At 44.2% G+C, this 72,089-nt stretch overlaps 1 long non-coding RNA gene across 1 annotated transcript; it reads left to right on the top strand.

Moving 5' to 3' along the window:
• The first annotated feature begins 20,555 nt into the window (after positions 1-20,555).
• LOC147707551 (uncharacterized) lies at positions 20,556-63,847 on the top strand. The gene is made up of 2 exons (XR_015296462.1): positions 20,556-20,662; positions 62,104-63,847. It is a non-coding gene; the product is annotated as an uncharacterized LOC147707551 (long non-coding RNA).
• Positions 63,848-72,089: the final 8,242 nt, after the last annotated feature.

The following is a 72,089-nucleotide window of genomic DNA, read 5'->3' as shown; positions in this document are numbered from 1 at the left end:
ATCTGTTTTTGGAAGGTGCTTGTATCAAATGATCATGATAAATTCCTTCTCGGTCTGCCATCAGACAGGGAATGGAAGAATGCAGGAATAAGACCCCTAAAATACTGAAAAACAGTCAATATACTAGATCCAATACTTTTGAAGAAATGCACTATGCTAGTTGCGTTTAACAAATGGAAAATGTAGGGTTTTTGATACCGTTAAGAAATATGGTTGGCCACTGGCCATTCAGCGGCATGCTTTATTTGTAATTAACAAATAGGACCCATTATTCAGAAGTGTGTGGTGTGCTTAAATGGATGAAACAGGTGCAGCTAATAATTTTCAGCTTATACCTGGCTTCAAAGGGGTGCAGGCTGTTGAAAATTGCCCTCTCTGCAGGGTCATCCCCAAACATTTTACCTTCTTCTTCCTACGTTTTTCTGGTAAAATTGGTATATACTCAATTGGCATATTTAATTTACCTATACGTCCCTAGTAAAGTGGTACTACATCTTCCCAGGGCCTGTAAATTAAATGCTCTTAGTGGGTTTGCAGCACTGATTATGCTACTCACTTAAGTAGCCGTTTAAATATGGCTCATGCCTGCCATTGCAGAGCCTGTGTGCGTGGTTTAAACTGTCATTTCTACCAATCAAAATAAACCTTTTGCCGGGCCCAAACCTTCCTTTTTAATGCATACATATAGGTTACCCTACGGTAGGCCCTGGACAGCCCAGAGGGCAGGGTGCAGTGTATTTAAAAGGTTCGGCATGTACTTTTGAGTTTTACCTTTCCAGGTAGTGAAAGACTTCTGAATTTGTTTTTTACTACTGCAAGGCCTATCTCTCCCATACGATAACATCAGAGTTGGCTTATTACATTTTATAAGTGTAATTTCCAAATCGGAAGAGATAAGTGGTTCATGTTTGGTGTCTCTGGAATTCTAATTTAAAATCCTAACTTATGGTGAAGTCAGATTTTAAATTACAATCTGAAAATGCCACTTTTAGAAAGTTGGCCTTTTCTTGCCATTGGTATTTTGGTAGCTGCAGCTTATATCTGATCACATGACTGGGTATAGTGGGCAGTTGGCAGTTGGGGTTTTTGTATTCCTCCTAGACAGCCACATATAATGGGAGCTTAGGTGTGACTGTTTGGGCCATTACTGACAGGATGGGAGGTAATAGTTGGGCCCAGCCTCACTTACACTTGAATAGGCTGTGTCCTGTCTCCACATAAAGGACCAACAGCCTGATTCATCAAGCCGAAATCGGCTCGCAAAGGGCCAGATTCTGAGAATCTGGCCCTTTGCGAGCGCTATTTTTGCATTTGGGATTCATCATCCCAAATGCAAAAATCGGTAATAGCGATTTCGCTATTTTGCGAGGAATTACATTTAAGGAATCTCTATTTGAGATTCCTTAAATGCAATTCATCATCGATTTAAAAATTGCGAAATCACAATTTCGGCCCGCTATTTACCGCGAGGTCAAACCTCGTGGTAAATAGCGAAAACTTAGAAAAATGCTTTTAAAAGCATTTTTCTAAGTTGCATGTTGCACACACACATGTCCTGTGGACATGTGTGTGCGCAACACCTGTTTCAATTTGCATTTAAGGGGTGCTACAGGGTGTCCTTTGGACACCTCTGGCACCCTTTAAATCGCTATCTTATTTGCGATTAGCTAATTGCTAATCGCAAATAAGGAATACTCCCCATTCATTCCTATGGGCCTTTTGGCCCATAGGAATGAATGGGGAGTTATTCCTTATTTGCGATTAGCAATTTGCTAATCGCAAATAAGGAATGTGTAGGAATCGCAATTCTTTTTGCGATTCCTACATGAATCCCGTTTTGCGAGTCTGTAATAGCGATTCCTTATGAACCGCTATTATAGACTCGCAAAACGGGTCTTTGATGAATCAGGCTGAAAATGGTCATGCATTGTCACTTTAGCCACCTTGGGGCCAAGGCAGGGAGAGTAGGAATTTCCATACACTTCAAAGACACTTTCTCATCTTCCAGAACCAGGGCAGCAGGTTATAAAAGAAGGATCTCAGACACCACCACCTCAATACACTTCTGGACCTGTGGATACACTGCCATGAAGAAGGACTGCTATGCTGCTACAGGGATTGTCACTCTGCTGGACTGCTGCTCTGCTGTGCTGACCTGCTGCCCGCATGTCTGTGGAGGAAGAACTGGACCTTCAACCCATCTTAAACCCTGGACCCCAGTGCGACTCAAAGGGCTAGTCTGCTGGCGTCCTGTTCTGAACCTCAGAGACATAACAGCATCCCAACAGCTCCTGGAACCCATCTTCAGTGAGTTCCTGACCCCAAGAGTTGCCTCTTAGGTCTTGGACCCTTGGTGTGGCTCTTGAGCTCCTAAATTCAAGCTTTTGGGCTCTTTGCAACTGCGAACAGACCTGTTCACACCGGAACAGCACCACTTGCACTAAAAATCAGTGTGAGCCACCACCAGTCCATTTCTTCACACAGCAGCATCGACTGCTTGCGGGAGACTGTCAGTAGGAAGCACAAGCCTGCTCGTCCATAGTGTGCGGTCTGCTCTACGCGCCACACCAATCATGGCCTGGGACACGCTCCTTGCTTCTTGTGACCCTCATCAAACAAGAACAGGACTCTTGGAACAAAACATTAGAAGACAAACCTTCAGCTGGACTAATCTGGGACTGTATCCGACCATGATGCAAGGGTGCCTGCATTGGTGCTAGGCAGCTTATTGTGCGTCAGTGCTGAGGAAAGCACAGGGATGTGTCATATTGTTGTAAGTACAATTCATCCCTGCACTTTCCTAATGATGCAGCTTTGTGCAATAAAATTGCTTGCTGCACCGCTTTACACCATATTCTTGTAAATAAACTCCTCTGTCTCCCTGGGGCCAATGCACATTAATCTAGCCTGCAAATCCATGACATGTAATGGGTCAGAGGAGAAACAACTCTCCTGGGGGGAGGGAATTGTGGGCCATGGGAAGTATCTACACATAGGCACATACCAAGAGCCACATATATAGTAGCCTAGATTAAACTACATTGCATGCTGTTGTCCTGGCATGCAGGGTCAGAGCACACAGATTTCAGCTGCCAAGGTAGGGACCAACTAAACTTTCATCTACTAAATCTGACTGGGTGTGGGGATGAATGCAAGTAATGTACACCTGAGGATTAGGTGTGTTAAAACAAATGATGATGTGCGGCCCAGGTAGGCTACTGCTAGTGCAGTGCATTGTAGGTACTTTGCTGTGCACGTTGAATTGCAGCTGTCTGAATTGGGAGACATTGCGTAACAAGCAGATGAGAAGGGACATGTGTATTGCAAGGTACAATCACCAATACACATGCACTGCAGTGTCTGACTGGGTCACACCTGTGTTGCAGTTGGTTAGGGATGTCAGTTAATAGCCCATTGTGGTACTACATTCTACATGTCATGTGGACCTGGTGAAGATTAGCATGTGCCAGGAGGGAATTTGTCCCAAAATTGTCTCACTGTGCCTCAAGTATAAGTCGGAGGATGTCAAACAGGGAACTCTCAAGGGATAAGGAGAACTACTTAGCCACCACAAAGGACACAAATCCTGGAAGGTTAGAGGCTGAGGTGAATGGGCTCAGTTGTTTTAGAAAACTGGGTAGGGACATGTCACCATTTCCAGGACAACTACCATGTGGGGTGTTGCCTGACCCATATTCCTCAAAAACAGCCTGTCAGGTCAATCCATTGGTCTATGACTATGCATAATGTAGGTGTCATAGGCACATGAGAGTCAGTTTATGATCTGGGGGTCCATCACTGTGTGACAGTAATTCGTCTACTAGGACCAAACTGGAAACAGCCCGAAGAGGCATGTACGCATACAAGTGCATGGGTGCATGATTAAAATGATATGCAACACTCTGCAGATAACCAACTCTGGCTATGATGAAATGGGGTGAATGTCAGTAATCGTAATCTAACTAGTATTACAGGGCCCATCCCCTCAGAGTAGGCACACAGTGGTAGTGAGAAAGAATGCTGACATCCAGCCATCTGAAAGGGAAATATAGTGTAATTTGCAATCAATACCCATGCGTAACAGGTGTCCTACTTTAAATAAAAGAGAGGGGGACAAAGAGCTATTAAAGTTTCAGTGTACGTGCTCTCAAGTACTGTATAAACCAAAACAATGGGTTACTACTGTTCCTAAGGAAAGAGAGGGAGATGTCGGTCTAGAGAGTAGAAAGAGAAGTCAAAGGATCTAACTGGTGGCACTACTTCATCTTTAGGAGGTCATCGCAAAACATATTATTTTTCTTTCTTTGGTCTTGAAGAAGTGCAAGGGATATCCTCCTTAGACCATTAAGGGCACAAACCGTTTTTTTCATGACAGAGGAATCCATTCATTAAATTTATGTAGCACAGATATCCTCTAGTCATTTTTAGACTCACCCACCATTTCACAAGCACTACCTTGCACTCATCATACAGCGACAAGGAGCAACCGCCCTATGAGTAAGCAAGACATCCTTTGAGATGTGTGAGGGCAACAAGTAAAAGTCACTTTAACCTCTCGTTCTGCTCTCTAGACTGATGTCTCCCCTCTTTTCTTAGAAACAGTGACCCATTGTTTTGGTTTATAACTGGGGTCCTATGCATCAATGAGAAACTGAAAGTGATAAATATGCAATCTTGATTGCAGAGGAAGAAACCTCACTTCCTGACCAGCGGGCTGTCCCGGACTTCAGTGATAGTATGGATGACAACCCTTAACCCTTAACCAGAACATCCTCTAAAAAATCCTGCATTCCATTGAAACACCCCCTTCGGACACAGGGAGGGTCAACAACGTTGTGGGGTCTCCACATGATTTGTATACCAACCAACTGACACCACCTGACCACCTGACAGCCCACCCGAGGACCCACAAATACTTTTCCAAAGTTCTGTCATAAGAGTCCTGTGGGAAATGGTAGACCAAGTGCGAGCCAGGATGGAGACTGTGGCTGCCACTCTAGAGGGAGTCTGTGGGTGCCTGAGTCCCAATAGGGACAACACTGTGGCCATGAGAGGCACATACTCTCCACTCTATAGCCTCTAGCAGTCCCTCACTGGCATCGCTGGTGTCACATGGAAGGGGCATTGGCAAATCACCTGCCATAGTGGCACCAACGAGGTTTCCAACCAGATGGGGGCAATTAGAACCATCTTGGAATCCATGTAGTGGAAGCAGGACTCCCACATTATAACCGTGCCTACCACTGCTACGCTGCTGCTGTGTTGCAAAACCAGCAGATCCTTCTCGCAGCTGTGCTGCCTCATGTGTTGGCAACAATAAATGTTGCTGCAGACACAGAATCCACATCTTAGGCCCATTAAGTGTGTGTGACTACCTTGGCTCCCACACCTACAACACCCGCCACATGGGGGCCACAGCATACAGCAGAAGAAGAACATGAGGACTATACCTCTTTCTCATGCAAAAATGTCGGTAGCATTTATCTGTGCCACATACCCAGTTTCTCCTTTGCCTGTGCTTATGAACATGCCAGTGAAAATCAGCTGGCACTGTCCTCAATTTGCTTTCCCCATTTGACCTCAACCATTTGTGGACTGTCAAATAGGCCTATCCTCCCTAATGCCAATGTGGTCAACCTCATAACTGAAGCATTCCTCTTCTCCACATGTCCCATGACATGTTCCCACCATGGACTCTGTCTGGATACCCACTGGCTCAAAATATCTTTTTGGGGTTGTTGTCCTACGAACTGTCCCTGTAAGTCAAATACGTATCAGCACATGTACATAAATGCGCTTAGTAATATCTTTGTGTTGTCTGTCTGTTGGAGTCTGGGCCAAGTTGGACATTGTGCATTCTGTGAGGCAAAGACACCACCTACTTGCCAAAGGGACACGTGTTGTTTAGAGTCAGGGACAATGCTAGACATTGAGAGTGAAACATATTTGGTTAACCCTATGTGTGGGTTACTAGCAAGTGGTTGCTTGAGTTTGAAAGCATGAAGTGCAACAGGTATTATCCAGTCAACGTTGTTGGTGAATAAAGTCACACCACATGTGCCAAGTCTACCCATGGATATTAGCATTCAAATAACATTAGGCTGACAAGCAAATGATGCAAGTGTGAGTGTGTATGGGGCAGGCATCAATGTGTGAGTTAAAAAACCTTACATTTGGGAGAATGTTTTGACCACAACATCCCTCCAATACATTTTGCATGACGTACCCACATAGAGAAATTGTATGTGAATATGTTTTATGCTGTGTATAGATTCACAACATGATTGCCACGTACACTGCTCAGCAATGTCTGTAGATAGATCATGTAAAGCCATGCCAACCTGACAGCTCCCAGTCTGGAGTTTAATCACCTATTTACACATGTTTCCAAACACTGCTAACAAAGACAAATGCATGTACATAACATTACCTGAGGAGACATGCTAAATCCCACACAGAAAATCATGATGTAGACCTGTATGAAGCAAACAATGCCATTTAATGTCAACTGAAAATGTAATATGACTAAAATAACCTAAGCTACACTAACTAATCTGACCTAACCTAAACTACCTTATCCTACATACTATCTAAGACCACCGTAACTTAACCTAGCTTACTCTATACATTAAGCATGACATGATAAACATCATCGCCAACCATGTTAATACACATCTACATACAAGGACAACAGTAAGTACACCCAAACATCAACTAACTGCACATATAATCCTAAACAATCATAAATATATATATATATATATATATATATATTTTTTACATTTTGTGTGTTTTTTAAACACATATATAACACCTCAACCCCTCACCCCAGAAAACACAAAGAACCCCTACCCACTAAAATTGTAACCACCTCTACCAAACCCCTAAAACAACTACCCCAACACTATAACTACTCTAACTAACCTAAACTAAGCTATAAAACCATTAATAACAAGTATAATCAATGTACAGGGGGAAGCGCAGAAAGGCTCCCTGTGGCTCAGTGGGGGCTACCATCTTGCCACTGTCTACTTTACATCCTTTAGGAGACTTATCACCTGGTCCAGTTTGTGCTCCAGCACCGTTACTCCCAACTTAACGTCAAAAAGATCCTTCTGCATGTCCTGCTCTAAGGAGCTAGCCTCTCCTGTGAGCTGAGGTTTGCGGAAGGCCAGTTGTATGTGTTTGCGGATGGAGGGCTTTGTATTAGTCCCCTGGAGGTACCTTCGCCTGCCCCAACATCCTTGTCTTTGCTTGGCCTGTCCAAGGTTGGTGGTTCCTGAGGGAAGAGACACCATTTTCCAGAAGCCCTCTCCTCCACAAATCACTTCCCCATAGTTTTGTGAGCGTTTGCTACTTGATGGATGTGGAGGTAACAATCCTATCTAATTTTATGCTGCCTCTTCTGCTCAGGTATCATGTTCTCTGTAAAAAGGAAAACTGTCAGTCAAAGGGGGACTAGGAAAAGATACAATCACCATGATTCACCAATATTTCCAAAGCATCAAACGTTGCACCCATACAGCCTAAAATTATCTTGAAACTTAAAATGAGCATACACCTTCCTATTAGCTATCATCTCTGATTTCCTGAGGCCAAAGTACAAAGGCATAGCAAATGTTGCACAATACTATTGCACCGCAGTGGCCTATCTTGGTATGGCCATGTCAGTACATAGTATGCTTGGGAAAAATGCTGTTTTGTATCCATGGTATGGTACACATGCCATATTTACTGAACAATAGTGTGCCTTCTGCATCCTACAATGGCCTTTATTCCATTGGCGTTAGGAAGGTGTGCAATGTCTGAAAGTACCTGCATTGCCTCACAACGTAGTGTACCTGATATGGAAAGGACTCCTATCAGGACACATTGCTACCTATACTGAACAGGTGCCAGGTATTGGATGTAACAATAGAGGCTGGATGAGTAACTCACATAACACAGGGACACATGAAACATCTCCTATCTGAGCAGTTGTAAGTCCATGGTTAACCATGCCACAGTGTATTACATGGTTCCAATGTCATAGGATGTGCAACTGACATGCATTTAGGAGTTTTCACATCCACAGGCATGTTCAGCTGTTAATCCACTACAACTTTGTAGGAAAATGCCTCGTTTTGAATGGTTAGCCTCCACTTTTTTGCCTGATGTGATTTCGAACAGTAAGTGCACTGGATCCCTGCTAACCAGGTTCCCAGTGTCAGATCTCTTCCCCAAAACTGTACCACAATTACCACAACTGTTGGGTCATGGTGAGGGAGAAGTCTAGTATGAGGCTGAAGTTTCGGGCGGGTCTGTGGCGGGGGTGCCGAGGGCGGTGGGCCACCAGGTATTGTCCCATGCTGAGGGGATGGGTCCGAGGATAAGGACTTCTGTCTTCTCCGATTTGAGCTTCAGGCAGCTGCTGCTCATCCAGGATGCAACGTCTTTCATTCCTTCCTGGAATCTGAGAATGGTGGTGTGGGGATCCTTTGTGAGGGAGAGGATGAGCTGGGTGTTGTCGTCATAGGATACCATGCTGAGTCCATGCTGTCTGACGATGGTGGTGAGGGCGGCCATGTAGATGTTGAAGAGTGTGGGGCTGAGCGATGATCCTTGTGGTATCCCGCAGTTGATCTCTGTGGGTTCGGAGAGGAATGGCTGGAGTCGGATTCTTTGGGTTCTGCTAGTGAGGAAGGAGCAGAGACAGTCGATGGCGGTCCCCTGTGTGCTGGCATTGTAGAGTCTGGCAGTGAGTGTGTGGTGGGAGACAGTGTTGAAGGCCGCAGAGAGATCTAGTAGAATGAGGGCGGCGGTGTGGCCTTGGTTGAGGAGAGTACGGATGTCGTCTGTGGTAGCCAGGAAGGTGGTCTCGGTGCTGTGGTTGCTGCGGAATCTGTATTGGGAAGGATCGAGGATGGAGTTATCTTCGATGAAGTTCGTTAGCTGGACGTTGACAATCTTCTCAGTGACTTTGGCCACAAAGGGAAGGAGAGAAATGGGTTGGTAGTTTTTGAATTCCGTCGGGTCTGCGGAGGGCTTCTTGAGGAGGGGCTTGACTTCTGCGCGTTTCCAGTCATCGGGGAATGTGCCGGATTTGAAGGTGGCGTTGATGGTGTTCGTAGCTCAGGTGCTATGGTGGAGGTGGCTCTATGGAAGATATGCAGCGGTCAGGGGTCCGTGGGGGCTCCTGAATAAATGCTTTTTATGGTCATGGCGGTGTCTTCATTGGTGACTGGGTTCCAGGCGGAGATGGTAGGCTAGCTGTTGTTGCTGGAGGGAGGAGTGGTTTTGGTGTCTGGTGTCTGTTCGTTGAAGTTGTCGTAGAGGGCCTTGATTTTCAGACGGAAGTAGAAGCCAAGTTTGTTGCAGAGATTCAGGAAGGGTGTGTCATCAGTGGCTATGCTGAGGAGGTTTGGTGAATTCCTGAATGATGCTGAAGAGTTTCTTTAAATTGCTGGCATTAGCGAGGATTTTGTTCTGGATGTAGGTCAGTTTGGTGGATCTGATGAGTTGGTGGAATTCAGTAGTGGCGTTCGTGTAGGTGATCCAATCTTCTGCAGTTTTGCTGTTTCTCCATAGCTTCTTGAGACGTCTGCAGGTACTACATCCGGATTCTTGGAGGTCGGTGGTGAACCAGGTGGCCTTCAGGGGCGCTGTGTGTCGGGGTTGCAGAGGGGGGCAAGCTTGTCTGCGCAGTTGGTGATCCATCTGTGTAGTTTCTTGGCTGCAGAGTTGGCGACAGTCGAGGTGGGAGGGGGATCATGGTTGAGGGTGGAGTTGAGGTGCTCCTCAGTGACCTTGCTCCAGTTTCTTCACAGAGGGCATTGTGTAGGTTTGTGAGCGGTGACTTTGTTGAAAGAGAAGTGTACGTAGTGGCGGTCCATCCAGGGAGTTGCGTGGTGTGGCTGACGTAGATGCTGTTACCTCCTGTTCCGTGGGGGATGAGGAGCTGTTTGTCCTGGAGGTGGTTAGTCGGAGGAAGTTATTTTTTTACAAATTGTTCCCTGATTTATTCTTGAGTGTGTCTCATTTATTGCCTCTGTGTGTGACAACAAAAACTTAACACTACCCTCTGATAAGCCTAACTGCTCGCCCACACCAACACAAAAAACATTAGAATTATCTGCTTTTACCTCTTCCCACCTATTGGGGATTCACTGGATTCTCTGCACAGTGTACTTCATTGTAGTACACTATTTAGAGATCCAGCGTCCTACACACATATTTTCACATTGTCACACTGATCATGGCTCCTCTATCAAGCCATCTATCATGTCATGTGGTCCATCCCAGATTTGCAATGTATTCTTCTTGACATTAGTCAGAGGTTAATGCACATGCTACAATTAAGATATACTTTTCTGCCCTATTCTTCATATTAAATGTTTCTTTGTGATAGGGATACACGTTGATTCTGCCAATTCACACAGCATCATACATCACACACACTCCTTGCTCTACATAATTAGCATTCACAAAGGCTCTCACTGGTAACATTTGGGTCCTAGACATTATCCACCTCTCCAACTGGGTATGTGGCATGTCTACCTACAAGACATAACATGTAAAACAAATCAGATAAATTAGAACATATATTGTAGGCAACTGAAGCACAGTATGTATGCATAGTAATTGACTATGTAACCTTTCATGTTGTAATTGATCTGATAGCATAGTTGACATGCCTGAATGATACACATTGGTCAGACAGGCTGACATGTACACACATATGATGAGCCAAAACATGCACCTGGTGACCAATTTGCGGAACCAGTCCTTAGACCTCAGAACAACTATAGTTCACTATAGTAGCGGACTTTCCTGAGTGTCTGCACCTACAAAACTCACATACCATACTCAGCAAGGTATAGCAGTAACCATGCCCTCTTCATTTTTAAACTAGGAAATGAGTATGCAACACATCCTTCCTCTCTCCGAGTGTGGTTGTTTGTGAAAGTCAGGGACAGATGTCCCTTTTCGGAACTAGGGATGCCTCACTAATGAGGGTTGAACGGGTCTCCCACCCATAGTTTGGCTGAGTCCCCATACCCCTCTCATTTTTAAATAAGGTAGTTAGCTACATGAATAAAGTGACTAGAGTAGACTACACTAACCTTTTTTAATACACCCCACCTCACGCTCACTACTTCATCACTTGGGCCCCTCACACTCACTCAATCAAACGGCCAGGAACAAAAGATCTCCGTAAAAGTGTAGCACTAAGTGCTACCCGTCAGGCATTGCAGCGCCGGCTTGACGTAGGAGCAGGAAGCCGATGATGACACGAGACAATTGGCTGGGGATATGACAGTAGCCGTTAAACCAGCCTATTGTGTGAGGCATCCCTAGTTCCGAAAAGGGACATCTGTCCCTGACTTTCACAAACAACCACACTCGGAGAGAGGAAGGAATACCACTCCTCTAAATTAATATCACTCCCTAGGGGAACTTTGTGCATCTTCTTTTTTTGAATAGTGTCTGATGGGACATGCACACTGGACCCCCTTAAATATTGTCCCGCCCCTGTCCCTCCTTGTTGCTTACCTCTTTTACAAGAGGCATGCACACTAGAGTGTCAAAATCACCTCTATAAGGCCATGCAAAACCACCATGCGGGACTTGCTTTGCATTCAGAGGTATTGTGTCTGGCAAAGCCAGTGCAAAGCACAGCATAGCCATAGTGGACATCATGGAGCCATACCTTTAACATTTGAATTGCGGTTCCAAACCAGTGATATCGTGTTTTGACATATTTACAAATTAGCTAAAATGTGTACGCCATGGCAGGCCTCATTAATGCATGACTACCCAGGGGAGGTATGCCAAGGAGGATCAGCAGTAGAACAGCAAATAAAGCACAATTGCAGACATGCATCTAAGCACCATTGACGGTATTGGACATAGCATCATGGACATTGTATAGAATTGACTAGTATGATCAAGTAATACAATCATCAGAGGAATCGGATAGATAGGACTCATGGTTGAGCCGGCATATATGATCCACAGAATACATTGCATAAAAACTCAAGAGTCAACCAAGTGTGTAGTGAATATATTGTATTCAGTCATGAGTGTTAGGTTCTGAAGTGAGTAGGTAATCCCCGAGTGGTTGCCAAAAGTCCTGAGGTCTGGAAGGCAGATGGCTGTAATTGGGCATAGTCCCCACTTTCTCTGTCCCAATACGAGCTCGAAGTAGAGGGGGAGCGGTTGGCACCCTAAAGAATTGCGATCTCATGGTTGGCTAGGAGTAGTGTCAGTGACACAGATCTATGCACTGATCTACGGACATCCCCAGTGTATCCCAATAGTGCAATAAGAGGGTCTGGTGTGACCTTCAAGTTGATCATGGTAGAGAGGAGCGAGAAGACAGAGGTCCAATTGGAGTTATCTGTGGGCACGTCCAAGCTAAATGTGCAAAATCTGCATCAGCGTTGAAACATTTGAGGCAATGAGCTGTATAGATAGGGTCGAACCTTGCAATAGCAGCAGGAGTCACATAAGCTCGATCTAGAAGTTTAAAATGTAGCGGTTTGTGTCTATGGTTGATCGAAATGCGGTGAGTTTGAGAACAGTAGTACGACAACACCTTATCTGAAAACAGAGAGCCCAGCTGATTGTCCCAGGCCTCCCTGACTCAGATCGTAGTATCAGGCTTCAGGGACGGGCAGGAGTGGTACAGTTTAGAGACCATCCTGTTACCACCTGAATCCAACAGCATAAGTGAAAGCGGAGGAAAGTCTTCAGAGGCCAGTGGGTAGGAAGGTACGCAAGGTTGTAAAGTATTATGAAGCTGACGGAGCCCAAAGTTGTCCATGTAAGAGGCGTTATAGAAATGGATATGCTCAACATGTGTAAGGACATGCCCACCAAGAAAACCTCCCTCCAGCCTGATGGTACGCTGTAGTGGTAGGATTTTGGCCTGCAGTACCGGCGAGACTGGGTTGACTGCCTCACTCGCAGCCCCTGTCTCGCGGGGGCCTCTGAGACTGTACTGGTTGTGTGGGCTGCTTGTTGTTGAAGTGCCGGACAGGAGGCAGTCCCAGTCTTGGGGAAGGCTACAGTAAGCATCCCCTCAATAGCTGCATTTTCAGGTAGGCAGGGAGGGGAAGTGTTGAGGGATAGCGGAGATTCTTACATGAACTGGGCCACAGCTGCCAGAGCTCCAAAATAACGCTGTCATCGAAGTGACTGCCATAGCCACGCCACCAAGCTGGGCAGGTATAACTCAATACAAAGCCCCTTCATTAATGACTTCTGACCAAATCTGCATTTTCTTAATGTTGTTGGCCAGCTCAGTTCAAATCCTTGTTGAACTGCAAAGCACCATTACTTGTGAATTGCACTCCCACAGAGTTTTGCTGACACCTTTATGTGTAATGTATGTTCTATAATGGCCCGTCACAATAGTACCTGATAAATGCCTGTGTTGCAAGAAGCACCTCTAGAGCTGGCCTGCACTACCTGGTTTGTCATCAGATGAGTTTCCTGGGTAGTTACAGGCATTTGCATCAGCTCTATGCTTTCCTGGCACACAATCGTATCACCTAAAAGGGCACTAACACTTGTGTGGCCCGATCTGTGACACAGATAGCACTGGTGCACAGATAGTGCCAGTGCTATTGCCATGGCATTTCCCTCATTTGCATGGGAGCATGGCTTTTTTGTGTAAAAGGTTATGTGAGCCATAGTTACTATTAACACAAGTCATCAATGGGTAAATGAGACACATGGAAAATACACAAATCATGTGTTCTTACCAACATGTCTGCTAACTTGGATACCAATGTAGTCCAACGCGGTCAGCCTTATGGGCAACCACACCCGCCCAGCCATGCTTCAGTTGTTGGACCGTCCGGTCGATGCCATACATCCTCTCCATTTGGGAGCATACCTTCTCCCACCGTTGTTTCTGAGCTGCCGTGGGGTAGCCCTAGATGACCAGTCCACTGCTGGCTACCATGTTTGGTAGATAGAAATTGATCAGCCAAAAAAGCCCCAAACTCCTGGGAGTGTGGCATGCCCTGCTCTTCCCAGACATTTCCCAAACCCAAACACAATTCAATCCCAACTAATACAACAACCCAACCCCCAAAAACCCATGACTACCACTAAACAGTAATAATGCAAAAGTCAAACACCCGAATAAACACAGGACAATACACAACTAGAGAGCACAAACAGGACTTTAGGGACACTACAGGGACAGCAAACACTACAATGAAGCTCAAGACACCAATTCACTGTCAAGCACAGCCAATACACAACCACTATGATGCACAGACAGATAGACTGAGATTAAAAGTGAAATTGAAAATGACTTCTCAATTCCTGGATTGCAGCATGGCTGATCCATAACATCACTTACTGGGCGGATGCGTCACATTTTCAGCTGATGCGTCAATTAATATTTTTTACGCTTCCAGCCAATGCGTGGGTATTTCACAAAGCCTGACAAGGCACCATGTGGTCATTCGGATGTGTCAGCTGGGAAGTGTAATGTTTTTGAAGTGCAATTTTCAGAAAATGCTTTTGTTTATAAGAATGGGGACGTATCAACTGCAGGAATCTTGGATGTAGGTAACGATAGCAGAGCAACTAGGTGTCGCTGTAGATGAGGACAATATGTGCAGTGTGGATTATTAAAATTGAAGGGAGGAAATTGTAAATTATTGTGGATTCCAATTTGCTGTTTACGCTTTTCTCAGATGATTATTTTAATAAACACTGGCAAGGCAAAAAACTTCAGCCTACCAATGTTAGAGTCTTCGCTTTTTTGCAGGAGAGAAATTCACATGCTTGGATTCTTCCTTGCTGATTTTCATTTTCAAAAGATATCATCATCATCAAAGAAATTTATTCGATTTACAAAATCATCAAAGCATAATTAAAATACTAAAACCATTGTTTAATAAAACACATATAGTACATTGATCCTCATATTATTTACAGTTAGCACCAGCAAGATTTTGTAACTATGTGCTATATCTACACAGTTGGGAGTGTTCAATTGATTTTGTCACAGAACATTTTGTTCCCTTTGTGCAGACCTTACTAAAAAGACTTATAATACATTAATCCTCATATTATTTACAATTTGCGCCGGCGTAAATTTATGTCATACGCTATATTTACACAATTGGAAGTCTTGGTTTGACTTTGTAGCAGAAATTTTGTTCCCTATGTACAATTTTTAACAATATATTCCATAAAGTGCCAGGTGCAAATTTGCATATGCTACTTTTAAAAATACGCTATTAAAAATATTGACAATATTTTGATGAAATCAAGGAATACATTATGGTTAAGACACAATAACATGTACCTTCAAAAGTTCACATTTTTTAATGTGCATCCTCGTAACTCGACACTAATCCCAAAGAATACCCCTGTTTAAAATAGCATATATTGACTTTAAAATTTTAGCCCTTTCTTTCTTTTTATAAAATTTGTAGTCAGTAGCAACATATCATAATATTTTCTTCTGTTCAGACTTCTGCCTAAGGGTTTTATCCATTTGCTTCAGGCCTATACGTTTTTAGGCCATAAGATTAAAACATGGCCGATATCCTCCTTGACGCCCAAATGGCACAGCATACATTTAGAATATTTGTCTCCATCCTGTTGCAGTCCACATTTTGATGTAAAGGCTTTTATCTGCAACATACCATACCTGAATTTCAGATATAACATTTTTGCCGATTGGCGTTCAAAATCATCCAAAAACGATTCAAAATAAGGAGTTGTTATGAACATCAGGAATTGGGTTGTAAGGGTTCCTGATGTACTGTTTAGAGTGACTCAGTGCCAAACGAAATTCCAGTAGATGGTTTTAATTTTCCTCTTTGAGTCAGGTGTCAGCAGGCTTTGATTTTCCCAAAATCTGCTCAGGTCTAAATCAAAGAACCACTTGCGAATGTGAGCCAATCAGGGGGAAATAATATAATTATCAAGTGTCAATAATTCGCTCAATGTTTGTCTATATGTCTCTAATTCATCAGTGGTCCAGATTCTGACCAAGTATGATAGGGTCATCCAGATTGCCTTGTGTTCGAGTCGTTTTATGCCCAGGTCATACATTAGCAGAATCAGGGGAGTGTTTTGGCGAAGTGCCACAAATCTTCTCAAGACATTATTTTCCCCCACAATTAAAGGGGAGAGATCCCCTCCCCCCCACACACAGCTCTGAACCATATAGGGCTGCGGCTTGTGCTCTGGATTTATAAACGTACAAGGCTGGCGTGACTGCCTTTGTCATAGTCACATATTGCTTTTTTATGACTGGAGCTGAATTTTGCAAAAAGATTGATTTAGATTTTTTAATCTGTGGGTTCCATGAAAGATGTGAATCAATGGTTACCCCTAGGTGTACGAAATTAGAGACTCACTCTAGGGTCACTCCAATCAACGCTATATTATTTCTGAAACATTTGTGGGGTTTTATAGCCATATATTTTGTTTTAACAGGGTTAATTTCCAGACCTTTTAGTTTGCAATATTCATTAAGTGAGTTTAAAAGATTTTGCAAACCCTTTGGGGTTTGGGACAACAGGATTGTATCATCTGCAAATGTTAGTGCGCAAATGTGGGTCCCTCCAAGTTTTGGGGAATCATGTTGTGCCTTTTGTAGAAACTGGACCATGTCGTTAACGTATAAAAGGAACAAGGTTGGCGCCAGAGCGCATCCTTGGCACACAACTCTCTTGACTGGTATCTCCTCCGTAAATTCCCCCCTTTTACTCCAACAGACTTTTGTGAAATAGCGATACTGAAGCCTTATCAGTTGAACTAAAATCTCCTTGGGTACCCCCTGCTGTAGCAGGTTTATCCGTAATAGATCTCTAGTCATTGAATCAAATGCGGTCTTTAAGTCGATAAAGGCGACATATAAGTGGCCAGGTCTCAACTTTGTATATTTCCAGGCTATAGTTATGATAGAGCGCGCAGGTCACCCAGCTAGGAAATTTTTACTAATACTCACCTGGGCCCATAATTTCAAATACACCTTAACATCCATTAGCAACACTTTGGTAACTCACGCTCTAATATCAGTATAACTTGAGATTTCTATACTTCTGATTCCTATATCTATAACCTAGCAAAATAGATACAGGAACCTAAACCCATCAGACCAGGGAGTTGAGTTATATATTAGATAGTCAAAACATTTCTAAACATTTCAAAATATGAAATAACCACAGACTCTGGGTAGGTTCAAAACTTTATCTAATCATCATCATCATATGTCATGAGCATCAAGTTGAAGCAAATTAAACTATCTACAATCAAAATCATAAGCAACGTATAACTATGCAAGAGATAGAATATGCTAAGCATTTAAGAACTTTGAAAAAAGGGAAGGTAAGAACAAGGAGCATGCTATATTTTAGATAACAATCTTTCACAACATTGATTAAAGGAGGGTAAAGAAAGGGAACATGCTATTAATTCAGCTTTATCTCCTAAGAGGGAGGGGGAGAATAAGGAACATTTACTAAAGTAGAAACGATTTTAGCATTTACTAAAGGTGGGTTGAAAAGTGGAACATATTATCAATCAGCAATACATGAATATCTCATTACCAAGGGATAGGGGAGAAAAGGAACATATGGAATTTAGTCTTTGCAATATTCGAGAATTTAGGAATGCAACTATAGGAAAGCAAATCACCCACACGGACTTTATATTTACCTAGGATAGAGTGAAAACCAACCCTGGCCACGGGTCAGTTGGAAAAGATGGGTAGAACCCCAAGGACATAGGTGCCAGTAGGCGAACAGGTGCAGCTCATGGACAGTCAGGACAGGATAACCCCAGAATTTGGATCAGGACCAGGTTCACCTAAGGGTACGACCAACACCTGCAGCTTTGGTTGCAACGCCTACGCTACTCCCTCTCTGCAAGGAATCTGCCAATAACCCCGATTGGGTTCTCGAGCCTCCCAGCAAAGTGCTTCGCCAGCACTTTCAATTGCCAAAACCCCGAATGGGTTTCTCGAATCTCCCAACAGAGTGCTCCGCAGCTCTCTGTTTCAGTGACCTATAGAGTGCGTTGGGTCAGTGACAGGTCAGCTATTCGGACAAGTCGGACAATTTCTCTAGCTAAACCTCCGCTAGTTATACTGTTTTTCGGGTCAGTGTACCACCCCCCAATGTTGCAAGTGTAAGGATCCCCAATTTTGATTGGACAAAGGAGGAGGTTAAGCCACCTAAATTTTATATTTTCTCAAGCTTAATATTCAATTTCTGTACCCGCCCCTTAAATTCCAGGTTCTCATGACATATGCCGTTCAGCTAACAATGGTGAATACAATATTCGTATACATTTATTGCGACTCTAGTACAGTTCAACTTCGCTCAGTTGGGTCACAGTTCAGGTTCCCAGGAGCATCTGTTCAGTCAATCAGCTCCTTGGCAGCTTTTCAAAGGTCATCTACTCTTGAGACTCGCAGATCTTGCACAGACGCAGTTTCATTCAAAATGGAGCACAGCATTACAGAAAAGGCCAAGTTTTCGAAGTGTACATGAAATGGAAAAGAAAAGTTTTAAAACATAGAATAAATGATTTCACTGTATACCATGAATTTCTATACTTCACCCATTACTTTATAATAACTATAGCATTATTGATTATGCAGAATGGACAGCTTTGCGAAAGCGGCAATGCAAGCTTTGAGCATGTGAGAACACAGAGCAGCCATCTTAGTTTCATTGCGCATGTGGAACTGTTTTCCCACCAAGACATTGAACACGTCACGTCACATGGTTATGACCGACGCATGCGCAGTTTAAATTCCCGCATAGCAGCAGCCATTTTAATATGCAAGCGTATTGAGGTTAATAAACACATAAGCAAGCTTCACTTGGTCGCCCCGTATAATGAAAAATGTGCAAAATTAGTAAAATGAACATGTTGGTTATTTTATTAACGTTTTTTGAGGTTCATGAGTACAAGCAAGTCGCTTAACGTGTGAATCCTTGCTCCATCAGTTACAAGTCTAAACACTTGATCTATTGTGCTAGTTTCCCTTCTGAAGCTCGCCTGGCAAGGTGAAAGTACCTCATTTTCATTCATCCAGTTGTTTAGCTTATCCAAGATTTGCTTGGCATAAAGATTTTGTAGTATATCTATCAGACTTATAGGTCTGTAGTTAGCAGGATCGTGTCTGCTGTCCTTCTTATCAATCGGCACGATCTCCGCTTCCTTCCAGGACTCTGGAATAGGTTGTCCCCTGGCAATTGCGTTGCATAAATGGTTTAGGTATGGCACCCACACCTCAGGTGCGTGCTTAAAAAGGTCTCCCGGTATCTTATCATGACCTGGAGCTTTGGATGACTTAATCGCCGCTATAGCAAGTGTGGTATCTTCTATGCTAAAGTGTAATGGAGCAAACTCATTTAAAGTCAGCAGTCCCTCGAAGCTACCTAAAGGAACTTTGTCTACCATGTTTGGGGGTGCATACAAGTTAGCAAAATGTATTTGCCATGTGGAGGGGTCTAAATTGTAGTGTTGGGCCTGGTTGCTTGTTTTACTGCCATGGGCTATAACCTGCCAAACCATGAACTGGTCACCAGCCTTTGATGCTACTATCAGGTTCTCCCAGCTGGCATCTTCCCAATTTCTGCGGGCTACTTTCAGGGTTTTATTATTCACATTTTGCAGGAATCCAGAAAGAGAGGCTGAAACACTTGAGCAAATGCCCGCCGGGGGAACGATGTGCTTGTCAGTAACCTGGAAGAACTCAAGGTCAGAATCTGAAGAGAGCTGGAAGAACGAGACGGATGCCCAAAGCGGGAATGCTGAACACGTCCGTGACCAGGAAGGTACTCAGAAAAGTGTTAGGAGGGGGGCGAGTGCACGGAACGCACATGTCTAACTGAACGCTAAGCGCGTTCTAACACTGCTCGGCCTCTTTTATTCTTGTTTACAGGGGCGGCTCTAGGCTCATGGCGGCCCCGGGCAGGGAGCGTAGGTAGGGGGCCCCGGAAGAGGGGGTCCCGGTGGGGCGGGGCGGGAGGCCAGTGAAGAGGGGGGGTCAGGGTGTTTGTAAGTGGAACAGAGCCGGAGGCCGCCAAATCCCTGCCAGGGGCTGCCATGCAAATATGTATCCATCCTCAGAGGATTATTATATTAAGGATATATATTGGCGTGATGGCCCCTGGAGTTTGGTGGCCCTGTGCAGGTGCACAGCTTGCACATGCCTAAGGCCGCCCCTGTTGTTTAGCTCTGCCGCGTGCACACATGCGTTTGGGAGCATAGCAGAACCGACATAAATTTTGCAAATACTGCCATACCCTTGCGGTCTTTGTTAAAGAAAGATCTGAAATACATTTGGGGAAATGAACAAAAGGAGGAATTCGCATTGTTAAAAAAGGAATCATCAATTCACTATCTTTATGGCCTTATTCGGTTTCTGCTTGCCATGGTTCGTCTGGTTCACCCCTTCCCTCTCACCTGGTTGCCTGTGCGTGTTGGTGTACGCTCTATTGAGACGCGATCTCCTCACTTCCGGTATCGGCCGATTAGCGGTACAGCCTTCTGCCGGAAGTACCATGGCGTCACTAGAGCTTCTGGGGGAATCCGCTTATCAGCTGCCTTTTTCCCCCAGGTACGGCGCTTCGTATTATCGCCAGCACCGCTGCCTGATGCCTGCCACATTTGGACGCTGCCCCAGGTAATTCCTGCCCGTCGCGCTGGAGCGCTTGTGCCTTGTTTATATTCTCCTACCGCGCTGGAGTGCTAGTTCATGTATTTGCAGGGACCGCGCTGGAGCGCTAGTTCGCGGGTTTGCAAGGACCGCGCTGGAGCGCTTACAAGTGATTTTTGCACAGCCGCGCTGGAGTACTTTGTGATGTGCCTGTGACAGTTTCCTTTTCGTGCTGGAGCGCTACAATGCACATTGCTCTGCCTTACTTGAGCGCTGATTTCTTTTCTCATGACTTTGTTTGCCACGCTACTGCACAAGTACCTTCACCTGCCTCACAGCGCTGGTGCGTCTGTTTTGAGGCCGGTAACTTTCTTTTCTCTTCTGTGAGCACCACTACTCGCTGCCTTATAAACTGCTGGTAACCTTGTTTGTTCCTCTGCCTTGAACCTTGCCTCATTGCGTAGGAAAGCCTTTATTTTGGTGTGTAGTACAGGAGAGCTTCTTGATTCCTTTAACATAGCACAGGAGCGCTTCTTGATTTCTTCGACATGGCGCAGGAGCACTTATTGATTTCACTACATACCGCAGGGTCGCTAGCTACTTGGTAAGACTTTCAGTTCCTTTTCCTTTGATGGTAGCAGACCTTCTAATGGCTTCATAGGAGGTAATTCCTGTCTCCCACATGAGTGTATGTTTGTGAGTGGTTTCTGGGTTTGTGTGCTATTGGTAACTGGTGTTCCCTTGTCTTCCTGTCCAGCTGGTGCCTACGGTTCATCCGAACAGAGGGACGTCCACTACTACCTACCTGACATCATCCTGATCCTTTTTGGCAACCATCCTCACTCCCGTCTTCACCGTAGTTTGTTGCCAGATCTAGAGTAGGGTAAGGTGGGTGTGGGGGCGATAGCTCGTGTCATCTCCGTGAGATCTCTCCACAAGAAACAGGTACTTGTGGGGAACCTGACACTGCTAGGATTATCACCACTGTGGATGCCAGCTGTTAGACCTGGCATCCTTGGCGTGGTTTTCCCTGACTTTTTGCCTTCTGAACACCTCTTTTGCTGACTTCCTTTTTGCTGGAGTTAGTATTCTGTGCACTTTACCACTGCTGACCATCTCGGTATATGCTCGGTACCCAAAACATGGTAACATTGGCTTATCCACAATTGGCATATTTAATTTACTTATAAGTCCTTAGTAGAGTGCACTACCTGTCCCCAGGGCCTGATAATTAAATGCTACTGGTGGGCCTGCAGCACTGATTACCCACTCAGAAGCCCTTTAAACATGGCTCAGGCTTGTCATTGCAAAGCCTGGGTGTGTAGTTTTCAACTGCCATTTCGACCTGGCAAGTTAACCTACTTGCCAGGCCCAAACCTTTGCCTTGGATTACATATAAGGCACCTCTAAGTTAGGCCCTATGTAGCCCTATGGGCAGAGTGTGATGTATTTTAAAGGTAGGACATTTACTTTTGAGTTTTACATATCCTGGAGTTTTTTCACTTCGCAAGGCCTATCTAGGCCAATAGGTTAACATTGGGATTGCCTTAAACGTCTTTTAAGTGTAATTTTCAATTGGGAAAAGATAGAGATTTGGAGTTTGGGGTTCAGTGGACTCACAATATAAAATAACAACTTCTTGTGAAGTTGGATTTTAAATTATAAGTCCAAAACTGTCACTTTTAGAAAGTTGCCATTTCTTACCTTACCCATGATGTGCCTTTACCTGTCTCTGAATACACTTCTGGTTTGGGTGACAGCTGGGCTTTGGGCATTCCCTCTAGACAGTCATACAAAGGAAGCTGTGGTGTGACATTTGCATCCTGATGACCCATCACCATGCTGATGGGCCTTCCGGAGGTAGATTGGGAGGGAGGTGCTGGCATTTGCACCTGAGCAGGGCTATGCTTGTCTCCACACAAAGAGCTGCATACCCCCCCCCCACCCTCCCCCCCGGAGTGTGTCTGAAGCCAGGGCAGTAAAGGCACGGACCATGTGATCTTCAAAGGCCTCTTTGATGTTTCCTGTGTAAACAAGTAGGAGGACCCCACTCTAACTTTGTAGAGGACGGTGGGGGAACATTCAGGAAAAAGAAACAAACGTCCGGGTTCGTTGGACAGTTTAGATAATGTCTAGTTTTAGTGTAGGACTAACGGGTATCCCCCTTTAAGCACCCTCTGGTTATTTATTCTTTCTTAGAGGGGCATGTTTTCCATGAAGAAGGCAAAAGAGCTAACCACATATTCATACAATAAAGAACATATGCTTGTGTGTAAACAATTATACTGATGTTATCGAGTTCTCAGGTGGGGAGACAAATAAAGGAGTTGGTTTGGTTGTCTATACCTAAATTTTTGTTTCCATACAACAACAAATGGACAATTTCTTAGACAAAATAGTTAAATAAGTAAACGTGTTTTTCTGATAAAGAACATATCACTACTTTAGTTCGGTAACAAAATACAAGTTTTATTCCACAATACAATGTTATAAAAAACAATCCATTAAAACCATTATACAATGTACATATTCATCACAATGTTGTTAAAATACAATAAAATAATCACAGAATCAAAAAGGACCTTTTTGATTCTGTGATTTTTTTATTGTAAAGTAGTGATATGTTCTTTATCAGAAAAACACGTTTACTTATTTAACTATTTTGTCTAAGAAATTGTCCATTTGTTGTTGTATGGAAACAAAAATTTAGGTATAGACAACCAAACCAACTCCTTTATTTGTCTCCCCACCTGAGAACTCGATAACATCAGTATAATTGTTTACACACAAGCATATGTTCTTTATTGTATGAATATGTGGTTAGCTCTTTTGCCTTCTTCATGGAAAACATGCCCCTCTAAGAAAGAATAAATAACCAGAGGGTGCTTAAAGGGGGATACCCGTTAGTCCTACACTAAAACTAGACATTATCTAAACTGTCCAACGAACCCGGACGTTTGTTTCTTTTTCCTCTTTGATGTTTCCCCCACTTCTAAGGTACATTTGGGTAAAAGTACTGGCCCCCTAATACCACCACATCAGAACTCTACTGGAACCAAGGACATTCTGCCTGGAAAAAGATGTGCTGTGCTGTAGGAGGGACTGCCACTTTGCTACCTGCATTGTTGTGTTGACCTGTCGCCTGCTGATTGCTCTGATACTGGAGGGACTGCCACTTTGCAACTTGCTCTGCTGTGTTGGCCTACTGCCTGCTGCTTCTTGCCTGTGAATGAGAGGGACTGGACCCGCTCTCTACATCCTTGAACCCAAGATTATCCAAGGGCTTGCTGGCTTGCCTCCTGTTTTCAAATGTCTCAGGGACACAAAAAACGTATGGTGCTGCTGGACTCTACCATCTGTGAGTCTCACCCTTGCCTGAGGTGCCCCGCCCCCATTCCTGATCCTCGGTAGTGGGTTCTGCAACATTCAATCAGTGACACTTGTAAAGCGCGCTACATACCCGTAGGGTCTCAAGGCGCTTGGGGGGGGGGGGGTGCCGCTACTGCTCGAACAGCCAGGTCTTCAGCTTCTTCCTGAAGGAGAGGTGGTCTTGGGTCAGGCGCAGGTCGGACGGGAGGGAGTTCCAGGTCTTGGCGGCCAGGTAGGAGAAGGACCTTCCTCCTGTAGTCGCTCTTCGGATGCGGGGGACGGCGGCGAGGGCGTGGTTGGCTGATCGGAGGTGGCGTTTGGGAGCGTAGAAGTTGACTCGGCTGTTGAGGTAGCTCGGGCCTTGGTCGTGTAGGGCTTTGTGTGCGTGGGTGAGGAGGCGGAAGGTGATTCTCTTGTTGATAGGGAGCCAGTGAAGGTCTCTCAGATGTCCGGAGATGTGGCTGGATCGTGGGATGTCGAGGATGAGTCTGGCTGAGGCGTTTTGGATCCGCTGGAGTCTCTTCTGGAGCTTGGCGATGGTCCCGGCGTAGAGGGCGTTGCCGTAGTCCAGTCGGCTGGTGACGAGGGCCTGGGTGACGGTCTTCCTGGTCTCTGTGGGGATCCACCAGAAGATCTTTCGTAGCATGCGTAGGATGTTGAAGCACGCCGAGGAGACGCTGTTGACTTGCCTGGTCATGGAGAGGGAGGAGTCCAGGATGAAGCCCAGGTTTCGTGCATGGTCTGTCGGTTTGGGTGCGGTGCCCAGGGCGGGAGGCCACCAGGAGTCGTCCCAGGCGGAGGGTGAGGAGCCCAGGATGAGGACCTCCGTCTTGTCCGAGTTCAGTTTCAGGCGGCTGGTCGTCATCCACTCGGCTACCTCTCTCATCCCTTCGTGCAGGTTGGCTCTGGCGGCGGCGGGGTCGTTGGTCAGGGAGAGGATCAGCTGGGTGTCGTCGGCGTAGGAGATGATGCTGAGGTGGTGTTTGCGTACGATGGCCGCGAGGGGGCTCATGTAGACGTTGAAGAGGGTTGGGCTCAGGGATGATCCTTGGGGGACGCCGCAGATGACTTCGGAGGCCTCTGACTTGTACGGTGGTAGGCGGACTCGCTGTGTTCTTCCGTCGAGGAAGGAGATGATCCATTCCAGCGCCTTGTCCTGGATTCCGATGTTGCTGAGGCGCTGTATTAGGGTGCGGTGGCAGACCGTGTCGAATGCCGCGGAGAGGTCTAGGAGGATGAGGGCCGCTGTTTCTCCCTTGTCCATCAGGGCTCGGATGTCATCGGTGGCGGCGATGAGGGCGGTCTCGGTGCTGTGTTTGGCTCGGAAGCCGGACTGTGAGGGGTCGAGGGATCCGTTCGTCTCGAGGAAGGCGGCCATCTGCTTGTTGACGGTCTTCTCGATGACTTTGGCTGGAAACGGGAGAAGCGAGATGGGGCGGTAATTCTTGAGGTCGGTGGGGTCCGCTGTTGGTTTCTTGAGTAGAGCGCTGAGTTCGGCGTGTTTCCAGCTTTCGGGGAAGATGGCGGTGTCGAAGGATGTGTTGATGATTTCTCGCAGGTGGGGTGCGATGACAGTGTCGGCCTTGTTGAAGACGTGGTGAGGGCAGGGGTCGGTCGGTGATCCGGAGTGGATGGAGTTCATCGTGCGGATGGTGTCTTCGGTGCTGATCGGGGTCCAGGCGTGGAGGGTGGTGGTGGGGGGGGGGTGGCTGGTCGGTCGTGGTGTGCGTTGGTTGGTTGTTGAAACTGCTGTGTATGTCCGTGATCTTGTTGTGGAAGTATGAGGCGAGGGAGTTGCAGAGGTCTTGCGATGGGGTGATGTCGTTGTTTCCTGCGCTGGGGTTGGAGAGCTCTTTCACGATGTTGAAGAGTTCCTTGCTGTTGTGCGCGTTGTTGTCCAACCGGTCCTTGTATGCTGTTCTCTTGGCTGCGCGGATCAGCTGGTGGTGTTTCCGGGTGGCAAGTTTGTAGGAGGTCCTGTTGTCCGGTGTCGGTTCCCTTTTCCAGACTTTCTCGAGGGCTCGGCAGTTCCTCTTGGAGCTTTTGAGTTCGTCGGTGAACCATGGGGCCTTCTTGCTGCCGGGTCTGCTAGGCGGGGTCCTCAGCGGGGCGAGTTCGTCCGCGCAGTCGCTGATCCACTTCGTGATGTTCTCGGCGTCCTGGCTGGGGTTCTCTGAGCTGGCAGGAGGGTGTTGGCTCAGGGAGGTGGCGAGCTGGTCTGCTGTGATCTTGTTCCAGCTTCTGCGGGCGGTGTGTTGCAGGTGTTGGTGGGTCGTCGTTCTCTTGAAGGTGAAGTGGACGCAGCTGTGGTCCGTCCATTGGAGCTCTGTGGCGTGGCTGAAGTCGATGTCTGTGCTGGATGAGAAGACGGCGTCGAGTGTGTGTCCGGCGAGGTGGGTGGGGGTGGACACCAGTTGCTTGAGTCCCAGGTTGGCGAGGTTGTCGAGTAGGGTGCTGGTGCTGTGGTCGTTGGTGTTCTCCAGATGGAAGTTGAGGTCTCCCAGGAGGATGTAGTCAGCGGAGGGGAGGGCATGCGGGCTGATGAAGTCGGCGATGTCCTCGCTGAATTGTGTGCGTGGTCCAGGTGGTCGGTAGATCAGGGTGCCTCTGAGGGTGGTGTTCGGGTTGGTGTGGATCTGGAAATGCAGGTGTTCGGCGCTGGTCAGGGTGTTGTCGGTGCTGGTCGTGAGACGGATGGTGTTCCTGTGGATGATGGCGATGCCTCCTCCCATCTGGTTGGCGTTGCGGTCCCTCCGGACGATCTTGTAGCCCTCTGGGATGGCGATGGCGATGTCGGGAGCAGAAGAGGCGTTCATCCAGGTCTCCGTGAGGAAGGCAACGTCAGGGGCTGTGGCGTCTAGAACATTGTTTCTGCAAATACTGGTGCACCGACACAGAAAAATCTACACATCGCTCCCTGGCATCGACACAGTGCCAAAAGGACAACAATGCGGTCCCGACTGTGAGGCTCAACGACGACACAATCTACGAGGCTCCTCTCCAATGTAGTGACCCAACTGCGACAAATATTCTGAGGCATTGTGTGCTCAATATTGATGCTTTGCTCCATCCAAGGTACTTTTGCCGTGGGCCCTGTGTGGATTCTGTTGTCGGCATACCCTCCTGAACTTTGGATTTGCAGCAGTCCCTTGTGACCTCAAGTAACTTTTTGACCGCTGGTGACCTGATTCATATTTACATGATGGGTGTAGTTTCTTCACTTGCACACTCCTGCAGTCGTAAGAGAAATTCATTACAAATGAGTTGCCAGTAGTCAGGAGTAAGGCTCAATTTTTCTAGTGTAATTTGAACAGTCTACACTATCTAGATCAGGTTTCTCCAATGAGTAGCTTGTGAACTACCGGTAGATCACCAGCTACCTGTGAGTAGCTCTCCTGTGTGCAGCCCAGCATACTAAATTAGACGTTTTTGCTCAGTTGAATTAACCCATGTATTCCAGAATTGAAAAGTAGTTATTTGAGATGAAAATATGTGCATTTTCAGAACCTTTAAGCTGATGTTTGAAGATAAATGGTTGGATTTCCAAAATCTATTTAAAGATGATATTTGAGTGATAAATCATGAGCCGCTGGGGAAATGTATAACTAATAATACCTTCTTGCTCGGGGCATCGTAACTATGGTTGTTCCACCACAATAGCAGAGAGCCCTAAAACAGTTTTGACACCGAAGACCCTCCTACCACTCCCGAATCCACTGCACCCAATCACAACCCACCCCAACAGATCCTGCACAACTGGACCCCCGTCACCATAGACGACACACTGAAGACCATGAAGAGCATCCACTCCGGAGCCCCCTCGGACCTTTGCCAACACCACATATTCCATAGAGCAGCCACTTCCATTGCCCCCGAGCATTGCTGCACCATCAACTGCTCCATTGAGACCGCCACCTTCCCCGATGACTGTAAACATGCCAAGATCAACCCCCTACTGAAGAAGCCATCTGCTGATCCGACAGACCTCAAGAACTTCAGACCAATCTCCCTGCTCCCCTTCCCAGCCAAGGTCATCGTGAAGGCCATCAACATTCAACTCTCCGAGTTCATCGAAGTGAACCACATCCTGGACATCTCCCAATCTGGCTTCCGAAGCAACCACACCACCGACATTGCAGTCCTCGCAACCACCGACGACATTCACTCTCTCCTCGACCAGGGCGAAACCGCAGCCCTCATTCTGCTGAACCTCTCGGCCGCCTCGGACACTGTCTCCATTCGCACCCAAATCACAAGACTCCATGATGCGGGCATCCGCAACAAAGCCATGGACTGGATCCTCTCCTTCCTCACCGTCCGAACACAGCGAGTCAAACTACCTCTGTTTCTCTCAGAACCCACAGAGATCAGTTGCGGAGTGCCCCAGGGCTCCTCTCCGGGCCCCACCCTCTTCAACGTCTACATGGTTCCCTCGCCACCAACGTCAGGAACCACAGACTCAACATTGTCTCCTACGTCGAAGACACCCAGCTGATCCTTTCCCTTACCAAAGAAGCCACTACCTCCGGAGACAACTTCCACAGCGGTATGAAATCTGTTGCCACCTGGATGAAAGACAACTGCCTCAGACTCAACTCAGACAAGACCGAAGTACTTATCTTGGGACCCACCCCCTCAGCTTGGTATGACTCCTGGTGGCCAACCGCATTTGGACACCCCCACAGACCATGCACGTAACCTCAGCATCATACTGGACTCCTCCCTCACAATGAGCTGCCAGATTAATGCCATATGCTCATCATGCTTCCACATGCTCCGCCTGCTTCAAAAGATCTTCAAATGCATCCCCACCGAAATACAGAAAGACAGTCACCCACACACTCATTACCAGCAGGCTTGACTACGGCAACGCACTCTATGCCAGCGTCACCCAGAAACTCCTCAAGAAACTACAGAGTGTTCAAAACGCAGGAGCCAGACTGGTCCTCAACATCTCCCGCAGCAGCCACATCACCGAACACCTTTGAGAACTCCTCTGGCTTCCAGTCAACAAAACAATCACCTTCAGGCTCCTCACTCATGTCTACAAAGCCCTCCTTAATGCGGGACCAGCGTACTGAACCATCCCCTCGCATTCCACGTGCCAGTTTCACTTTCGCTCAGCCCAACTGGCTACCATCCCACAGATCCAAAAGACCAGATCCTTCTCCTACCTCGCCGCCAAGACCTGGAACACCATGCCTCTCCACCTCAGGCAATCCCCGTTGCTGACCCAATTCAAGAATGATCTCAAGACCTGGCTCTTAACCTAAAACCCAACGACCAGAAGGATCGGAAGCCCCCCCCCCCCCGTTCCTCCTCAGCGCCTTGAGACCCTCACGGTGAGTAGCCGCGCTCTACAAATCCTGATTGGTTGATTGATTGATTGAATTGATTGCAAATTAATAAAGCCTTCTTCACATTACTATTGGCAACCCTGCCTGGTGCACTAGGGTGATCACTTCTGGCAATTTTGCATGGGGTGGCCACTATTGTAAACTTGTCTGATGTGTTCACTATTTGCACACTAAGAATATTGGTAGCTTGCTGATGATTTTCATTGAACACAAGCAGCTCTTATTACAGAAAATGTTGGAGACCCCGATCTAAAGCCATCTCACCAGAGATGAATGGTCTGAAAAATGCTCCTCAAATGCACATGGTACCCCATGTTTGGGCATCCCATACAGTACTTCCAATTGAATCTTGCTTTCATTCAACGTATCATTCGTATTTAAAAAGGCTGTTCCTAGATCAGAAAAAGTGTGTCCTGCTAAAAAGTGTTTCGAATAAAAGACTAGATATAGGTGAAGTGCATTATTTGCTGCGCATGATGAACTGTCCCACACGTTATTGTACTGCTGATGTCAGTGGAACACCAGATACCTGCAGAACTTTTCTATTTTAGAAGCATTACCAAACACTGTGACAGGGATGAGTACAGTATCGATGTACCTTACTACAAATGAGACCATTCGTCTATTGCTTTTTCGTGGTCTGAAGGTTTTAACCAGCGGTCACGGCGACACAGAAAGGGAAATTAATGTGTCCTAAGAGACATGACACAGACACGAAAGTATTCAGGTTATCCACTTTCAGTAAATTACCTGGACAAAGAAGAGGAAATGGCTTACTTTGTACTCATTAAAAGTGAAAAGGATAGCAGACAAAGGGGTGGAAAATCGTTGCCTGATAGAACGGCAGACAGAGTAGTCCCTTTGGAAAATGTTAAATGAAAACGACGATTTCCAAAGCAGATTGAGAAATAAACGTGCTATATGTCATAACTACTTAATTCAACGGAGCACAGATTTGCAGCTTCGATTGCTCAGATTGTCAGACTGTAAATGTACGGGCACAGAATGCCTGTCGCCTCCAGTCTAGGTTACAATACACAGCAAGGCGGGCACGCGGCATCAGAAGCCTCGTGCTCACCGGGGACGTCTGTGGTGCACTGATGGAAACAGAGGTAGACGGCTGAAGACAGGTTAGATTTATGGTGTTGAAATGCGCGTGTCAAAATGGGTGCGATTGATGATTCAATTAAGATCTGCAGGGACTTCACTGCCCGTTTGTCATTAACAGGTATGGTGACGTGTAACATTCTGCAATATATTTTAAATACTCATTCGCTAAATATTCGGTCCCAGGTTAGGGCAATCAAATCAGGACACATCTGCTACTCATAGGAGAGGGTGAATGTCAAAAACCCTTTGGGGCCAGAGAGAAAGCACGGGCTACTGGGCTGCTGCCGTGGTAGCTTAAGCCTTTCCCTGCACCTGTCCTGGAGCATGGCCTAGCGACAGCGTGGCACTCTAAACTGAACACTAAGTACAACCTTTTAGCACTTGACCACCAGGGCTCAAGTCCAAAAGAAGTGGGGGGACTCTCCAAGTTAGGTGGTGTCACGGGAAGTGACATCACGGCAGGAAGGGACATCACAGCAGGAAGGGACCGCGGCAGGAAGTGACATCACATGTGCAGCAGATCTATCATTTGGCTGTATTGCAAGATTTAACAATTGAAGCTGCTCAGTACTTTGGCCTGTGACTTAAGGTCCCTGTATGGAGGAATTTAGAGCCCAAATGTGGATGAAGTTTGACGTACAACTACATTAGTCAAGCCATTAAGTGCTGTAAGCGAGGCATACTAAAACATGGCATGCCAAGTTTTCAGGATGCTTATGTGTAAGGCTCCCTGTTTTCATAGATTTTTTACAGATAAATACAGACAGAAAATGTCAATTTTGCGTCACTTTTCCCATGTTAAAAGTGACGCAAAAGTCGCTCAAGGGGCTTGTAAATCTGCCCCACAGTGTTTTATTCCTTGCTCCATAAATCTCTTGACTACACTTACCTCCTCGATTAATTTTCCTCCTCGCTGTATTTTCCTCCTCTTTTTATTTCCCTCGTCGTTGTATTTCTCCACCCACTCCCGCTCCTGCCACAGATTCCTTGCATTCTATTCATCAGCCCCCTCAACTTCAGGCCTAAATCTCTTCACATAAAATCGGAATACTTTCAAAGGCTTTATTGTGGTGCCGAGGGTCGGCAGCGCAAACAGAAAGCGCCCTTTTTCAGTTCCAGCAAGGTGACTGCTCCGGGAAATGATAGATTTCCTGCACGCGCTGGCAGTTTATCACCTGATTATTTAAGCATCACCTTGTGCATCTGTGCGATCAGAGAAAGCCGTCTGCAGGGCGCATTCAGGTTTCTACATCGCTGTTTGGGATTTTCCGGTTCCATTCTTTCCTCAAAACGGAGCCTCAAAGAGTTGCTAGGTATGCAAATGCAGGGGCTCTAAGGAGGGAGGACAAAACAACAAAGCCTCATTCACAACCAAAAAGTCTTTTAAAGACCTGTGAAGGGCTCAGGTGCAGCTGTGTGTGCGCTCGAGAAGCTGTCTCCTCCCGGGCTGCCACACAAGACGGGGAGTGGGGAGACAAGTAACTCGCCATCTTAGATGGTCCAGCTTTTGAGCAGGCGGGACGGCGTCCCCCCTGTAAAATAAGTGGAGGGACGCCGTTCACCCGCGTGGTCCCCTGACTCGAGCCCTCTTGGCCACCCTCAGTAATGGGGCGAGCCTGTCAAGGCTGCTCAGAGGTGATGTGGGGGGAAGAGACTCAGAGCACAACAGTTGCCAAATAGCATGCAATAATGATTGTCCAATCCGGTGCTCATCTTTTATAGATGAACAATACTCTATTATATCAAAATGAAATACTACACAAAGGAATATGCCCAAGTGCACAGTTTTCTATAACAGTTTCTACATAGAACGATGTATCCCAAATTGAAATCTTACTCCCTATCTATTGCATGTTTAAACACATAACTGGTAAGAGGCTAATTCTAACATTCATTTATATCATGAGCTAATATTCCATACAAGGGGTCCATTTGAACCAACATGAATTAAGATAGGTGCAGGATAAACACAAGTGCAAAATGAGTAATTTAAATTTCACATGTGACCCTGACCAAAACAATTAGAACCCTTATCTGATGCCGGCTAAACCCAACTACAAGCCTCATAACTCTTTGGTGCTATGTGTCGCACATACAAACACAGGGATACTCATGTGGGTGGCACAATCAATGCAGGCAGGCATTTTATTTACAGGCCCTGGGACCACACAGTAAATTGTATTTGGGATTTACTAGTAAATCAAATATGCCAATTATTGAGAAACCAAATACTATTACATTTCAAATAGGGAGCACTTGCACTTTAGCACTGGTCAGCAGTGATAAAGTGGCCAGAGTCCTAAAATGCAGCACAAAGTCAAAAGCAGGCAGTCGTGGCCAAAAAGACAGGAAACCATGCCAAAAGATGTAAGGTCTAACAGACACTGATATCATACTTGTTTTTAACCATAATAAAGGCACCTACATAAAAAAGATACTGTGGTGTATTTTAGCTAATTTGATTTCTATCCTAGTAGAAACAATTGAGTTTAACCTGTTCGCCGCAGCGCAAATTCCCCCACGGTGCGGGTGATTTATGACTGGGCGTTGTTCGGACGTCTGGCGGTCGTCCTCCGCACACGCCCACCATGACGTCGGACGGCCAGCGGCCGTCTGACACACGCAAAGAGTTACTACCCGAAGTGCTCCCTGTAACATGATTGAGCCCATCCTGGTTGGGAAACGGCCACTACAACGCGGCCGTTTCCATGGAAACATTAACCACGCATGCATTACAACGCATGCGTGGTCACCACGAAAGCCTTTACCACGCATACCATTACTACGAGGTACGTAGTAAAGGCATATGTGGTAAAGGGTAACAAAAAAAAGGGGGGTGGGGGGGTCTCCCCCCCAAAAAAAGAAGCTCACCTCAAAAAACGTCGAGATGTGCAGGCAAACGGCGTCCTTTAAGAGGAAACGGAAAGAAACTTCCGCTTCCTCTTAACGACGTACGACGTCACCACGGAAGCATTAGAGGAAAAAGCTATGCGAAGAAAACCCATTCCGTCTTAACGCATGCGTGGTAAAGACATGCGTTGCAACGGAATTCGTTGTAAGAGCACATATTCATCCTGGTTTATGGGGATCAGGATGAGCCCCGATGATGAAGCATGACACCAATAGAGTGTGTGTGTCTAATAAAAACACGATCGGGTTATTGGTTTTGAGAACGAAATTCACTCAAATGACTGAGCAAGTAAGGTTGTAGGAAATCTTATGTTTTGTGGGTTCAAACAGGGAGGGAAGTATCCTATATGCCAATGAATCCCTCCCACCTCACTAGAAGAACGGTTGGTCTGGGTAATACGTTTCGGAATATGAAAACGCCTGCGTGAGTTGTGTACTGTGTTGACTTCTATGTGTGCTTCTAATGTAAATGACAAGCCTTGGGGTTGACTATATATTAAACATATGTTTTATGCTACTTTTCAAGCTAATTTCCCCTGAGGAAGCAAAGCCTAAATCTCGAAATGCGTAAGAAAGATTAACGATAAGTTAATATTTCAATCATTTTGAAAATGTATAAAGAAATAATGGCATAATTTAACGAATGATTATTGTTAAAGAAACTTCAACACATTTGAAAGTGAAATCAAATGAACTTAACATATGCCTTCGTAGACGGTAAAAACCTCTCATTAGTGAGTGAATTGCCAAATGGAACTTACCACTGTATGTCAGTGACATTTTAAGTATTTACATTAAGTCGTTGTACTAATTTTCATGCTGGAAACGTCCGATAGGCATTCTCATGGTCAATGTAAAAATTATTTCTCAGAAGTTCCAAGGACCTTTGCTCGGGCTTGTCCATGCTGTATCATATTTGGCATGAAATACAGAATTTATAGAGTATGTTTTCATATTTGACCACAGAAGCCGGAATACTGACTCTATATAGAATGGTTACTCCATTGTGCTATGCGGTGAAACGTGTTAGTTTCTTTCAACTCAAAATAATCGAACCACCACCCCAGGGTTTTTGAGTTAAGGGAGGTCGTTCTAAGGGTTTTTAATGGTAATAATTACTTTTACAGGTCTTTGCTTTGTCCGCACGTATGTGTTGGGATTTACACAACACTCATCTTTCTCGGTTCCCTGGGTATCATTTACATACATATATTTTGTACTTCATCTTATAACAATGATTATCACTTTTCAAATGTGGGGCAGAGCTTTGCAGAGATAAAATAAGTGAGTGTTATTCCAAGCCAAAAACCACCAGGTCGGGATTTAATGAAAGAAAAACGACAATACACACACCTTTCACTAAACATTTGTGATATATTTCTTTCTGAACTTTATGAAACTGTCAGACTGTTATCAATTATTGCACTTGATGCACACCCTTGTCCCTCTACATTCCTGTCGCTGTTCGTTTCCCCTGCCGTGGTTATCTGGGTCAATCCATTTAGAAGCTTGCTGGCCTTTGTCCTTAAAGTTCAAAAGGTTTTGCTGCATTGTGCCCCTGGTAAAAATTGTGAATCCGTGATTGACAGTTCATGGAGAAGTATGAATAATATGGATCCCCTCAGACTTCAAGGAAGTCAGACGTGTAGACAGATTGCAGACTTTCTACAATACTTTCCACGTTCTCTGGGTTGGATATTCTATCTTCCGGCCTGTAAGATGATAAGCACTGTATAATGGAGTCCATAATAAGACATTCCCTTGTAAATGTTCCACATTTCACACATCATTTGCAGATCCTGAATGCCGTGTTAACGGGTAACTTGTCTCTTGCTTAATTCGTCTTCTTTTAGGACACAATGAAATCCTGCCATCGGTGTTCACACATACTACTCGTTAAAGGATGGTATGCAGGGAGCATGAAAATCTGGCTCAAGCCAATCCCATATGGCTACAAGAAAGGTCATACTCGTAACTTGTGGTCTTCGGTGCACATGTACATTGCTATCTATCCCATGCATACATGTACTGCTCCTAGCCAGAACTGAGGTGTGGTCCATTGTCGTTCATACATTCTAAGGGCCAGAATATATAGACAGAAGCCCCAGCATAGGCGTCCCTGATGGTGCTATAGTATTTTTTATCACCTCCTTTTGTAGAGCAAGAGGGGCATATTTACAATAAAGTGGCAGAGTACTGGTTAGCTCTAAAAATGCTAACACTGCACTCTGTCACCTTAGAAACGTAGGGATGTGCTCTATTTCCAATAATACGGTGCACCCCTGGTGTCTCCCTGAAGCTGGCGCTAACTTAAGCTGCCTAGCGCAGGCCCCCTTGCACCATAGTGCAAGGTGCATGCATTGACGGAAATGATTGTTTATGTGTATGTAGGTGTCCCTTACTGCACAGTAACTATCCAGACTGGCAATTTGAAACTCCTAGGTGTGCTGCTGAATAGCACACCTAGATGTTGCAAATTGTCATTTTTTAAATGCTTGTTTATCTGTAGGAAGGGACACCTTCCTGCACATAAACAATCAGTCGTGGCAATTTGCTGGTTCTATGTGTGCTGCACAATGCAGCACACATGGAAACAGCAAAATCGAGGAGAAATAAAGCATTTCTTCTCGTTTCGCCATATTAAGACCAGGTTTTCCGTGGTCTTAATTTTGGCACTGCCTCCTATTTGCGACACCCTTGTAAATCAAGGGCAGCGTCAAAATCAGTAGGTGTTGCGGCGGAACGCCCACAGTTATACAAATTGCCCCCCCCTTTCATGCAAAGTATTGCATGAAAGGGTGCCTTATTTACAAATGGACTCTAAGCCATGTTAAGTGGCTTAACGCTGCATTGTAAATAAGGCGATGCCCCTATTGGCACAGGAACGTCATAAAAAGTGATGTTTCCATGGCGATAGGGGGTGGAAAATATTCCCCAGACTCTCTTAAGCAATACCTTTCTACTTGGAAAAAACACCACAGCAGTAACCAATTCCCCACTATCTAAGCAGAGAGATACCTTATCCAATAGAGAGCAAATGATTTAGCAGTGGTGTTAGAATTTTTTTACACACTCATTACCACCTTTATCCACGTCACTCACGTGACCACCTGTCCTCTGCTATTGTGGAAAGGGCTGTTGTGGCTTGGACTGCGGTGGCCTGGAAACAAGGAATCATGTGCCATGCACTTTAGTGTGATAAAGAAATTTAGATCAGAGGTGGAAAATATGATACCAAGAGTATTACAAAATTAAGGTCATTGGTTATGACGCTAGCTGTTTTAAAACAGTTAGGATTTTATTGTAGAATGTTCAAGCTGATAATTTCAGAAGGCTGTATTCTGCTAATTAACGGCGTCTGCTACAACTTCTAAAAAAGCACACAGAAATTGCTGTAAAACCTTCTTGAAATATTTAAAATACATAGAAACAGGAACAAAAATATCCATGTGTATTATACTTGAAGGAGCTTCCCCAGTCGCATTAATCACAATAGCCATTTCCCTACAGTCCCACAAGACAACATCCTGCTCATCATCGGTTATAACTGTGAGGCATATTGATTTCTTCGGCAATCAACCACACACAAATCTCAGTGATACACATCATAAGATGGGCCAGAGCTCTGTGACCAGTGTATAGCTGCGCTTCGTTTGACAATGAAAAGGCACAATGTCACAAACCTCTATCATATAAACCACTTTTTGGGTCTAGGAGGCAAATCCAGAACACATTGTTTCAGAGAGGGAACTATCATACTTGTCACAGCAGTCTGTAACTACATCACCGCGCATTTGTAATATGTAGTTAGTCGATCATGACCAACTCCTATGCAGGAAGAGTTATTTCATCCCAGCATCTTTGACAGATATCAATGCAAGCATGGAAAATTCTGTGTTTGACCATATGGGTGAGAGAGGTCTGTGACACGCTTAAATGTAGTGAACCAGATTGGGCATCACTTATCACCGTTTTGTTACATGAAAGGACCCTTTTTCACTCAGTATCAGTTAGTAGGGCCAAAACATCCCTTTCCCCAATGACTCTAATTGATAAGGCCATTGGGGCCTATCCCTACATTACGTACAATAGCAGGTGGAGCACCATTCAGCCCCTTCCTGGCTGCAAGTCCAAGTCCAATAAAGTAGAATCTGGTGGCTTCCCGGGGAACCCATTCTAGATTAATTGAGCCATTTTCATTTTAGCCTAGGGTGCACAGGAATTGGCCAGCATGAACTCCAATTTGTCATTAGCTTTTTCAAATGTAAGGAAGCAGTCATACGTCACCCATTGTCTGATGTTCATCCTCAATCCATCCAGATACACTAGCTTCCTGCCACAGACTTTCAAAGTACAAAGCGACCTGAGTGTGCATATATTTTCTGTTGCTAAAGATACATTCCAGAATCTGAAGAGAACTCAAAAATATAAAATAACATGAGTACATAACCTCGCTATACCTGTGTGCACTACATGACAAACAGAACAACTACCAATCAACTCCCAGCTGCGGTATGCTGCTTAACTCTCTTTTACTAAAAACCTTGGCCCTTATTTATGAGGCCTTGCGTCAGTTTTGCGCCGCCGGTGCGTCACTTTTTGTGACGCACCAGCGGCGTAAAATATGCGCCTTGTTGCGCCATATTTAAAAAGTGACGCATCTAGGTAGATGCGTCACTTTTTAAACCCCTGCGCCACATCATACCTGCGTCAGGTATAATGTATGCAGAGGGGGCGTTCCGCCGCAAAAAGCCTCGTAATAGTGACGCAGTAAAATCTATGAGATTTCACTGCGTCACTTTTAGGATGCTGTTGCGTCAAAATCTTGCGCCTGCCTCACAGCAGGCGTAAGACTGACGCAAGCCCTTTCACATGGGGCTTTCCCCATGTGAAAGGACGCAATGCTGGAGTTGCGTCACTTTTGTGACACACTCCAGCAATGCGTCACTTTTGCGCTTACAGATACGTCAGAAATACTGACGTATCTGTAAGTCCTTGCGACATGATGCATCAAACATTAAATATGACGTATCATTGGTGTCGCAAGGAGTGCGCACTGAAAAGTGACGCATCGCTGTTTTCACGCAGCGATGCGTCACTTTTCATGAATGAGGCCCCTAATGTTATGACTTGACACAGACCCACGAGATTATTATGAACACAAGTTTAGTGTTAGGAAGTAAAAGCACAGGAAACGGAGAAGGTTTACCCATTCAAACTATCTCTGGTTTATAAATGTGTTGATTAATGTATCTTGATAGGATTGACATTCATTCCTGATCAATATCACTCACAGAGCCTGTAACTGAACTGAGGGTAGGGAACTAAAGTGTAGGGTATTAAAGGGGGAGTTGAGCCAGTGGCGTAGCAAGGTGGGGGGCATGTTTTGGGGGCAACAGCCTTCCCCCCTGCTCTTACATGCGGCCACAGGGGGGCAAATACAGTGACCGCAAAGGAGCGGCACTACGTCTAGCTACTCCACTGCGCTGAGCTGGTGTTCCATTGTGAAGACAGGCAGTTTTTGACATAATCATGAGTAATCTGTACTTGAGCGCTGCCACTGCTGCCACTGCTAGTAGAATTTTCTGACTACAAACCAGAGGATGCCACTCAGTCACTCACATCACTGTAGCTCCAGACACAGAACATTTATTTTGTTACCTGTAGAGACCAAAGAAGTGGAGTTGGAGGTGGTACATACCAGAGCTGTTTTTGTCATAGAGAAACTCGAGTGGAAGGAAAGAATGAAGGGGCATATTATCAAGGGGGTTTATCTCCGCTTTTTTGGCTTTAAAAGCGTCGTTAGCGACAGCTAGTAGGAGATAGCGACCATCTTGGGCCCCACTTTGCATGTCAGTGATATTTATCACTAATGACATGCAAAGTGGGCGTGCCAAGATGTTAGTGACTGAAAACAGTCGCTAACATCGCGATCTCCTATTACCAACTTTTGGAATATCTCCAAAAGCTAACACCTGCCCTGAGCAGTTCTTAGCCATGTTATCCAATGGGAGGTGGATAACATGGCTAAGAGCATTAGCTCGGTAATGCATGAATGTCGCTGAGTTTTCAGCGATATTCATGCATTGCGGCGATTTTTATCGCATTTGCGATAAACCTTGGTAATACCAAGGTTTATTTGCGGTAAAAATCGCCGCAGCTCAGCGGTAAATTTTTGTCCCTAACCAAGCAATAGCGATAATTATCGCTATTGCTTGGTAATATGCCCCGAAGAAACTGTGATGGGTTTTCGGGAGGGTATCGTGATAGAAACCCAGAGTGGGAGTGCTGTTGTGTATGGCTTTCTTAGCCGTGCACAATAGAAGAGAAGCTCAGATTGGCAGTGGTGATGGATAATTTTGGGAAAGGTAATTTCACTTCCAACACTTCATGAGTACTTGCCAATGTTGCAACATGTATGTGGAGGAGAAATATTTTTTTTAATGATTTGTGAGTTTAGAGGTGCTTGTAGAAACCCAGGGGCATATTATCAAGGGGGTCGATAGCTAATTTTCGCCGCTTTAGGGGCTGTTTTCGGCCGCTAAGCTGCGAAAATTCTATTGCCCTATTAGCAAGCTGTCGCTAACAGCAGTTAGCGACAGCTTGTAGGCGATAGCGAGCTGTTTGGGGCCCGCTATGTCAGCGATATTTATCACTAATGACATGCAAAGTGAGCGTACCCAACCTGTTAGCGACTGAAAGGAGTCGCTAACATCGCTATCGCCTATTAGCAAGGCAGGCGTAGCAATGGAAATATTCACGCTAAGAGTGAATATCTCCAAATACTACCACCTGCCCAGACCAGTTCTTAGCCATGTTATCCAATGGGAGGTGGATAACATGGCTAAGAGCATTTCCTCGCTAATGCGTGAAGATCGCTGTATTCTCAGCGATATTCACGCATTTCGCTGCTATCGCCAGGTATTTTATCACTTTTGTTGCTAATAGCACGTTATCTCAGCGATAAAATCCGGCGATGCTTGGCGATAGAAAAATTGTTGCTAAGCCTATTTAGCAATAATTTTCGCTAGTTGTTAATAATATGCCCCCCAGTCTTTGAATGATGTCTAAGGCCGCTACTTTAATGAGTCACTTGCCCATTTAAGATACAGCCATTGGAAGTATGCCTGTAGCTGAGCAGATGAATTATGAATGGATAAAGGAAGTCCTGATAAGATGGTTTAGGCTGAAGCCAGGTCGGTGCCTGAAAAGATTTAAAGACACAAAGATAGAACACGAGGCTCCTTTTGAGACCTGAATTCATGGTGTGTTGTGTAGAAGGATTGAGGCCAAAGATTTTCATTCCCCTAACCAATCAATGGTGAAAGTGAGACCCTAGGTGGAGGGCTCCACCTCATTTAGGCAATATCTATCAGATCTGACAGAAAAGAAGTCGGAGAAACCTGCAGTTGTGACTGACAAGTGGTTAGTTAACTGGGTTAACAAAGGGTTGCACAACAATGGCTCCAAGCAAAAGGAGAAGAAAAACCGGATGGTAAGGGCCAGGGCAATTCCCATGGTTCCAAGGGAGGATACACACAGAAAAGAATTGGGTTTCAAGTTAGGAACAGTTCAAGAAGGGAGGATAGGAAGGTTTTTCCAGGCCCAAAGTGTCACAAGGAGGAACATTACAAGAGAGACTGTCAGGTGAAAGAGAGGTCCCTGTTTAACTCAATCTATTGTCTATGGGCATTTGGGAGAGGGACACTGGTGCCTTGAAGCACATTGAGCCAACAAACTAGGGGTTGTGTTAGAACTTAGTATGAATGGGAGTAAGGTCACTGCCCTTGGAGATACAGATGTTCATAGAACTTTATGTGAGGGAAAGTATTGCAAACATAAGTAGAGTCTCCCTGGTTCCAGTGGCTCCGGTTTAGGAGCCTGTGGAATATGCCTGAATTGAAGTGTATATCAGCGGCAGGTCGGCCCTGGTTGATGTAGGGGTGAAAGAAAGGAAGGTGATGGATGCCTCTTGAAAAATGATATGATTGCTTCTGGTGTATTACGAGGACCAGAATCCTACATGGCTTGTACCACATCAGATGTATTTACTAGGGCACAGTCTGCACATCAGTCTCAGGAGAAGACTGTGATTATTTTAGATTTGCAGAGAGCAGTATTTGCAGAAAGTAGATCAGGCTAGACTTTGAGAAAGCCCTGATCGAGACATCCATTGCCCCTGCTCCAGATAGAGAAGAGGACCAGATACCTGAAACAGACTAGGTGTTAAAGTCTCGATCACTGCTAGATCTGCAGTGGTTATTAGCTGCTGTAGGGCCTACCACAGAGGAATTCCGCAAGGCACAAGTTGAGTGCCCTACAATGTGGGACTTCAGAAGGAATCCCAAGAACAGGTCAGAAAAGGAGTTGTTGAAAGACATTATGTTGGCTGGTTCTAGTTGTAGGTGTTCTATTTGGATGGAGGGGAATAGACATTGTTTGCCGTTTACCCACCACCTCCCTCCAACATCAAGCAAAAAGTACATCTTTGTTGTGGTGGCTCATGCTACCAGATATTCAGAGGATGTACCCCCGAGGATCAGAACTGCAAAAGCAGTAGCTCTGCTCTTCTAAGGATTTTATTTAGGGATGAATTTTAAAAGACTACGATTTCCGACTGAGGAACCAATTTCACGCCCTATTATAAGGCAGAGATGTGGGATCAGGCTTCTGTGACCTGCCACTTCTCCCCTGTGTGCCATTCACAGACCAATAGAATAGTGAAGATATTTAATTAGACCAATAGGAACATGATGTGAACACTACCAGAGAACATGAGGAGTAAGTGAAATCTTCTCCTTACATGTTTTTGAAGATTCCACAGAAGAGAGTAATTTTCATTTCCTTTTAACTTCTGTTTGGGCACCCAGTTTATGGCCTGTTCGCTTTCATCAGCAAAGAGTAAGTAGGGAGTTCCAAATTACAGCAGAAAGATGATGTGGACTATGTGATTGGCCTCAGGAAGTTGATAGGTCAGCAAAGAGAAACTTTCAAATTAGCCAGGTGCTGATGAAGGAGTAATAGAATGCAACAAACTCTGTATGGTTACCAGGAGAGGCAGCACACCTTGGCCGGCCCATTTGTCCTAGAGCATTGGAGAATAGGTGGTGTGGGTCATACACAGTAATGCAGAAGGTTTCTGATGTGAACTACTTGAGGGAAACAGGGGCCACTAGGGAACCCAAGAGAGTTTTCCATGTGAACCAGCATAAGCCTTACTTTCAGAGAGATTACACAGTAAACATCATAGATATGGCAGAGGAAGTTAAGAGAGACTGTGAGCCTTTTCCTGACTTGCTGCAGAGTGACATATGGGATGGATCTATGGAGAGGGTAACAGCTTGCCCCTGAGTTGACAAGTGGGTAGCAGAAAGAATCTTTTCTTGCTGACTTCAAAGTTTACCCCTGCCTGTGTCATGAGCTTGATATAGGAGGTAGTCTGCCCACCAAAATTAAGATTTATAACATGTTTTACTGAGTCCAGGAATCTATTTAGGTATAAACTGCCAATATATTGGACATGGCAGTGATTGAGAGATCTTTTAGTCCTTGGGCAAATCCACTGGTGTTGCGGCCCAAGCAGGGTAAAAACATATGCACTTTTGTGAGGACTACTGGGCCCTCAAAGAAGTCACCAGGACATGTGCAAATGCAATCACCAGAGCAGATGATATTGCGGACCTTCTTGGCACTGCAAATTACTGGATCTGACCATTGGCTAAAGGAAGATTGCTTTAGTGTCGAGTGGCAAGTAAATAGAAAGCAGTTTCTATGCCAGAGGGCTGAGAATGCGCCTATCACTTTCCAGCACCTGGTGAACTATGTTCTATCATGGCTATAAGAGATCTTTGTGGACTAACTGGATGACATTGCAGTGTTTATAAATATATGGGAGGACCCCCGAAGCGCCAAGAACAAGTGTTGGTCAGGATGCTTTGAGTGAAAGTGACCATCAAGGCAACCAAGTGCCACATGGGAGCAATGCACTCTAGTCTACCTTTGGCATTAGGTGGGTTAAGGGAAGATTAGTGTTAGAAATGGGGGTCTTTAGTTGGCAGAGGTAGGTACCTTTGTCCAAATAGGGACCCTTGCTTCTAGTCAGGGTATGGGGGATACACACTCTAGATAACCTGTGCTCACCCCCTTGGTAGCTTGGCAAAGCAGACAGGCTCGCCCCAAAGGCAATGTGTAGAGTATTTGTACCAACACTCACCGTAACACAGTGATAACACCACAAATGGACACCACATTGGTTTAGAAAAGTAAAGTAACTTTATCTAAACTTAAACAAAATAAAAAGTAAATCCAACATCCAAGTATAAAAAAATTACCTAAAAAAGGTTTTAGCAACTGAGCCCACAGAAAACTATGGATGTCTGATTTCTTGCAATGTACCTGTCGATGCGACAAAATTCACCAAGCCAGACAGCCACAGCAATGGGAAGCGTTGAAAAACAAAGAGATGCGTTGATTCCTGAGACCATAGAGGATTATTTAATTATTTATTTGAGAAGTTTTATAAAGCGCAAACTAGACCCAGACGGGCACTAGAGCGCTGTATAAAAAAACTAAGTTTGACATAAGGAAACAGCATGAGTACATTACAATAAGGAGACATAAGAGCTACCTGAAACATAAAATGTACATTTGGGTGCAAGGGGAAGACGAAGTAGCAAGTCATTAACAGGCAGGAGCCCTACTAGTAGGCACCGTGAAGTTTTAGCAGAGCACTATGTCAAAAGGACAACAAAATGCATTTTGAAACACAAAGTAAAATGATTGTCAAGCAAGAGAAGGAAGTGACTTGCAAATATCATGGAGGCTATTGCTGATGCAGTTCATTCGAGAGTAGCCATTTGACCTGTTTTTTAAATGAAGCAGTCGTGGGATTAGCCCTGATCTCCGATAGATCGACATTCCAAATTCTTGGAGCCAGCCCTGAGAAGGCACGGTTGTAAGTTCTTTTTTGTTGAATTTAGGAGTTTCAGTAGTAGTGTATTGGAGCTTCTTAAGTTTTGACTAGAACCAGAGAGCTCAAGTTTTTGTGCCAGGTAAACGTGGGTGTTGAAATGAATAGCTTTATGCATCAGACATGCTATCTTGAGGTGGATCCTTGCTTCAGTGGAAAGCCAGTTAAGTTGAATTAAGTCAGGTGTGATATGATCATGCTTTCTGGAACCTGTGACAAGTATGGTAGAGGCGCTCAGAGTAGCTCTTAGCGGAGCTAACCTAGTCTTAGCTTAATTGCGATGCGACAGTTCCACTGGACACAGGGGAGCGGTGTGTCGGGTCCAATCTGTAGGGGGAAGCAATGTGTTGATTCTGAGAGGACTCAGATCCACGGGTGATGCGTCGGAGAAAACCTGGCACACAGGGATGATACATGTAAATCTGGGATGCGCTGGCAAACGATGCAGCAGCATTGAGCAGCGCAGCATCGGTTTCTTCAGCCGTAATTCCTCGATGCATCGATTTTTGCAGCAGTGACAAGCGCAGTGTCGGTTTCAGCAGCCGCACAGCTGTGCAGGGAGATTCTTCTCCCACCATGATGTTGCATCAGAAAAACTGTTGCAAGAAGATCGATGCATCGATTTTCTAGCTGTTGCATTGCTTCCCAGCTCCCATCAACAAAAACAACCTCCAGGGGCCCCACACAGTCACAGGCACTTCTTGGCAGGTCAGAACTCCGAGCAAGGAAGTTCAGGGGAGCTGGGGGTGAAGTCTTTGTGTTCCTGAGACTTCAAAACAGGAGGCAAGATCTACTCAAACCCTTGGAGACTTTCCTCAAGCAGGGGACACAGCAAACAGCAACGTTTTTCTCCTTTCCTTGGTAGAAAACAGCAATTCCAGGCCAACCCCAGACACACAGCAAGGGCAGTACTTCTACTCAGTTTCTCCAGCTTTTTTCTTTGGCAAAGGTTCCTCTTGATTCTAGAAGTAGTCTAATGTTCAGGGATTTTAGGTCTACTACTTACACCCCAAAATGTCTTTGTTCTCTTTGCGCAAGGGTCTCTGAGCCCAGTCCAAACAATTTCTGTCCTCCCTTGTGCAACTGCCCGGCAGGAGGTGGAAACTGCATTGTGCAAGGCAGACAGGCCCTATTGAGATACAAGGGAAATCTCCTCCCACCATTCTACATGCAGACTGGGCCTATTAAGGTGCTAGTAAGAACTCCCCCCCCTGCTCTGAATGCAGCCCAGGTCTGTTCATCCCAGCCCTGACTCATGCAGGAAAGGCAGGACCCACATCACCCCCCTTGGCTGTCCGAGAGAATGCACCTCCTCAGCCCCTGTCACCCCATAACCACAGGGTCACTAAACAAACAGGCAGAGGCACACAGAATGGTTAAACAAGAAAATACCTACTTCCTAAAAGTGGTATGTTCTAACACTCTAACACTGAAGTAATGATCACCCTCACTAAAAGATACAATTTAACAATCTGAGTTTAGGCATACTAAACCTTATTTTCCTACCTTGTTGCCAGAGGCAGTTATGTTTATAAGATGTTATAAACATACTCCCCATTCCGTCCTATGGGAACAGGTAGCCTTACAACAGAGAAAAACAAAATCGGCAGTATGTTACTATCAGGACATGTCACACACATCAGGGCATGTCCTACATCTCACATACACTGCACCCTGCCCACAGAGGTGCCTTGGGCCTATATTAGGGGTGACTAACATGTAAGAAAAGGGAAGGTTATGGCCTGGCAAGGGGGTGTAATTGCCAAGTTCACATGGCAGTTAACAACTGTGCACAGACACTGCAGTGGCAGGTCTGAGTTGCCTTTTCAGAGCTACTCATGTGGGTGGCACAATCAGTGTTGCAGGCTCACTAGTAGCATTTGATTTACCAACCCTGGCACACTTAGTGCACTTTACTAGGGACTGACCAGTAAGTCAAATATGCCAATTATGGATAACTAATCATGTTCACAATTTACACAGAGAGCATATGCACTTTAGCACTGATTAGAAGTGGTAAAGTGGTGAACTACACAGAGTCCTTAAAGCTTAAGGTAACAACAACAGGTCAGGACAAAATAGGAGGAAGAAGCAGAAAGTTTGGGGATTAACCTGGAAAAAGGGCAAAGTCCAACAATTATCCAATTAGATGTGTTGTGCTGTGTTGCAGTGCCCACTACACAGGCCCAGTCATGTAAAGTTCTCCTTCTATGCACTAACCTAGATCTTTGTCCTTATATCCCAAAATTATGTTGTACATTTTTGTGTTTGTGGTATGTGAGGTGCATGCACTTTGTGCATGAATGGGCTAGAGCAATGAAAGGCTATGGGTTCCATCATGGAAGTCACTGGGCATTTCCAATGGACAAGATGGAGTTGAGGTTGTTTTCCAATATAGTCAAAGTGTATTACTGAAATTCCTGAAACTGGAGGGAATATACCTAGTCACTTAAGAGGGGGTGGAGGAGACAATACCCATTTAGAAATTTAATTAGGCCTTTTGCTGCAAGGAGTTGGTGATTAGTCTTTCTCTAGCACTACCATTTGGTACACATTGGAGCTAAAGGGTGGGCAGCAGTCTTTGTTGTTAAGGTGAATGGGACCCCTTTAGGCGGGGAAAACATTTTGTCCCTTCCTTGATCACTGTTCAGTGTGACTGTTGCTAGCCAGGTTCAGAAAGTTCATACCTCTTTATACCTCAGTTATGCGAGCTCCATGCTGGGGACTACCCTATTGTGAGGATCCTCACTCTAACAATGACTATGTCTGGAGAGCAGCGTAGAGAGGACACTTGAGAGAAGAGCTGCTCCAGAAAGATTCTGAAACTGCTAACAGAGAATCCACATTTCCTGTTTGCGTTGACTGTATAAAATTGAGAGCCACTGACCCATTTATTGCTTCAGATCCAAGTTGTACTTGACCAAAGAAGTGAGTTCTCTGCATAGTACTGAAAGAACTACAGGAAAACCAGAGCTGGTGTCTGCCTGACTTCCAGCTTCCAAGAGGTGAGAGATCGAATGGAGACTTGCATGGCCGAAAAGATCTTCCCATGATTTGAAACACCTGGTAGCCAACCTATCTGCTGAGAGAGGGAAGAAGCCTGCCAACCCTGTGGAAGATGTGGTTGTTCAGGAAGTTCCAGAAAAAGCGTAACCCCTGTGTTGTGTGTCTGTCAACCTGAAGAATTCTATGGAGAGTGATCTGTGAGCACTAGGAGTGTTGACGCAGTGATGGAGGGAGGGTGAAAAAAAAAATTGTATACCTCTCATAAAGTCTCTTTCCCATAACAAGTAATATGTATTAATCGTGTGGTTTTGAAATTAACCAACGTAGAAAAGAATGCACACATGCAAATACATGTGGGATACTAATTTGCTTATGTTGCAAATCTTAATATATTAATTGAGTGAAATTGTCATACTAACATAGTACGCAAATGTCATAATCTAACGAAAACTAGTGTATGTAAGCTTCCTATATGTATTATATTGATGGAATGATGGAGAATGGTAAGAAAACAACGCATACATGTCGCTAAAATGCTAGGTAATAACTAACAGGGTTACCTTAGAATGGGGGAGGTAAACAGAAGGGCTATAATTCAAAATCTAACATTTAATTGTGTTTGTTTCTATAATAGTTCCCATTCTGGCCCATGCGGCCTACTAGAAAATGAAGGTTTGCGAGACTCCGAAACTGTGATCTACGCATGAGGGACTATGCTCGAGAAATGTGCAAGCAGTCTGTGCCTGTACAGAGTGGGTCAAGATCAGCGTGGCCGGGCAGTGTAGACGAGTGCCAAGATTTTGTATGACCGCGTTGTGAGCCTTGGAATTAATCCCAAAGTGACAATTTAAAGGACACAAGTGAAAAAACTGTTAAAGAACAATCAAAACCTTATTTTATACCGATGACTTGGCAGAAATATGGACAATGAGGAGATGATGTTATGCTCATCCACCCCTTACATGGACCAATGAGAGTGTTTGAGGACCCTAAAAGTTTCAAATCTTAGATAAGTTAGAAAAAAGGGGTATAAAAGAGGACTATTGGAAGTAAGAAAAAGCTTGATTTTGATTTTACTTTCGCACCACGACATGCTGTCGGACTGACGAACTCTTCTATGGTGCAAAGACTTTGAACATTTTCTTGACTTTAACTTTTGATGGGTGCGGAGTCCGGATGGGAGGTAAACATCAAGAAAGAATAGAGAGGCGGTTTTGGGGAACTTGCTTTTGCTAACCTGATGTCCAGTTAGTGAAATCTTGGTAATATGGTTTTAACTTATTTTTCTGAACTATTCTGCTAATAAATGTAAACTGTTTGAATTTAACTTTTCTTTTCTGTAGGGTATTAAATGTTTTAATGATTACTGAATTAAGTCTAAAATAAATTAAGGTCATGCTTTGAGAGTAAGTCTCAAAATAAAAATTAAATAAATGGAGAATTAAGCTGGTCTTGTTGTCCATTAGTTAACTTTTACTAGCTCATCCATTCACCAAAAGGTGGGGTGTTTTAATATTTCTCGAGGATAAAACCATGGTAATATTGATAAACTGCAGATGTATATAGTATATAAAACTTTAGAATGAAATAAGACACTCCGCTAAAATCCAGCATCTCCTCCTCCAGTCTTCACTGATCTTGGGAGCTGAGTGAATGTGTATGAGTGACTCTCTGTGATATGGGCCCCAACGACAAGTAAAGTGTGATAGCCCCTAGGAAATATAGTGATGGTTTGGAGGTTTGGTTTGGAGCCGCGCTGGATCAGTTTTTCTTGGTAGCAGAGGATGGTTGCTATAGGTTAACTTGGATTAGTAATGTATAGAATTAGTTGGGCAATGTATATAGAATTTCGATGTACAGAAATTATGACTAACATTATATGTTGAGTCTGTATTGCGTTATATGTAGTCCGGAATTTGAGGCTTCTGGGAAGTAGGAAGCTAGTTACTCCTGCCTATGAAGAGGAACGTGTGGCATGTAAGCCATACGCATGTGGCATGTAAGTCACACATCACATAGTCTGTTTCAAAGTGGTGATATCGTTGTATGTTACAAGTTAGGGACATTTATGTGTAAAAGTGGTGAATGTATAGCGAAGGCAACTTATAAAATCTTGGGCTTAAGCACAGAAATCAATGTGTATTTTGATTAAAACCTATCCCTGAGATTAATAGAGTTTTCACCTAAGCTTGAGAGAAGGGTTAGGTAGAGGGATGTGCTACTTTATTAGCGAAACGAAAATTCTGTGGTAGATAAGAGGTAAGCGCTGTCTACTGGAAATACAAAATACTTGTGAGATTGAGGAAACTATCACTTTGGTTTTAGCGAAACAGACGAATGGAGATGTTTTATGTGGTTACTAACCGATTTTAGTTGTATAAAGGTGTAAATACAGTGTGTCGATAGTTTTTGTAGAGGAGGGGTCAGCGAAGCTGCAGTAACCGGAGCAGGGCTGGGATTGGTCCGCGTGACTAGAACGGAGTGAGTGCTGATTGGTGTGCTAGCAAAACCTGTGCAAGCATTGGCTGAGAGTGATTGAAACGTATCTTGTTCTGATTGGTGCATTAGTGCGATTCGCGCTGTGATAGGTTGGTGCAGCAAAGCAGTTTGTGGAAGAGTGCGCGATTGTTTGAAAGTCAAGAAACTATTGAAAAATTGATTTTTTTTTATGGAGAAGAAAAGGAAAAACCTACATGGTGTTCAAGAAAGATAAGGAAATAGTTACGAGAGAGGGAAATTTACTTCCTCCGTCTAAAACGCCTGCATCGTACATGATGACAAAATATGGCTACCATACATGTCTATGGTTAGAGTATTGGGCTAGATATACTAAGAATGATGGTGCATTAGCATTTCCAGAAGTAGGTTCTTTTAGTACTGCTGTTTTATGAAATTTGAGAGAAAGGATGACTAAGCTTGAACCGAGACCTAGACCGACTCAATTTGAGACATTGGCTGAGTGGGAAGATGAGATGCATGAATTAGAGCGAGAAAGGTTTGAAGAGTACAGAGGACCAAGAGGTAGACTGCAAGGTTTATGGGGAAAGACTCATGAGAGTATAATGCAGAGATGGAGAAACGTTTATGTGTTATGGAATGTATCCGGTGAGTACAGTTGATGAAATGGTAGGACGAAAATGTACGGAGAAAAGAAATAATGTGGTGTTAGAAAGGAAGAGTTATGAGGATTGTGAGACAGAGGATGTGGTACTGGAGGAGATATTAAATAGAAGACCCCCTCTATATCAACCGAGTTCTGTAACAGTGACTCCAAGTGCTCCCCCAATGGACACACGATTTACTGGTACCCCAAGACAATTTTCTGAAATAGAGACAATACTGAGAGAGAGGAAATGAGATATGATTCTAATGCCCTATTAATGGAAACCAGACTTACTGGTACTCCCAGACAAAATCATGAAATTAGAGGTACCGTGGATAGAGCAGAGAGGAGAATTGTAGAAAACCAGAGTACTTCTGAATATGTGCGGTCTACTAATGAATTGACTGAAAAGATACAGGAACTCACAAAAAATATAGAAGCAGTAACTGTCCCCATAACAATAGGTCTTGTGATTCCAGTGTTCGAAAACCAGAAAATAAAAGAACCATTGTTAACTATTCCTTTGAATCAAAGTTTACAAAAAGTAAGAGAAAAGGTTTATCCAGATTTGTCCAAAGTTAGGCGCACTATTCAGATGACACCGTCTGACTTGACCCTTAATCAAAGTCTCCCATATAAGTGTCCAATGGGTGCGGAGTCAGGTTCTGCAACACCCGAAAGAAGTATAGAGAAAATCGATTTGTCACAAACCCCTGTAGGACCGACAGAACAAGAATTACGTGATTGGCTTAAAACATTAAAAGTAAAAGACCAAGAACCTAAAGTGTTAGATGTGGTCAGATTGAAAATTGACATGGAAGAATTCATAATTGGAACAATTGCCACAGATAGATTAAAAGCATACCATACCATAAAAATCTGCATGATCGACTAGAAGGGTTGGCAAGTGAACTCAATATAGATTTTGCAAAGAATAAATTATTACAAAAACCTTACAGAGTAGATTTTACTGAAAAGGGTATTGACAACATGAATACTGCTGGAAGATTAACTCAGATAAAAGAATTAATTGTGTTGCTGAGAAAGTGGGGAGATGTAGATCGGTGGAAGACTAAATGGACAAAGACAAGGGAAGAGAGCAATGATAAAACAACATTAGTGTTTCCAGTTAGAGAAAAATAGCTGTAGCAAATGAATTTCCTATGAGAGAAATACCAGGAGGAGGGTATGTGCATGCGTGATATATTGTCATTCACAAATGATTTCCCCAGGTTACAAGAAAAACCAGTCGAATGGTACAGACAAGTGGATCGATTTGTAAAGGTTTCAAATGTATTATAGGAAGATTTAGATGGATTATTTGACATAGTAGTACCAGCAGACCTATGGTCTGAGTGCACAATTACAGTGGACTGGCCAAAAACTGAATATCCAAGAGATCCTAGAACAGGTGCTCCTGGACCTGAGGTAATGCGGAAGTATGAACAAGTAATAGTATTCTTGAAGAATAAAATCCCACCAAATTGATTCTACCGAACTCTCATGTTCCTCCCCTAATCAGTTGGGAAACATTGGTGCAACCTACACTCTACTCCTTTTAAAAGAACTCTGTTTTGGTCAACTAAACAGTACTAATATGTTAGTATTTTTACTTAAAGTGATATTTACTTCTATGAGTGGATGGGACACGTGGGGGGGACGGGACGCTCATCAAGTTTTTTTTAAATTTCTTTTTATCTTATACTGTAAAGATTTTAAGTAATCATGCAGTTTATAATAAATTGTCAGTCCCATTGTATCCTGCGATTGAGCTTTTTCTTACTTATTGTATCCAGTTGTATTCCTAATAAAACCAAAAGAGACAGATTGGGTAAAGATCGACAGGACATTGCAGGAACCTAAAGAATCAGTACATTCATTTTATGAGAGATTGCTGCTAGTGTTTAAGCAATACAGTGGATATGAAGAGTTAAGTGAAAAGGACATGAGTAATTTTGTGTATCGCTTTGTTTTTGGATTAAGACCAGAGATAGGAGACATGATCAAGCATAATTTGATGGGATGGCAATTATGCTCTGTAGATGAGGTTTTGAGGCATGTGAAATATTGCACTGATTAGATTGAGGTTAAGCAAAGAAAGCTTAAAGAAAAAGGAATGTGGGCGCAGGTGAAAGCGGCTGAACATCAAGTAGCTCAGCTAGAAAATAAAAATTCAGAAGGAGGTCAAGTAAGAATGAAGGGAAATTTGAATAAAACCAAAGTAGTGGGTAATTTGGATGAGGCTAAGAAAAAGTTTCCTTGTCACAATTGCGGCAGTTTAGGGCATTTTAAGAAAGAGTGTTGGTGTCCCCCAAGAGTTAATCCGGAAAATACATCATTGAATCCGCAAGTGCAGAATGAGGTAATTCAACAGCCATCGCCACAGCAGCAAGTAGTTACCCAACAGAGTCAGGTGCCACAACCACCACTTCCACACAGTGTGACTCTACAGAAATACAGTGCAGAGACAGGATTCTTCGGAGGAGAACAGGTAACAAGATCACCTAGAGTGAATGTGAGTTTGCAGTATTGGTTGAAGGAAGATGGGAGTGAGTCGGATGACAGCTTCTGACGGTGCCTAAGAGAGGGAGAAGAGTGCGTACTTGGCACCACTCTAGTGGTAGATCAATCTGGTCCTTTTGTGAATGGAAAGGTGAATGATGTAAATGTGACTTTCCTAGTGGACACAGGTGCTACCCGTTCTACTGTTTGATCGTTAGAAGTTCAAAATCTTCCTCTCTCTGGAGATAGTATCCAAGTTGTAGGTGTAGCAAATAGACAGATCAAAACATCCCTGACAGAACCAGTTGAAGTGGAAATTGGACATTTTAAAGATAAGCATAGATTTGTAGTGTGTGACAGTAGTCCTGTTAACCTTCTTGGCAGGGACATACTGTGTAAAATGAATTGTGCCAATTATTGTTCACCAGATGGCATTGAGCTTCAAATCCCAGATGAAGACAGCTTGTATAAAATGACTATGCCACTGATAGACTCAGAACAAAATAATATGTTTCCTGTATTTGACTGAGAGAAAATACCTGGTGAGTTGAAAGAGTCAGTCAAAGAACAAGTGTGGGATTTCACAGGAGAGGATATTGGACTAATGAGAGGTGTAGATCATGTGAAATTTTCTGTAAAAGAAGGAGTAAGTTACCAAAACATTCCCCAGTACAAAATGATAGCAGACATAATTGAAGGAATAACCCCAGTGATAAGATGGTTGAACAAGGAATTCTGAGAGAAATAGTAAGCAGTCCATGTAACTCACCTATAATGGGATTGAAAACGCCTAATGGAACATTTAGGATAGTACAGGATTTGAGAAGAATGAATAAAATTGTTGTCCCATGTTGTCCTGTTTTACCAAACCCCACAGTGATTCTGTACCAAATTCCACATGATGCAGAATGATATACAGTCATTGACCTATGTAATGCTTTCTTCATAGTTCCATTACACCCAGATAGGCAGCCAATATTTGCTTTCCGGTTTGGAGACCGTATTTTGGCATGGTGCCGAATACTGAGAGTCCCTCCATCTTTAATCAGTTGCTAAAGAAACCATTGGAGAGTTTGAACATGCCTGGAAACTCAGTATTGGTTCAATATATTTATGACCTGTTAGTGGCATCAGGAACCAAGGATGCATGTGTTTCAGATACCATTGCATTACTGAATCATTTGGCAGATGGAGGACATAAGGTGTCCCCATCAAAGTTTCAGTTCTGTCAAAAAGGAGTACTGTATTTAGGTCACAAGATTGCCCAAGGAATCAGACAAGTTACCATAGAAAGAATCAGAATGATACAGGGAATGCAACCTCCTAAAACTCAGAGACAAGTAAGAATGTTCCTAGGAATGGTAGGTTACTGTCGACAATGGATTAGTGGATTTTCTCTGATAGCAAAACCATTGCAGAGATTGACAAGAGCAGTTGTAAGAGACCCAATTGTGCTGAACCAAACAGAAATGGAAGCTTTTGAACGACTAAAAACCAGTCTGTGTGAAGCACCAGCATTGGGAATGCCTGATTATGAGAAAGAGTTTGAACTGCATTGCAATGAACAAGAAGGATGTGCATTATCAGTTCTAATTCAGAGACATGGAAAACTGAGAAAGCCAATTGCATATTTCTCAGCTGTTCTGGATCCAGTTGCTAAAGCATTGCCAGGATGCTTAAAAGCAGTAGCTGCTACAAGTGTGAGTTTGGAACAAAGAGAAGGTATAGTGATGGAATATATTTTTAGGGTATATGTACCTCATTCAGTGGACATTCTCCTCACTAGAACAAAGACACAGGGCCCGATGTAGGTAGCCGAATACCGGTCGGTAACGGCCGAAATTCGGTAATTTCGGCCATTACCGACCGGTATATGATAAACGAGATATATGTGACCAAAAACGTACCGAATCGGTAAATACCAGTCGGTAAAACACCGATTCGGTATTAAACGATTCGGAATTTACCAAAATCATATTTACCGATTCAGAAATTAAGAAATGGTAAATATCCGAATCGGAAAATACCGAATTCATATTTACCGAGTCGGTAAATAACAAATAGTAAAAATGGCCTGTTGAGATGTAGCAAATTCTAAAAATACCGAATTTCATGAAAATCGGTATTTAAGAATCGGTATTTACCATGGATTGGGATCAGGTGGTAACCAGAAACAGGATATATAAGAAGGCCCCAAAGTGCAAAAGTGCAACCACAATGGCGGCTTTTTACGTTATTGCAAGGCGGCTACGAATACAGGCAGCAGGAGAGAGGGTCTGGCTAAGGGAGGAGCAGGTGTATAGGCAGAGGATCACCCTCTTCCAACTGACTGAAGCTGAGATCCTGCAAAGGTATCGACTCCACCCCAGAACCATCCTGGACTTGATTGGGGACCTCCCCCATATCTGGAACACCCAACCCCAAGAGCACACGTCATCCCACCCCATGTGCAGGTGCTGTGCTGCCTACACCTTTTTGCCTCAGGTAGCTACCAGCACGTGATTGCCACAGTAGGTGGGGTGTCTCAGAGCTGCCTCTCACGGTTTTTTAGAAAATTCCTAGACGCCATGATGCAGAGGATGGAACACTACATCGAGTTCCCTGACACACCTGCAGAACTTGCAAGGACGAAAACCGATTTCTATCAACTTGCCCAGTTTCCGCACATCATAGGCTGTATCGATGGGAAGCATATCCCACTATGCCCACCTGCAGCAACTAAACACATATATCGAAACCGGAAGTCCACACATTCTATAAATGTGCAGGTGATCTGCAACGCTGGCAACATAATTACGGACATTGTAGCCAAATATCCAGGGAGTACCCACGACTCCTACATATTCACCAACAGTGGGATATACAGACACCTTGTGGCTGGTGATTTTGGTGATGGATACCTGCTGGGTAAGTATGTGTGAGACACCCTGATAGGCCATGCAGAAGGAAACATAAAGTGAACTTCACTAATCAAAATTTCCATTTTCTACCCAGGTGACAGTGCATATGCCCTGCGGTCATTTGTGCTCACCCCCTACCTGAACCCATCCACCATGAGCGAAAGGCGATATAACATGGCACACAGAACAACACGTTGCGTGGTGGAACGCACTTTTGGACTGCTGAAAGGTAGATTTAGGTGCCTCCATAAGAGTGGAGGTGCACAGCAATACACCCCAATTATCTTTTGCAAGATAATAGCTACCTGCGCCATGCTGCACAATCTTGCCACCAAGGAGGGCACAGAGATTGAACTGGCATATCATGAGGACATAGATGATGGGACAGTACCAGCCGATCACACTGCAGCAGGAGCAGCACCTGCGACGGATGGTAGACTGCGACGCGCAGAAATCACCAACAGATACTTTTAATAGAGTGATGACACACAGGCATGTTCATGTCTTGGAACACTCACTTTAATGAGCACAACTGCACTAATCAAGACCAAAAAAAATCAAATTAAATTCACTTTGCACACTGGGTGGCCAAAGGTAAATGCACTGTGACCTGTCCTGTGTTCATTATGATCTCTAATGTTTGCGTTTATGCGTGATGTTGTGGGAGCCACAGGGCTGGGGGTCAACCTGCGCAGTGGGAGCGGTGTCATCTGCATGGAGTCTGCTGCTCCGACGATTGTCCCGAACAGGCGTGCTGGCTCCACTCCTGCTAGTGGACTCCTCTGTGTCCCACACACGTGTTGCCAGCAGTGACTGTCTGCTGTGTCAGCATAACCTCCATAGCAGAGGTCACCCTCCCCATCCCCCTGGATAAGTCACTGCAGCAGTGCACAATTTCAGTTTGCATGGTCACGGACCGGCGGCATAGCAGTGTGGTAGAAGTAGCCAGACGGTTAATTGACAGATTCAGCTGCTGTACCTTTTTTTTAATTTTTTTAATTTTTTTATAAATCTGTTTATTACACAGAAAAGCAATCCAATCATTACATACATTGACTTATGTCTCGCATATATGCAAAGTGTTCGGTGGTAAAGTCAGGAGTGCGGCACAGTACAGTGGGATTGCAAACTGACCAATTGACTCATAACTATAATACATTTTTGCTTTTTAAGAAAACGAGAAAATAAAAAATACATCATAATAGAAAGAAAGAAAAAGCGGTCACACATATACATACGATGATGGAGGTCAATAAAGCTGCGAGCTGTATCCAGCAAACTAGTCAGCACAAATTTGTGATTGGTATAGAGCATGGCACATAGCAAATGGAGCAACGTGACTTAAGTCCCAGATCCAGCATTAGTCAAATGTCACATAGATGCTGTCGGAACCTCCTAGTGTGAAAGGAAAAAGTTAATGCGGCCATAGATTGTACACCCAATATGACCGGAGCAGCCAGTCACATGGCCCAGTAGTGCCAGTCAGGCATGCCCTAATGCCAAATAGTGCCAGAAGGAGTCGTCAGGCGTCGTTGTGACACTGCTTACCCCACCCCCGTAGGGACAAAGGAAGTAATGGATTGGGATTGCGTCTTTTGGGTTATTTTCGCGATGTATTTCCGATATGGTCCTCAGATGTCAAGCGGTCTGGGAGGCTGTAGGAACCGTCTCAGAGTATTCAACGCTGTTTACATTGCAGTATGCCATGCTGCGAAGCCAAGTGCGAACAGTAGGAGCTCGTCTAGCACACCAGAGCAGCGCCACTTCTCGTTTAGCTAAGAGGATGCCAACTTCCGTATCGGGTGTGGGAATTCGGCGACATAGCCGAGCAGCGCAATTTCCGGAGTGGGCAGGAGGACCATGTCAAGCATTTCACCCAAAACCCGATGCACCTGAAGCCAGTAGGTGTGCAATTTCGGGCAAGTCCAGGAAAGATGGGCAAAGTCAGTCTGTGGGCCGTGGCATTTAGGGCAAGTGTGCGGTCTGTTTGGGTCAAGTCTATGGGCGAGTGTTGGAGTGTGGTAAGCCCTCCTTAGGAATTTGAAATGTATAAGCTTGTGTCTGGCGTTAATGGACACATCTCTTGTGGTGGCACAGCACGCTGCCCACTGGTCGTCTGTGATTGGAATACCTAGGTCGTTCTCCTAGTCAGCGCGCACCTTAGAGGCTAGTGAAGGAATTGAGGCCAGACATAGTTTGTATAGCTTAGACACTACATGCGCCCCAGTTTGGTGTTGTATTATGAATGTGAGCGCGGGGGTGTCTTCAGGAGGAAGCGGGAATGTGGGAAATTCGGCTCTAAGCATCGAACGAAGTCTAGTCAGTGTGAATGAGTCCATGAAGGTCCTGTCTGTGAAGCGGGGATCCTCAGTGAGAGAAAAGGCATGTCCGTCCAGGAAAAGGTCACCCACAGTGTGTAGTTCGTATTTGGAGAGTTTGCGTCGTACCACCGAATCACCAGTGATGGGGAGCCAGTGGGAATTGGGCAACGGTAATGCAGGTGAGTATAGCTTTTCGAGCAGTAAGTGGCGGCGAAGTTTGTCCCAGGCCCAGCAAGTAGGGGACAAAGGCTGTATGTCCTGTGGGTCCCGGGAAAGACCTTTAGGAAAGACAGAGGAGAGGGTCACAGGGAGCGCCAAGTCAGCCTCTGGTCTCAAGTAGGGTAAGCTGCTGTACCTCGCGCCTATACCTGCGCCTTTCTTGGTGGTCACTCTCCAGGCTGTCACAGAGGGAACCCATGCGCACACCCATGTCTCTCACCGCCTCTGCCATGGGCTCCATTCCTTTGCCCATTGCCTCCATGCCTTTGCCCATGGACTCCATTCCCTTTGTCATGCCACTTATGCCCTGATCGATGTCTGACATCCTGCTGTTCAGGATGCGCACCAGTCTTTGCACTGCCAGGATTCCTTTGGCCTGCATGCGCTGCACCCTCACCATTGTCGCTTCCAGCCCTGCAAATACCCCCTGCGCATTATGCTCCTCATCCTGCTCACGTGCCCTACGGCCACGGTCACTTGCACGGCCAGATCCCAATGACCTCTGTTGGCCTGCGTCGCTAGCCAGTGGTGGTGTGGTCGGTCTGGGTGCCTCCAACTCTTCCTCATCGGAGCTTTCCAGGATTCGTAATGGTGGTACGTCCTGCCTCCTTGGCCTTACATGCACAGGGGACCCAGAGCTTGGTGTTGTTGCACCTGCAGGTGCTGCCGGAGTCTGTGTCTCAAACAGCAGGGGCGACAGTGGCTGTGCAGTGGTGTCTTGCTACGTAGCTGTGGGTGCATGGGTTGTTGTTGTGTCTTCAGGGACAGTGCTAGGTCCTGCTGTGTCTGTTGGCTTTTCCCTCTGTGCCGTTGTTGGTGCACTTGACTCCCCTCCCTGCGCTGCTCTGCGCGATGACTCTCCTGTGGAGAGCTTGGACAATGATCAGCTGTGTCTATACCTCACACATAATCCTACTACACATTTTCATATGCCTCAACTGGTTGTGTATGGTGAGTGTGGCATGGCATGCAGTGTTCAGTGTTGGCAGCTTTGATGTATGTACCGATGACTATGACTACCATGATGCTTTGCTGGTGACTACTGTCATGTGTGCTGGATTGTGAGTGAGTCACCCACATTGGGGAAGGGCCAGAGAATGGGTGGGGTACATGTCCATGCTTCTTACCTTTCTTCCTTGCAGCTCTGGCTGAGTTGTCAGCATCCCCAATCCCATGTATGCTCTCAGGCTCCATGGTCGATTCAACAAGCTGCTCCAGTTCTGTGAGGCTTGGAGCACGGTTCTTCCCCCCACCTGTGGCTGCTGATTCCTTCCTATGGGTGGCAAGCTTCTTTTTGGTGGTGATCCTCAGATCATACCTCCTTTTCTTCATGTTGTCGATTTCGCGATGAGTCACTCCCAGGGCATTGACTTTGCTCTGTATTGCCAGCCAGGTGTTCCTCTTTACAGACTCTGCTACTTGCAGGGACTGTCTCCCAAACAGCTGACTGTAGTGCTGCACAACCTCCTCCACCAGCACCTGGAGCTCTGTTGGGCTGAATTTCACCTTCCTCTTTCTGTCACCTCCATCCTTTTGTGCCTCCTGGGACTCCATGGTTTAGCTATGCTGGTCTCAGTGCAGCCTGCTCCTCTGTCTCACCTCCAGCTCTCTCTGCAGTTCTGTTGCTCTGCAACTGCATGGGTGTGGCCACCTCCAGGTACTGGGGTGTGGTACTTGCATCTGATTGGTTGGTTTGTCTGAGGCTTTGTTGTGGGGTGTGGTGTGTCTCCCTGATTGGTTCACTGGGTCACATGTCATGTATTCGAATTTTCGAGAACGGATTTTTCCGATTCGGTAAATACCGATTCGGTAATCTCCGAATCGGTGTCTCCCATTCATTCCTATGGGACTGGAAGCCCATAGGGGTGAATGGGTGTTACTGATTCGGAGATTTCCGAATCGGTGATTACCGATTCAGTATTTACCGAGTGGGGATACCGATTGATACCGAATCGGTATTTTCTACCGATTATTTACCTACATGTGGTTTTCCGGTTCATAAATACCGATTCGGTATCATTCGGTATTTACGAACCGGTAAAAATAAATTACCTACATCGGGCCAACAGTTCTTTACTAATTACAGGATGACAAAATATGAGAAGGTAATTCTAGGTGCAGATAATGTGACAGTTTCACGATGTGTGAATGTAAATCCATCTATGCTGTTACCTGATGTTATGGATATTGAGGTGAGAAATGAAGTTGATCATAAATGTTTGGATGTTCTTGAATATTGTACCAAACCAAGACCTGACATTAAAGATGAGCCATTGCCGGAATCTGATTATGTAATGTTTGTAGATGGCTCATGTTTGAGAACGGATGAGGGTGCTCTGAGTGCTGCATATGCTGTATGTACAGTGGCAGATGTCCCGGGAAGCATCTTGTCTGAAAGGAATTAGTTCTACTCAAATAGCAGAATTGATTGCTTTGATTTGAGCATGTGAACTGGGAAAAGAGATGAGTCATCATAGTGACTGACAGTCAATATGGTTTTGGAGTTGTCCATGTTTATGGTCAGCTGTGGTCCCAAAGAGGCTATTTAAATTCTGAAGGATCCCCCATCAGAAATGCTGAATTTGTAAAAATGTGGATTGATGCAGTCCAATTACCAGACCAAATTGCCTCTTTAAAATGTGCAGCTCACAATAAAGGAGATGATTATGTCACCAGAGGCAACCGGTTTGTTGACTCAATTGCTAAGTATTGTGCCAAAAATCTTGCATCTATAAATCGGGACAGAAAATCTGAACATGTTTCAAGTCCTTTAATGCTAACCACAGTAGTTGAGACTTGGCAGGAAGTGAGGCAGATGCAGGAAGAAGCAATTGAGGAAGAGAAAGACATCTGGTTAAAATCAGGATGTAGACAAAGAGAAGAGGATGAAATTTGGGTTTACAAAGATGAAAGACCAGTATTGGCTGATAACATGATTTAAAATATGGCCCAAATGTACCATGGTCAAGCCCATATTGGGAGGAATGCCATGAATAGAATGTTCAGACAGACATGCTAGAATCCTAAGTTCAGGATGATCGCTGAGAGCCTTTGTCAGTGATGTCTTGTTTGTCAACAGTTGAATCCAAGAAGAAAAACAGTTGTGAGTTTTGGAACCATAGGACGGGAGGGAGGTTCATTCACATGAATGCAATTAGATTTCATCGAGTTACCACCCTGTAATCGACTTCCATATGTACTTGTGATCATTTGCCTATTTTCTCGGTGGGTGGAGGTTTTCCCTACAAGAAGGAATGATGAAGTGACTGTTGCAAAACTGTTGTTGAGAGAAATTATTCCGCGCTTTGGTTTCCCAGTAACAATTTAGATCGTGGAACACATTTTCCCAACGAGTTAATGCAGGTGATTTGTGAAGCACTGGAAATTCGTCAGGAATTGCATTGTGCTTACAGACCAGAGGCTTCTGGGGTAGTTGAACAATTAAATGGAATCATAAAGAACAGAATTTCAAAAATGTGTTTTGCCACTGGACTGAAATGGCCTGATGCTTTGCCACTTGTTCTGATGACCCTAAGGAACATACCTGATAAAAAGACAGGATTAAGACCACATGAGATTCTGATGGGAAGAGTGATGAGACAAACATTTGTGCCAGTTGATAAACTATTAACTATTACTGATGATATCATACTGGATAACTGCAAAAACCTGTCTGACGTGGTAACTTCTGTGTTCCATCAGGTGGGAACTGAGGCAAACTCAAAAGAAAAACATCCAGCTCATGATCTAGTCCCTGGAGATTGGGTTCAGATAACGGTACACAGGAGAAGAAACTGCTTAGTCCCTCGTTGGCAGAAGCCCAGACAAGTCATTTTGGTTAGCACACTGCAGTTAAATGTGCTGGAGTAAAGAGATGGGTGCACGCCAGCCACACCATCCGTGTGCCTGAACCTGAAATTCCACAGGATGAAGCAGAAAGCACAACTGAATCAGATTCTGAAGGTGAACAAGATAAAAATCCAGATACTGAAGTTCGACCTGTTCGTTGACATCTGGAAATATCGGATGCAAGTTCTGCGTCTGAAGGAGAAAGTGAAGTTGTTGAAGTACCAAATTCTGATGATTGACCTGAAAGTCAAGATTTGTTAAGAACTGATACCAGTGAAGACACTGAATGAACAAAGTAAAGATAAAACTGGTAATCAGATAAACACTGAAGGACAGTCTGAAAGCTCTGAAAGCAGGAACCGGAATCTCGAAACTGGTGAAAAGGAAATAACTCACGATGAGGATGAGCTTCCAAGTACCAGCTATGTAGAAGTTCCTAACAGAGTGAACGAACTGACCAAAGAGAAAACCGATTCTGTAAAGAAAACAGATATTATAAAGTTCATCATAAATGAAACTAATGAGAAATCTGAAACTGAATCTGATGACAGTGAGGATGAAACTAAATTGAGGAGAAGCTCAAGAAAGAGAGCTTGGAGAGTGGAACATAACACTGTTGGACCTGATACCAAGAGACCACGTAAAGGAGATAATTGGCCTAAAGAAATTGATGGTCTGAAATTCAAATTGGTTAATAAAGCAAAAGCCCAAGAGGATCAAGTAAATGAAATAACCAGTCAAAAGGAGTTGTTGGGTAAAAAGATATAAATTGTACAAAGGCCAAAAAAAGTGAGAAGACCAAATCAACAATACAAGTCACCTGAGTGGACATATATGATTTTGCCTCCAATAAATGAAGTAAATAGCAGTCAAGAAAATTTGAGTTGTCAAGGTCAAGAAAAAGAAAGAGAGTGAGCTGTAACTCAATAGAGAGAAAAATAAGTACCGTAACTGGGAAACTGAAAAAGAGAAAAGGTGAAGGAACAAGATTTGTTGAAATCATTGGTGGGAAGGACACTTTTTAGTGCAAAAGAGATTTGAAAGAGACAAAAAGGACAGAAAAGATTGTGGAAAGTGCTGTGTAAAAGAAAAAAATGACTAATGATGTAACGAGAACAAAATGTACAATCTTTAGAAAATGGTGTAGAATGTGGTTAAAGTGTACAGGATTATTAATGTAGGTATGGTTGATTTTAGCTATTATAATTCCTTTCAGGCCAAATTTTGACAAAGCAAAGGCAAATGAGAGTATGAAAGAAAAGGCCTATGAATCAAAGGGTGAAATGATGCATGCGTATAGACCTGAAGTACATCAAGATAACTCGATTAGAGATTTTTCTCAGGAACACGTTTTCAAAGTTATTGTCTGAATATGTGAGAACGATGGATGCAAGTGACTGTTACATCTGTCTGAAATTACCATCATCTGTATCAGAGGGTGTGAGGTACCATAACCTTCCACTAACATATGGAGTTACATGTAGTGTATTAGCTAGTTTGTTTTATAGAACAGGTAAATTAAAGTATTATTATTCTAATTCTGATGATGTTTTAGCCAAATTAAAAATTGTAGCTGAATTGAATCACATCAAACCTGCTAAAGTTTTTGGAGAATATTTTTTGGAAACACAAGAACTGACCCATGAGTATACGTGCAAACATAATTTGACATGTAAAATGAGAAATGAAAAGAGAGCCTTTTTGGATATGGTAGAAGAAAGAAGGAATCAGTACAAAAGGAGAGAAAAAGCAAAACAATCTAAATCTACAATGTGGACATTTGAGGATGATAATATAGAAGGACATAATGTGAATGTGGCTATAAATATAGATACACCATTATTAGGGAAACTATGTATTCGAAGAGACAACACTGTGTTTGATGATTATTTTGTGGGAGCAAGTCAATGTGAAGATACATATATTATAAAAGGGGGTTGGGGATTTAAAGGAGGTAATGATCCAGTTTTCCCTGGAATTTACTAATTGTGGGGGAACAAAGCGTATCATAGATTGCCTGACCACTGGTATGGGTCCTGTTATATAGGCCTGGTCTTTCGTAAAAATTTTCATGTAGATAGAGGAACTAATGGAATTCATGAGATAGGTAAACCTTTCAGTCGTAGAAGGAGAGAAAGTGTAATAGAAATAATAGGTGATGTTTTTGGAGCATTGGGTATATCCTTCAATGCAAAAAGAATTCTGAAATTGTCAACGATAGTAGATCGTTTGTCAACAGATACGGCAGGAGGATTTCTAATGGTAAATCTGGAAATGGTGGCTATTGAGAGCTATGGTGATGCAGAATCGACTCGCTCTTGACCAATCTTTGGAAAGTACCATCGAAAGAAGACAGCCCATCAAATCAGAACTTGCAAAAGCTATAAGTATTTGGGTCTCAGTCTTTCAGAAGGTGCCAAACCATCAGCACATTTGAAACATTTAAGAAGCAAGGGGGCCGGTATCATCTGCAGCCTGAGAAGTCTCAATCGAAGACTACACAGCCCGTCCACTGCACCTATCCTGAAAGTGTTAAAAGCAAAAGTAGTGCCCTCCATCAACTACGGCCACCTAATCTTTCCCTGTGCCCTTACCAACTTCCTAATGAGCCACCAAATCTCGGTATATAAGAAAGTATTAGGCATCCCACAACAGGCTAGGAGAGCAAGGGTAAGGCTGGAGCTGGGGCTAACTCGTCCAGACATCACCGGCCTTGGGGACACTTTAAAATACTATGGGGCATATTATCATGACAGGCGATACAATTATCGCCATTTTAGGGCCAGAAAACTGCTGTTAAAATGGCGATAATTGGTTGATGATATGCTCTGTGGAATTCCAATTGAAGCCCATGTTAGATGTCCTTCACATTTAACATGGGCTTCAATTGGAATTCCATTGAGCATATTATCAAGCCCATTATCGCCATTTTAGTGGCAGTTTTCTGCCGCTAAAACTGCGATAATTTTATCTCCTGTCTTGATAATATGCCCCTATATTAGCATCCTGGGAGCTCCAGCAACATCTTTGAAAGCGCAAATTAAAACAATTTTCAAAGAAAGTGGATCCCCATTGCAGGTGCAATTGACAGCGGCTATACAATTGTTAGAAATTGAGGTGCAAAACTTGGACAATTCAAACATTCCAGTAGCTGCATAGAAAAGAGCAGTGAACAGACAGGCTAAGAAAATATCACACGAAAGAGATCTGGAAAGCTTACACCATCAATCCAATTTCTCATCACTGGATGCCTCCTACATAGTTGGAAAACCACACCCTTATTTCGAGCAAGCACTGTCAGTCCAAGCCCGCAAAAATATCACCTACATGAGACTTCTTGCACTGCCCATTGTGGATTTTAATCAAGGTTGGGCCCGGCAGGACAATTTAGCCGCATGTCGACTCTGTAATTACCATCAGGAATCCTGGCTCCATCTGCTGTGCTGTTGTCCCAAGTAAGCCAGCGAGAGGCACCGACTAGTTCTTCCTATCTGCAGAGACCAGGGCCTTGTAAGATGCAGAGATGTTTCAGACTTGTGTTTCTCTTCCAATATAGCTCAAATAGTTGCAAGGCTGGGTAAATTTATAGAATCAATTCAAGCAGCACTGTCGCCGAAAACAGAGCCACAAAAAGAAAACAGTTGGCTAGGAAGCAAGGGAGTCCCGGACAAACCTCCCTTTTAATTCTAATGCATTTTACACTTGTACAGTATAACCAGACTGTGGTATTAGTTTTAAGGTTTTATGCCCTACCAGGCTATAGTAATAAGTATGGGATTTTAGCTCTCTTTCTTTTAACATTGTTAGTATATTGTAATGATTTTAAGTAAATGAACAATAAAAGCTAAATATATATATTGACTCGCTCTTGATATAATCTTGCCCAAAGAAGGAGGAGTCTGTGGAATTTTGAAGGTACAACATTGTTGTACATACATACCTGATAAAAGTCAAAATATTGAAAGATATATTACAAATCTTACAGAGTTGCATAAAGAAATTATACCACTGGAGGTTGACAGTATTCTTGAGAAACTTGGTAGAAGTTTTTCAGTAGTTAAGAATTGGATTAATTAATAGGTAGATCTATAATAGGGAAGGTATTAATTCCAGTAACACTAATAATAGTGATATTTAACATTTTAGGATAAGGTTGTAAACTTTGATTAAGAAAAACCTTAAATAGTCTATAAAAAAGGAATTTGAAGAAAGAAAGAAAGAGAACGTGAAAAGGGTGACATTGAAATGAAAGAGTTTAAAGAGAACCTTTATCAAGATAGAAAGAAACTTGAAGAAACTAGAGTATAACTCATACTAATTAAAAGAATTTGCAACATGTGTTCATGAGAAAAAATTACGAAATGTTTGGGTATTATTTGGTGATAAATCACCAAAGGGGGGAGTTGATGGAGCTAGGGTAAAAAGAAAATGTGGTATACCCCTCATAAAGTCTCTTTCCCATAACAAGTAATATGTATTTATCGTGTGGTTTTGAAATTAACCAACGTAGAACAGAATGCACACGCACAAATACACGTGGGATACTAATTTGCTTATGTTGCAAATCTTAATATATTAATCGAGTGAAAATGTTATACTAAAATAGTACGCAAATTTCATAATCTAACAAAAACTAGTGTATGCAAGCTTCCTATATGTATTATTGTGGCAGAAATGATGGAGAATGGTAAGAAAACAATGCATAAATGTCGCTAAATTGCTAGGTAATAGCTAACAGGGTTACCTTACAATGGGGGCAGGTAAACAGAAGGGCTATACTTCAAAATCTAATGTTTAATTGTGTTTGTTTCTATAATAGTTGCTATTATGGGCCATGTGGCCTACTAGAAAATGGAGGTTTGCGAGACTCCGAAACTGTGACGATCTATGCATGCGTGACTATGCTCAAGAGATGTGCAAGCAGTCTATGCCTGTACAGCGTGGGTTGAGGTCAGCGTGGCCTGGAAGTGTAGACGAGTGCCAAGATTTTGTATGACAGCGTCGTGAGCCCGGGAATTATTCCTGAAGTGACAATTTAAAGGACACGAGTGAAAAAAATGTTAAAGAACAATTGAAACCATATTTTTTATTATAAAGATGACTTGGCGGAAATATGGACAATGAGGAGATGAGGTTATGCTCATCCACCCCTTACATGGATCAATGAGAGTGTTCGAGTACCCTAAAAGTTTCAAATCTTAGATAGATAAGTTAAGGGAAAGGGGTATAAAAGAGGACGTTTGGAAGTAAGAAAGAAGCTTGCTTTTATTTTCGCACCACAACATGCTGTCAGACTGACAAACTTTTCTATGGTGCAAAGACTTTGAACATTTTCTTGACTTTAACTTTTGATGGGTGCGGAATCCGGATGGGAGGTGAACATCAAGAAAGAATAGAGAGGCGGTTTTGGGGAACTTGTTTTTGCTAACCTAATGTCCAGTTACTGAAATCTTGGTAATATGGTTTTAACTTATTTTTCTGAACTATTCTGCTAATAAAAGTAAACTGTTTAAATTGAACTTTTCTTTTGTCTAGGGTATTAAATGTTTTAATGATTATTGAATTAAGGCTAAAATAAATTAAGGTCATGCTAGGAGAGTAAGGCTCAAAATAAAAATTCAATAAATGGAGAATTAAGCTGGTCTTGTTGTCCATTAGTTAACTTTTACATAGCTGATCCATTGACCAAAAGGTGGGGTGTTTTAATGTTTCTCGAGGATAACACCATGGTAATATTGATAAACTGCAGATGTATATAGTGTATAAAATTTTAGAATGAAATAAGACTCAGCTAAAATCCAGCATCTCCTCCTCTAATCTTCACTGATCTTGGGAGCTGAGTGAATTGTGTGTATGAGTGACTCTCAGTGTTATGGGCCCCACCGACGAGTAAAGTGTGATAGCTCCTAGGAAATATAGTGATGCTTTGGAGGTTTGGTTTGGAGCCGCGCTGGATCACAGCCTCTCCACGATTGTTTCTCAAAGTATGAATCCTGGATTGCTCGCTGATCTAACCATTGTGCAAAGAAGACTGTTCACAACTGTTTACACCATTGACAACAAGAGTTGTGCCCATGGTGGACAAAGACCAGAGTTGTGCCTGTGGCGGACTCTGCCAATGAAAACAAAAGAGTTGTGCCAGCGGTGGACATCTCCCCTGTAAGCATTAATTGTGACCTCCATAGTCACCTGCTATTGAACTGGATGCCACCTCCATCCTGTTGTCTCACAAGCCCCACACTTTTAGGTCATACGAGCACCATTGGGGGCACTTTGCCAAGAGTGTGATACTAAGGGGTTGATTTCCACCTCTTGTCCTCCTTTACAAATTTTAGAATTCTTACAGGATGGCTTCACCTTCGGTTTGGAGGCCACTACCCTTAGAGACCGATGGGCAACTTTTCAAGTCTTTTGACTTTCTTATTCCCTAATGTGTAAGAACAGTATCCAGGAAGACGTAAAAGAAGGAAAATGTATGATATTCTGAATCATGTTGTCCGAGAATGGAAATCAGTTCGCTCTTATCAGTTATTTCGTGGATGTGCCCCTCGGTGGCCTTAGTGAGCCTTAGCAATGATCTTTGTCCTTAGTCTCCTGAGATTAACCACTCGAAAACCCTCCAGAATAACACCTGCCCCTGACTACATTAACTGTAACCCACTGTTCGTAAATGCCATGATCTCATCTACATTCATGGATAAAGTTCTGCATGGTTTACTTAGTTCCAGATGTTATGGAGAATTGTCTTTTTTACTGCCGTCTCACCTTCTATTTAATGCAAAGATGTTGATTGTTATTAGAGTTGAACTATAAATGTAATATATTTTCAACTCATGCACTTCATGGTTGTTAAAATAGTAGATGCTGTGACATACAATCAGGGAAAGAAGGAAGGCTGTACAGTTTCATTGATGTGCAATGTGTGAGAAATCAGGGGTATTCCTTGTCATGGTGAACCACTCAAGTCACTAAATTAACCTGAGCTCAACCAACTGTTAGCTATGTCACAGAGCAGACACGCTTAACTTAGAGACAAGTTTGTTCAGTACTCAAACAGTGATAACGTGGAAACACAACACAAGAAGACTCTTAAACCAAATAAAAAAAAGAGTTCATTTGAATACATATGACACCAAAATTACAAAAATCCAATACACAGACCCAGAGTTATGAATTTTTAAAATTTAAGGTTTAAAATAGCACCAAAAAGCAGGCATCTTGGTGTACTTGACCAGGGCCGGGGTTTAGGTTTTAAGTTCTACCTTCAGACTTAGGCCCAGATTTACAAAGGACTTGAATTGTCCTTGCGTCTTGCAAGTTGACGCAAGGCAACTCATGCCCTTAAGTGATATTTACTCAGCTACGCAAGGAGAGATTTGCTTTGTCTTACATGACTTTGTAATAGAATGTAAGGCAACTCAGTGGCTTGCACTGTGTTGCGTTGCAATTCTTAGTGATAGGAGATCCATGGGTAGAGAATGAGAATTGCTGTGCACCCACCCATGGAATTGGAAGCAATCCCAGATTTACTAAAATCAGTAAAGCCGTGATTGCTCCAAAATGGTGACCCTCCAGAGAATACTTTTATTTCTCCTTGTTACACCTGCTTTCGATGCATTATGCATTCGGCACTGAACATAGACAGAGGAAATTGCCTCTAAGGATTTTTGGGGGGCAGGAAAGTATCCCTTCCTGCACAAAAATAATCCTGCCCTTGGTGCAAGGGTGCCTGCATTGGCGTTAGGCAATACAGAATGCACCAGCGCAAGGATGGAGGAGAAGTGAGCCATATCTCAGTAGATATGGCGCATGTCTTCTTTCTTTGTTTTACCCAGTGCAGCAAGTTCCTTGGCTGCATTCTCTGAAACTTAAGAAACCTGTCTGTATGTCTCTGGAATGGAACTTAAAAATCCTCAGCGAGGCAAAGCAGCAGGCTGTGGCCAATAAAGTCTTCATGAAGTAGGATAGCCAATGGACGAGGCCACATGAAGCTGTTGACTTTTAGCGGGAAAGCTCCAAGCAGGAGAAATTTGAATTTCATACCCGAAAACTTAGTCACTTTTTGTTGGAGCTCAGATTCATCCAGTGGGGCAAGGCTGTAGGTGGTAGTCAAAGAGGGCTCCATGAGACCAGGGGCCAGATTTACTAACCTTCCACTCAAGGACATTAAGCCCTGTCCTGCTCAATCTCTATGTCCAACCCTTGGCAGGAGTGGCGCGGGACAATGGCATGACCGTGGAGCACGCAGTGGTGGCTGTGTCCTTGGGCAGCGCCCCCACCTCTAAGTCGGTGGTGAAGAACCTAAGGATTTGGTTTGACTCCACTCTGGGGTTCAGGAACATTCCAAAAAGATCAGGGGTACCTGCTTTGGACTCCCACGTGGTCTAAGACCCATATTGGATTTCTTTGACCCATCCACACATCAGGTGATAGTACAGGCGACTATTCTGTCCAGATTGGACTTTGGTAACTCCCTGATATTAGGCGCCGTCAAGGCGGAAGTGAATCGCCTTCAGCGAGTCCAGAATGCTGCTGCCCGAGTACTGCTCAGGCTCCCAAGAACCTGCTCTACGACGAGAGCTTTACGGCGCCTCCACTGGCTACCCGTTCCTGAGAGAATCAAATTCAAGGCTCTCTGTCTGTCCTTCAAAATACTAAAACTCTCATCTTCTGAGATTGTGTCCAATCTATTGGTCCCCTATGTACCTGCATGCCAGCTCTGCTCCGCTGAGCAATTCATGGCTGCGGTCCCTCGTGTGAAACGCCTTAGAGCAGGAGGCCGGTCCTTTTGCTGTCTAGCCGCGAATATGTGGAACTCTCTCCCTATCCAGATCTGCTGATTAGACTGTCTGTTACCGTTCCGCAGGGCCATCAAAACTCTCTTATTCCCTACGTTCTAGCCCCTCGCTCTCTACTGACACTGCTACTAGCGTCGGGACGCCCCTTCGCTGGGGCAGCTGTGCGCTATACAAGTTTATTTACATTACATTACATTACATTATAATGCAGAGTAACATGGTATTTTGCATGAAAGGGAGAGAGCAGAAATGTGCCATATATATTAAGATATGGCACACTTCTACTCTCTCAAAACGCTGGCACACTTAAGGAAGCAAAACGTCTACTCAGGCAACCTTGCACCATGGTGCAAGGGTTCCTGCGTTACAAGGATAATTGTTTTTGTGCAGGAAGGTATATCTTCCTGCACCAAAATTATCTCTCAGAGCATTTTCCTCTTTGCATGTATATTGCAGATTGCGGCGCACATGGAAAGAGGAAATTACTAGGAGAAAAAAGATTTTTCTCCTTGTTACGCTATCCTCTGGGTGGGTAGCGATTTCACACAATCTCAAGTTTACAAACTTTGTAATTCTGGGATTTTGTGAAATCCTTGGGTGGATGCAAGGGAACACCCATGTTCTACTCAAGGAATGTTTCCCATAATTAAATGTAATGCAATGAAGAGCATCCTGCTGCATTGTGTGAATTATTTTTACAAAGCCACGAAAGGCTCTTAAATAGCTACAGGCATTTTGCATCTTGGATGCGCCACAAATGTGGGGCAGCAGTGACGGAGCATGTTAGAAAATCTGGCCCCAGAACTTTCTCCGTGAGTTCCATCTCAATTGGATATGCTGTTTCCTGGAAGGTAGGAATGGGAGCTGCCTGAAACTTTGGTCCAGCAGAAATGCACCTTTGTCAGATCAACTCGGCAGGTTGGACCCAGTTCCCCATCGATTCTCAGAGCAAAAAAAATTCGAAGTCCCTGGTTTCAGGATTTGTTATGGAGAGTATCCTTTGATATCGGCCAAGGGTTCAGGACCTTGAGGACAGCACAT

Source organism: Lissotriton vulgaris, chromosome 6 (assembly GCF_964263255.1).
Source record: "Lissotriton vulgaris chromosome 6, aLisVul1.2, whole genome shotgun sequence".
NCBI classification, from domain to species: domain Eukaryota; kingdom Metazoa; phylum Chordata; class Amphibia; order Caudata; family Salamandridae; genus Lissotriton; species Lissotriton vulgaris.
The sequence above is the reverse complement of the archived record's forward strand: the minus strand, read 5'-3'. Positions and strand labels throughout refer to the sequence as shown.